The following is a 72,089-nucleotide window of genomic DNA, read 5'->3' as shown; positions in this document are numbered from 1 at the left end:
GTTTCACACTGTGCTGTGGGTGATACTGTCACTATCTGTCATTGGTTTGCATTCTGGTAGTATACATAACCTCAACAGCCTGACCATAAACAATCATTGAATGATGTCTTGACAACTGACACACAGATGTAGGACACATGGTAACATTTGTACCCTTCAGGAACTATACTATGCCAGTAACCAGTGGTGTGCACCTGCACCCATTCCTGTGAACACTCCTGATTGCCATATAGCTCACTTAGGTACAAGCAAACACAGTAAGGATATGTCCATCCACGTCTGAAAATGCATACTGTCGCCTATAATGCATTCTCCAGATGACACACACATCCTCCACAAGGGTATCATACAGACAGATACCTGTTGCCAAACCCATGCTGTAAAGCTATAAGCCAACTAAAGCATGTTCAGCTACCTTTACAAAACATAGTAACCCCACAGTACCACATAGATAGTAGCCCCCAACATGTTGACAGGTACCAATGTGTACATACAGCCAAGGGTTACATCATCTCTCCTTTGGTAATCACATTTCCAAAGGTATTTTGAAATCCCTCAGTGAATCACATAAGCAATAAGGGGTCTGCATGCATAGGTTCATAGGTTCATAGGTTCATACTAGGCTATCTGCCCTAGGGCATTTATAAGCCTAGCCAGAGTGTGTTTGGCTTTCGCCAGCCATTTTAAATTAATTTTGCTATGCCTTTTTTTGAGGTTAGTATACTGTGCCTTTGTCTAACAGTGACACAGAAGTGATAGCCGGGGTAAACCTACGATCTCCCATCCACTCATCAAGATTCCTCTTGAAGAGAGTCAATGTGGGACTCTGCCTAACCTGGACTGGGATTTTATTCCAGAGTGAAGGGAGCCTCTGGGTTATGAATCTGTCCCTCCAGCATCTCCTATTTATTTCAGTGCTGAGGTTCAAGTCTCAAGCGTGCTCGATGGGATTTGGATTTTCTGAGGTGCAGCATGTCCATTAATTCGGGTTGGACATGGCTTTATCGTCAGGCACAGATCGCCTCTGCCCAGGCGGTATGCTACTGACTAGAGCTGGAGTTTCTTTAACCCGCACCATATCGCATTTGTTTGAGCCCTTTGATCCTCTTGGTGAGGTACTTTTGGGGTCTTTCCAGTTGCTGCAGGTGTCTGGTAAGGTACATCCCAAAAGGGGCATTATACTCAATTATAGGCCTGATGAGGGATGAGTAAAGAGGCACAATGACCTCCCCTGATCTAGATGTGAATCCCTTCATGATTAGGTGGGCTATATAAAATGTTTTTCTAACCACTTTGGCCACGTGGTTGTCAAATGAGAGATTGCTATCAACTTGGGTCCCCAGGTCCCTAATGACTTCTTCTGTACTTAATGGATTACCACCTATGTGGTAATTTGTGGGCACTTTGTTTTTGCCAAAGGGATGACTATACACTTTTTGGCGTTTAGCTTGAGGCCATGGCTCTGGCACCAGTTGTCTGTTTCTAAGAGGCCCTTTTGGAGGATGCTTGTGTCAGCTGGAGAGTTGATTATGGCGCCCAGTTTGCAGTCATCTGCGAACTTGGTCAGCCACAGTCCTTCCGTGTTGGCCTGTACCACCGAGAAATATATACCGAACAAGAGAGGTCCCAGGACTGAGCCTTGTGGGACGCCACTTGTAACTGGTTTGGAGTCTGACATGGCTCCAGCAATTCTAACCATGTGGGTTCTGTCCTTGAGCCAGTTTGCAACCCATCTAGTGACATAGGGGTTTATATTTAAGCTGGTGAGCTTATCTATAATGCCCGAGTGGGGTATTGTATTGAAGGCTTTTGCAAGGTCCAGGTAGGCTGTGTGGACCACCTTCCCCTCGTCAATGGCCTTGGTGACTGTTTCAAAGAAATCGACCAGGTTTAAGAGGCAGGATCTGCCCTGAACAAAGCCAAACTGGGTAGGATCCAGTGTCTGTAGGTCCCCAATATCTTTATTTATGAGGTCCATGATGATCCTTTCCATAGCTTTGCAGACCAAGCTAGTCAGGCTTATGGGGCAATAGTTTCCAGGATCAGGTTGAGGCACCACCTTTGTGGAGAGGGACCACTGTTGCTGTACGCCACTCTTTGGGTACATATCCTGTAGTAAGGCTAAGATTGAACAGTAGTTTTATGTTTGGGTTTAGCTCTTCTTGGAGTTCATGTAGGACGCAGCCCGGGACACCATCTGGTCCCATTGATGCTGTGTTTTTTGCTTTGGAGATGGCGGCTCTTACCTGAGCATCTGAGATGTCATGGGGGCAGCACTCTGTTGGGATAGATATTTGCCCTTTTGGTGTGGGGGGGAGAAGTTTGCACTGAACCTGTCAGCTAGGATGTTGGCAATGTCTGTGGGCTTGGTGTATTTTTTGTCATTTTGGACTAATTCTGAGCATATCTGGTAATTCCCACCCAGGTTCCTAACATAACTAAAGAAAGCCTTGTGATTATCCTTAGTGTCCTGTGCAATTTTTCTCTTGAAGCTGGCCTTAGACGATTTTATGAGTGCCTGTAGTTTTTTGCTAATACTGATCAGAGATGCCTTCCCTTTTTGGGATTTTGCTCTATCATGTAGTAGCTTCCTCCTTCTATTGTATAGTTTGTTTATGGCTGGGGTCCACCAGACAGGACGTCTGCCTTTGGAGGATTGGGTCTTGGTTTTATTTGGGATTGCATGATCCATGCATTCCTGAAGGCGTTCATAGAATGCATTTATACAGGATTCTGGTCTGGGCGTATTTTCCACAGGCCGGGGCTTTGAAGGATTTTGCCTCGGTTTTGAGGCATGTGAAATTTGCTTTAGAGAAGTTTTTCACTGTGGTTTTCTGGGCAGGGGTGGGGTCGGATGTGAATATCCAGTGAGATTAGTTTATGGTCTGATCTTACCAGTGAGGGATACACTTCTGGTCTGGAGCATAGTGTCCCCATGTTGGTGATGATCAGGTCCAGTATGTTTTCCCCTCTTGTGGGAGTGGTAACAAGTTGTTCCATAGCATTTGAGTTTATAAATTCTAGGAACCTTTGGGCTAGGGTGTTGGAGCTAGAGTAATGCTCCCAGTCTATGTTTTGGTAGTTGAAGTCACCCAATATAATGGTGTTTGGAGAGACCTTCATATTTTCCAGTATTCTCAGGAAGGCCGAGTGGGGTTCCTGTGTTTGGGAGGGTGGTCTGTAGCAGGCTATAAACTGGAAGGCAGTTTTACCCACAGTTAGTTGCACATGGATAGTCTCTGATGCTTCGTGCTGTGCCACCAACCTGGAAGTGTGGGTATCTTTGAAGAATATTGATACCCCCCCACCTTTTGTGGTTCGGTCCAATTTTTGGGGCCGAAAAGCATGGTATGAGGTATAACCTGGTAGTGCTGGGGTGCTCTCGGGAGCCTTGAACCAGGTTTCTGTTACTGCACAGATATCAATGTTCTCCATGCTAAGGAAAGTTTCGAATGCATGCATCTTGAGGTTTAGACTTCTGGCGTTGAGTAACATTACTCTTAGTTTCTTATCCCTTGTGATACCTATGGAGGTGGGTTTGTCTTTTGAGCCTTGCCTAAAAAAGGCACTATGGGGGTAGCAAGAGCCTTTGCCAATATCCGAAAGCCCAGAGGTGACAGGTGCAAGCCGACCCTAGCGAAGCATCGTGGCTTGTCAAGCATGTCATCCCAGGCTGACAGGCATTGGATCCCCTTTGAATGACACCAACACTTAAGCCAATTTTTGAAATTGATCATCTTGTCTTCATATTTTGGCATCATTCTTGGTGAGGGTAAGATGCTACTCAAGGTCAGGGTCATACCGGCCTGGGCTACATGCTCAGAGAGCTCCTCTATGTCTCTTTTCATGTAGTACAGGGAGGTACATCTCAGGTCATTCACACCAGCATGGACAATGACTGAGTCATATTTGTACTTGCCTTGGAGTGACCTGAGTGCTTATGTTATGTGGTGGATCCTAGCGCCTGACAGGCAGCTCACCGTGACCTTCTCCTTGTTCAGCCTGGTGAGCGGGACGTCAGTGTGCCTGATGATAGAGTCACCTATTACAAGTGTATCAGGTGTGTTCTTTAGCCTTAAGGGCTGTGACTGTTTGGCACACTGGCTTTGTGAGCTATGTGTTGCACGTGTTTTGTTTTGGGGTAGCGGTTGCTTGGGTGTCTGCTTTGGAGGTCTCTGCTGCTTAGGTAGATTTTTATTTAGAGCCTCCGAGTATGTTTTGTGTGTTTATGTGTTTGGTTTGTTGTCGTGGTAGGTCTATGTGAGACTGGAATTGTAGTGAGTGTGGTTTCCTTCTCCTCCTGACTGGTTACGCCAGTACTGAGTTGAGAGAGCTTAGCCTCCAGTTTGGCTATATGGTTGCATCTCTCACATGTGTTGGAATTTGTTGGGAGGAGGAGAGGGTTGTCTGTGTACATGAGGCAGTTGTAACATTGCCTCAAGATTCCCAGATTCACCAGCTGGACCGGAGGAGATTGACAACTGACCTTTGGACATGCTAGAATAGTATTGGGAATTCCTTTATAATTGCAAAAAAGGGCCAATGGGGAACAAGGTACTCAAGGGGAGTTTGTGAGGTTGTAGTGCTTTTAATTTTTTAGAGCTGACTTATATAATTGCTTTAGTGAGCAAGTGCCAGGTAACTTAAATGCAAATGTGTTACAGGTAACTTAAATGCAAAAATGACAAACAGTAACTTTCTTTCAAGTGAAATAAGGAAATAAGTACAGTAAGCAATGCAGATATAACTAGGGATCCACAGAAGTGCTAAAAGGCCGCGTTTTAGGTGGAATTAGTGTTTCAGGGAAATAAACAAACAACAAGCATACAAACAAATCTAGATTCAGCAGGCCTGGATCTAGTCTATGCTACAGCAAACAAGGTGTACCAATTTCAGTAAGTAACAGTTAGAATATGCAGGCACTATAAGCCTTTAACCAGAAATTCCCTGCTCAGAAGGGCAGAGTCCAGCTTCTCCTTCCACAAGAGTGCAGACCACAATCCTTCTTAACGTAAAATAACTGGCCTGAAGCCCAAGTGCTTAAACCAGAACTAATACACTTTTAGAATAACAGACAGTGAGCTCTCAGTCAGCAGTTCCCAACTTAGAAGGATGTAAGCTACCTGTCCTGCCACCACAGTGCAGGCTACAAACCTTCCTAATGTAAAACAACTGGTCTGAAGCCCAAGTGCTTAATCCAAAAGACTTAGAAATGATAGCTGCACTTTAATCAAGTTACTACCAGCAGTAATAAATACAACTGAATACTTTAAAGAATGCCTGGATTAGTGCTCAAGTTATACAAACAAAGCTAGATTCAGCAGGCCTGGATCTAGTCTATGCTACAGCAAACAAGGTGTACCAATTTCAGTAAGAAGCAGTTCAAATATGCAAGCACTATAAGCCTTTAACCAGAAATTCCCAGCTCAGAAGCACAGAGTCCAGCCTCTCCTCCCACAAGAGTGCAGAACACGAACCCTCTTAATGTAAAATAACTGGCCTCAAGCCCAAGTGCTTAAACCAGAATTAATACATTTTTAGAATAACAGACACTGATCCCTCAATCAGCAGTTCCCAACTTAGAAGGATGTAAGCTACCTGTTCTGCCACTACAGTGCAGACCACAAACCTTCTTAATGTAAAACTGGTCTGAAGCCCAGGTGCTTAAACTAAATGGCTTAGAATGAGTTGTTGTACTCCTATAATGAATAGCCATCATTGACAGACTTTGCTGCATTTTAACTGGTCTGAAATATACCTCAGGCATAAACCCTCACGCACACTATTCAATAGAAACCGTAATGAGTGTGTGTGACATGGATGACCTGGGCCAGGGATCACTGCAGTGGCTGGTATTGTCACAAGCATACAGATGTGACCTAAGGTCTGGAAAGTGGCAGCACACTCTGGCAAAGATAACAGATGTGTTCATGGAGAAAGCAGGGTTCCCACCTATGAAATAATTGAGGTCACATGTACATATATGTATTTGCCACACAGCTACCTGATGTGCAATGCACATACTGTTGCCATTGTGATGTGTCATACAGTAGTAAAAGCAAAACCCACAACAAAGTGACTGACTGTGTCACACACATACTCACCAGGTGCAGGATTCAAACCCCTACCTAACTACTTAATGATACTCGAGCAGTACGCATTTACACGACGCGCTATACACATTACTGGGAGTTCTCCTTTCCACAGGTATATCTGTAGGATGGTGACATCATCAGACTATACAAAGTGGGTTACATTAGGTGTCATTAGGTGGGCTACATAGAAGGAATTTGTAGACACGTTGGCAATGTGATCATCAAAGGAGAGTTTACTATCTACCTGGGTCCATTTATTAGTTGGGTCTGTTTTCATATAACTGTGTGTGCAAGGCAGGATCGGTGAATAGTGACAAGTTTCTGGGGTAAGAACTGCAACTTCCAGATATGTGTGGCCAACTGCTGTACTCAGAAATGGCCTAAGTGTGTGAGCATGCCCAGTATGGACAGATATACTATATGTGCATGAAAAATCAAGTTGGTTTTTACTTCAGGGCTCACCTTTGTGTTGTATATCGACAGGAAGCATGCTGTGCCTGCAGGGCTTCCTTGAGTCGCTTTGCATAGACTTATCAACATTTCTACATACAGGAGGGGCAGCTATTATTTGTACATTTCTACCCAGGGGGCACACCTGATTGTTACAGTGAGTGTACATAGGATGATGGGTTCACCTGACACTTATACACATTTGCTAGGCCTGCACTGCTATGTCAGGTACTCCATTTCAGTCTGTACTGTTGCCTATCGCACTGGCTTGAGGCATACTACTGTACTACAGAACTTAGCTTCCAATTTCACGTATATTAGTTTGTGACTTCATATCCTACCCAACCCACATCACACTGCATGGCCTGCTGTTATCTGTCTGCATAGGCCTGGGGGGAACTTCAGAGGGCATGATACAGCATTTGTTTGTGTTTGCATTAGTCTAAAATTGCCCTGCTGTGTGTGTGCCATTGCAATGCTGTCATGGCTTAGTGGTTCAGTACTGTGACTATAGTGCACAGTATCCTGAGTTCGAGCCCTGTCACTGCTTTTTATTTTCCTGCTGCGCAGATCTGACTGGTTAAGGAACAGTAAAGCAGGTGTGAGCATGTTTACCCAACTTTACTTGACTTTGCCTGACTTTGCCCAACATTGCCCAACATTGCCCAATGTTGAGCTAGTTTGCGCGGTGCGCAGCTCTGAGCAATTGTGCTTAAATATGCTAAATAGTGGCAAAATGTGCTTAACATTGCTTTATATTGCCTAAAATAGGGCAATCATGCCTCAGGTGGTGCTGCAGGACTGCCTATGTCGGATGCACATAGTACACTCCCTATACATGTTTGAAAACAGGTAGTGTCAAGTTAGGCATCCCTTTTATTGTATGTGCGAGTCAGAGAGAGGTGTCATTTCCAGGGTTCCTACTGAGTCAGTGTATGTGCTATGCGTTGCCTCTTTGCCAAGGCCAGGGCATACTGGGCATGCCTCCTTCTGCCTACTGGGGCAGGCTCAGGTTGTTCCTCCTCCGAGTTATGCTGTGCCTGTGCAGGCCTTGGCAATGGTGGGGGGCTGTTTGGCCCTGCCCCATGCTGTTCCTGCTGCAGCTGTTTTCACAGGATCATATTGTGTAGCATGGCACATACCATGACAATTTGGGTACATGTAGTTGGTGAGTACTGCAAGGCTCCACCAGATGTGTCCAGGCACCGGAACCATGACTTGAGCATCCCAAACACACGCTCAGTAATGTTTCTTGTTTGTGCATGTGACTCATTATGGAGTTCTTGTTCGGGTGTGTGTGCATTTCTGATGGGTGTCATCAGCCATGGCTCCAGTGCGTATCCAGCATCCCCCTCTAGGTGACCGTCAGGAATGTCCCCACTGGCAAATCTCTGGTACAGATGCATCAGATGCCAGATGTGGGAATTGTGATAGCTTCCAGGGCAGCCAGCACACACATTCATTATTATGCCCTAGGCATCACACACGACCTGGCAGTTGATGGAAGGGAATCCCTTGCAGTTGATGTAGACACCACCCCGCTCACCGGGTCGTGCTTTGATGTGTATGTGCGTGCAGTCTATTGCACCCACCACCTCAGGGTATTCTGCTATTTGGTGGAAAAGACGCATATTGCTGGCCAATGCCTCACGGGAACTGGTGAAATATACATGCTCACCGACATGTGCTGACATGGCATCCAGGAACTGGTGCAGTACCCTGGATGCTGATGCCTGTGAAACCCCCATCATATCACCAGTTGGCCTATGGAAGGTAGCTGTAGCTAGTATTCGAAGGCCAACACATACCTTGGTATCCACTGGGATGGGCTCCCCTCTGTTGGTTCTGTGTGTGAGGCGTGGCCGGCACAGCTCAACAATTTGCTGCAGGAGGTCTCTGTCCACTCTATAGCACTCCACTATCTCCAGCTCATGTAGCCCCTGGTAGGTTACCCTGGGTCTGTACAATCTTCTCTGTTTCCTCACTGTGGGTTGCTCAGCAGCATTCACAACATCTCCACCCTCAGCACCTTGCACATGTTGGTTTAAGATAGCAATAGCAGCACTTAACATTTTGTCAGCCTTAAGCTTTTTAAGTTTTTACTCTTTGTATACTGCAGTGCTGCAGAGTTCTTGTGAAAAGACAGGTTAGACTGCTGTTTGCAGAGTTTAAAGTGCTGGGCTGGGCTGGGCTAGTCGACTGCCTGTGTAATTGGCTGATTCTGATATATTTCACCTGGCAGCTCTGCTAATTCTCCTTGGTTAACTTCCTACTACTTCTTTTCCTTCCTTTTTCCCTTTCTGTTTCCACAAGGGGCAGCGGCACGCAAAGCAAGCGCACACGTGCACACACGTCCACACGCCAACATATGCATGCACACACGTGCACACAAGCGCACATGGTGTAATCATGTTTGCAAGAAATTTCAAATATATCCACGGCGTATGCATTGGGTTTTTTGTTTTCAGCTAGTACCACTGTGAACACGCCTCTTGCCATCCTGAGCAACTCAGGGCAAACACAAGCCACTGTGCTCCAATCAACTTACAGTCTTTCAGACATACCCCCTCATGATGTCACCTATCTTCTACTCTACTACTACCCTACTCCTACACTTACACTCTAGGGACATGGCTCACATGCCGGGGAAAATTGGGATTCACTATCCTTATCCTCATTTGCATAGGATTGCCTACTAATGCTTGGTTGCAGCTCTCACACTGAGCCCCCCCCCCCCCTTAGCAACCACTACTCAGTGGCCATGTTGTTTTCAGCCTGCCATTCACCTGCATGGCAGAACAAGCTTTTTAGTGAAAATGCACATTTGTGGCTATTTTTCACTTGTTTTCATTTTATTTAAAGCGCAGCATGTTTGCGAGCCAATGCACTACGCTTAAACATCGGCAATCGGGGAAACAAATTTGGATTTTAAGGATTTACAACATTTGAAAATGCCAATGGCCTTATATTTGACCATTGGTATGCTTCCTCATCTAGATGTATCCTTTATTTGGAGCTGTCATAGCTCCGTTTAGCTATTTGCAGAACGGTACTCCGTTACCAACGGAGTATATTTCTGCAGATAATACTACTCTTACATGGACAAGTTAGTGTTTCCTGGATCGCAAATTTACCTCATTTGCATAGCTTTCAGCAGCAAATGAGGTAATTTGCATACCATAACACTGTCCGTGCAAGAGTAGCTTTAGAAGCTCTCATGCACGCCCCTGCTGGCTATTGCTGAATCGCTCGGCAGACATATTGCCTGTCTGCCGTCTTACACTACTCTTACACTCCGTGCAAGCCTTCGTAAATCTGGCCCAAGATTTTTACATGTTTTGAAACAAAATATTATATGCATCTTCCTGAAGAAAAGCAGAAATATATTTTACTATATCTTGCAATCATTTCTTTTATTCCTGGGACTCATTGTTTCCAAGCAAATAAAAAACAGGAGAGGTGAGCTGAACATGAAATATTAGCTGTGTTTATAGAGGCAAGGCAGAGATGTTTGTTCTTCTTTAGGATGCATCATGTACTGTTTTAACTGAGAGATTGTTCTACATCTCTGTTATTTGTGTTTCTTTTAAATATCAGATTTTTAACTGTAGCTGTCCTTATCATGCACTTTTTAAAGTGTATAAAACATCACTGCAGTATGTACTTAGTAAAATCCTTAGCCATGTTATCCTAATTTTTCCAGTAAAGGTTAATGTATTATATATTGCCATTCTTTTTAAATACCCACATTACTGAATTCAGGGTCACAAGGAGCCAGATCTGATGCAGTAAACTAAGCTATATAAGTTATATCCTACATAGGTTATAACAGTCAACAAGCTTCCTAAACTTCAAGGTACCTTGCATGAGGCCAAACCATTAGACAGGCTGAGATGAGCTGGAAAGAGATGTAGGTTTTGTTATCAGGCTCTTCAGAGCTTTCTTGCAACCTACGAGAACACTCCTCTTTGGGCTTCAGAGGATTGCTGGTCAACTTGTGCTCTTCCATTGCTGAGCAGAGAAGTTTCCTTTGGGGAAAAACTTCCAAATATTATTTTTAATATTCAAATTTACTTTCCTGTGTGAGAAAATGCTTCCTAGGGTAGGAATCTGTGGTTTTATTGACCGTCGTGTGACTTTTGCTGTATTTTTGAATGGGAACACACTTTTGTGTTTGCCAGTTTAAAAGTTTATTTATACATTCTAAAACATTTTTTTTCTGTGGAAAAACTTTTTCTTTGATACTTTTCCAGACTGTTAAGTTTTACTAGAATGCTTTTATTTGCAAAAGTGACTTTATACTATTTTAGAAAAGGTACAGGTTTGTACTGCATAGTTTCCCTGGAACAACCTACCAGTCCAACAGTCAGGCCTTCTTCGATTCACACACACACACACACACACACACACACACACATACACACACACACACACACACAGTTAAAAAGATAAATATATAATAAAAATTGGAAAAACAGAGATATCAAATTGATAACATTAAGGAATAAAATCAACTATATTTAATGCAGAAATGTACACTAGATCAACTATGTCCACAAAGCTGACCATTACCAGCCCTAATTTACTTTATAGCCTTCACAAGCAAACCATTTCACACAATAACAGCAAAACTAGCATTGTACAGCCATGATATGGGGCTATTTCAAAAACACTGGAATTCCCCTTATCAGGCATGAACTCTAACAGAAACACCCTTTTGTATTGTAAGGAAGTTGGAAAAATACTATTAATGAGCAACTCCACATGCAGAAAACATTTTCTCACAGTGACCAGCCTGCACTGTAACAAAATTCAGCTAAGCAACTACGTCTTGTAACAATAATAAATAATTCCTGCAATGGAGCCAGGATGGTATCTCATTCAACAGACAGGTACTCAAAAACAAAATTAAAGACACAACCAAAACTGAAAAAAATGCATGAATAACTCACACTGTAAAATTCTCAATGAACCTGGGACAATTCCACCATTAGATGCATCCTTAAGTAATGATAAAGTTAAGAAGACAAAACACAATGCACAAATGCTGAAATGCTGACAAAATGTCGACGTCAACTAAATATAAACCAAGAATAAGATACAGAATGTGAAGTACATCAAAGAAACGTCAACATTCATATATTCTGGACTTCATGGTTTTCCACTGCTTATCGTGCATTTTATAGCATATACATACCAGATACCAGCAAGTAAAGAGTAAAAATATGTAAGCTAAGCCAGTTCAGTCAAAGTCAGCTGTCAGCTCTGCCTTTCACTGTCCGTGTCCATCCAATTGAACAAAGTTCGGATGATTACAATGCAAACAAGTTAACTCGCTTAACTGTCTGCTACTGATTATTTCTTGCTCTTTTCCCAGCACAAAAAGCTTGGAAAGAGAGCGAGAACCAATCAGTAGACATTCAGCCCATCCACATCACGTATGTGACTGCTGATGTGGCAGCCGAGCACCTTCCACTTCTATGTGGTTACAAAACCACACAGACTTCTGGGCGTCACACTAATGCCTTCATTCCTTAATCCGGACTGCTTTTACAGCAGTCTGGATTTACAGAAACTATATATTTTTTTTAAACCCGGAACTTGGGGAGCATGCGCAGTTCGAGTTCTGGGACTTCAGGGAGTCAGTCGGACTTGCAGCTAAGCAAGCACCAGCTTAAAATAAAATATAATTTACATTTTATTTTATTTTTCAAAATGTTCTTTATTTTTCTTTCTTGCTGAGGGGGCTGCACTCCTGCAGTCTGATGGGACGAGCCACCACTGACACCAGGTTTCCCGGTCTACTTCATGTTGTCGTAAGCTGACAATATCGGGTCTGATATTGTTGGCACGACAATATCAAAAGTGAAGAAAATCGTGCAAGTAAACGGAAATCTCCGTAAGGGGAGATTTCTGTTTAACTCAATGTAGTGTGGTCTCAGAGTTGGTATATTTAAGTAGGGGGGGTGGGGGTGCAGGGGGGCTTGCCCCGCTGCCTACGCCATTTAGTTTTTTTTTTAATTTGTTTTTTTTTTTTTATGTTATTCGATGTTTTACTTAATTGATCAATAATGTTCGACCTTTATTGATTCGATTAAGTAAACTTTTGATAATGTGATATAGACGCAGGTTTTCATGTCTCCCCTGTTTCAGACAACATTTTAATAATATCTGCTATAACTTTATCTGAGCCTGCTGCTTTCCTAGACTTAACTTTCATTAGTGCTTCACTTCTTTCTTTTTAGGCTGGGTTCTTCTTCATCGTTCATTATAGACGGTATATACAGCAGTACAACTGTGGGGGGGTTTCTTCATTCAGAAAATGATAGAAGTTCATCTTTCATTGCTTTTACTGCCTTGTGAACTAGTAATTAGATTACTTCCATTTTCTTCTTCGTTCGGCTTTTCCTGGTTAGGGGTCGCCAGAGCGGACCTCCAGTCCACTAATGATTGGCAGTAGATTTTTACAGTGCCGAGGTGCCAGCTCGACGCCCAACCTTCAACGAAGGCACTCCCATTTATGCATGCCTTTCGAATGCAAATCAACCATGGGGAGGACATGCAGACTCCACACAGAAGGCGCTCCAGCCGAGAATTGAACAGTAGAACCTCCTGCTGTGAGGGGACAACCCTACCTCTGCACCGCCGTGGTTGTCAATCAGATTACTTCCATCATTCCTTATGAATTTTGTCTGATGACTAAGAACTTTTCTTGCCTTGCAAACAGAAATACTGTCTTTGTATCATCTAGTAAGTCATTTTCCAGAAGCGTCTGATACCTTGTTGTTTGCTATTGTGACTGCTCTCTGAACTTCATTATTACTCAACCAGTACAACTTTTTAGTGTGCTCTGTCTTAACTATCTTGCATTCCTTCTTTGTTTTAATAATCCTGCAGTCAACCACCACCTTTCCTTATGCACTTATTTCCACACCTGACTTGACCATATTGCTATATATATGTGTGTGTGTATATATCTGTGTGTGTGTACGTGTGTGTACGTGTGTGTGTGTGTGTGTGTGTGTGTGTGTGTGTGTGTGTGTGTGTGTGTGTGTGTGTGTGTGTGTGTGTGTGTGTGTGTGTGTGTGTGTGTGTGTGTGTGTGTATATATATGTGTGTGTGTATATATATATATATATATATATATATATATATATGTATATGCATATATTTTATAGAGTACACATATGTTGGTTACAGATGCTACCATTCTTCAAGTCCACCAACTTCCTATTCTGTCTGAGGTTCTAGCCATGAGTATTTACTTGAATTCTTGTGCTTTCACACCAGTCAACTTCCAAGTCTTCAGCCTAGTTTCTGCTCAGCCTATAATCTTTGGTGACTCCTGCTTGCTGCTACTGACACCACAAATAGTTTGTGCTGTGGGCTGAATGTTTTGCTGGGGATCATTTTAGAATCTCAATTTTGACCCCAGTGTTCTTTCCTTACAAGGAAGAAGTCTACATAAGCTGCGAAATGACCACTCCTGTATTGAGCTAAATAAGAGTCTCTCTCTCATACAGAACCATATGTAGGTGACTATCAATCATTAAGTCTAGAACAGCCCCCTTCTTTATTCTTGTTGCTGTAACCATGAGGAACCAGGCAGTCCTCACAGTCTGATTTCTATGTCCTAATATGAGCATTCATGTTGCCCATTATCAACACCAACTCATGTTGTCCCACTTGATAAAGTCCTGCAACTGTTAAATGAATATTTACTTTGACTAACCATCATAGCTCTGCTGTGAAGGTTGTATTTCACATGGACAAATGTTCAAAATACTGAATGTTCCATTTAACTAGTTAAATCACCGAAATCTCTTACTTTTGGCTATTGCCTGCTTTTGTGAGAGTGAGATCATGGTAGAGAGGGGAAAGGGAGAGCTTACTTTTTCCTTGCTGTTGTGCAAGCTCAGAAAACATCATTCACTTTCACGCATTTAGCATTTAGGTATGTATTCTGTTCCACACACTGTCCTCACTTCTTACTCTCTCCTGTGGACTAGTTTTCACCCTTTAACTTATGTCTCTTTTATAGCCTACTCCATCCTGTCTATCTACGGTTGCTACATTTACAACTTAAAATAGCACAATCTCTGAAATTATCTGTGCCACTGACCAACTGTGTATTAGATCTCTGTTAACATGGTATTTTATCCTCAGACTGCATCCTTTATTGTTCTATGGCTGAAAACCTCAGCTTTGGCCAGCTAAGAACTTGCTGTATTCAACTGGATGTATAAGAGAATTTAAGTACCTTTATCTGCACTTTTTTTTTCAAAACAATACAGTATTTAAATTGATTTTTAACTGTGTTGCATGAATATTAACTGAAATGGAAGTTAGTCAGTGTTTGCTGAATTTTGTTATTTGCTAGTAATTACAGGTGTGGGGGTAGCCACATTCTTTGATTTCCTGTCCTTGCCTATTTAAGTGGTACAGCGTGAAATATGTTCTGCTTAAAAACCTCAGCTTTGGCTGGCTAAGAACTTGCTGTATTCAACTGGACGTATAAGAGAATTTAAGTACCTTTATCTGCACTTTTTTTCAAAAAAATACAGTATTTAAATTGATTTTAACTGTGTTGCAGGAATATTAACTGAACTGGAATTTAGTCAGTGTTTGCTGAATTTTGTTATTTGCTAGTAATTACAGGTGTGGGGGTAGCCACATTCTTTGATTTCCTGTCCTTGCCTATTTAAGTGGTACAGTGTGAAATATTTTCTGCTTAAAAACCTTAGCTTTGGCCGGCTAAGAACTTGCTGTATTCAACTGGACGTATAAGAGAATTTAAGTACCTTTATCTGCACTTTTTTTTTCAAAAAAATACAGTATTTAAATTGATTTTAACTGTGTTGCAGGAATATTAACTGAACTGGAAGTTAGTCAGTGTTTGCTGAATTTTGTTATTTGTTAGTAATTACAGGTGTGGGGGTAGCCATATTCTTTGATTTCCTGTCATTGCCTATTTAAGTGGTACAGTGTGAAATATTTTCTGCTTAAAACCTCAGCTTTGGCCGGCTAAGAACTTGCTGTATTCAACTGGACTTATAAGAGAATTTAAGTACCTTTATCTGCACTTTCTTTTTCAAAAAAATACAGTATTTAAATTGATTTTAACTGTGTTGCAGGAATATTAACTGAACTGGAAGTTAGTCAGTGTTTGCTGAATTTTGTTATTTGCTAGTAATTACAGGTGTGGGGGTAGCCACATTCTTTGATTTCCTGTCCTTGCCTATTTAAGTGGTACAGTGTGAAATATTTTCTCCTTAAAAACCTCAGATTTGGCTGGCTAATAACTTGCTGTATTCAACTGGATGTATAAGAGAATTTAAGTACCGTTATCTGCACTTTTTTTTCAAAAAATACAGTATTTAAATTGATTTTAACTGTGTTGCAGGAATATTAACTGAACTGGAAGTTAGTCAGTGTTTGCTGAATTTTGTTATTTGCTAGTAATTACAGGTGTGGGGGTAGCCACATTCTTTGATTTCCTGTCCTTCCCTATTTAAGTGGTACAGTGTGAAATATTTTCTGCTTAAAAACCTCAGCTTTGGCCGGCTAAGAACTTGCTGTATTCAACTGGACGCATAAAAGAATTTAAGTACCTTTATCTGCACTTTTTTTTCAAAAAAATACAGTATTGAAATTGATTTTAACTGTGTTGCAGGAATATTAACTAAACTGGAAGTTTTGACTCTGCTCTTCAGTTAGTTCCACCCACCCTCCCTGTTTTTGTTTTGGTGTTAATCTTAATGGCCTTGAAACTGCCCGCCCCTCTTGTAAATTTGTGTTTGGATACTCCTTCTGGGCCCATCTTATTTGCTCACTCAACTGAGTGCAGTGAGATCATATTCTGATTTCAGGCACTCCTACTGTGTACAAAGAGAGCATCTGGGAAACAGAAAAAAAATTTAAGCTTGTTTCCTGCCTGTCTTGTTAGTGGTACAGACTATTTGTAGGCTTCTAAGCCCCCAAGCCCTTCTGTGTTGGAGGGAAGCCTTCTAACTTAGTTTTTTTTTTCTTATAACTAGCCAGTTTTCTAGTTTCAGCACTCAAATCTGTTTCTGTGATCTCAGCACTTGTTCAGAAAAAAAAAAAAACATTCATCTGCTTTTACTGTACTTGTGTTTCTACCTACTTTATTTTACTTTTGCATCATCTTAAAAGTACTCAATTGTATTTATTACTGCTTGGTGTAACTCATTCTAAGCCTTTTGGTTTAAACACTTGGGTTTCGGACCAGTTGTTTTGCACTGAGAGGGTTTGTGGTCTGCACTGTAGTGGCAGAACAGGTAGCTGACATCCTTCTAAGTTGGGAACTGCTGATTGAGGGCTCAGTGTCTGTTATTCTAAAAGTGTATTAATTCTAGTTTAAGCACTTGGGCTTTCAGGCCAGTTATTTTACATTAAGAGGGTTCGTGGTCTGCACTCTTGTGGGAGGAGAGGCTGGACTCTGCCCTTCTGAGCTGGGAATTTCTGGTTAAAGGCTTATAGTGCATGCTTATCTGAACTGCTTCTTACTGAAGTTGGTGCACCTTGCTTGCTGTGGCATAGACTGGATTCGGGCTGCTGGATCTAACTTTGTTTGTGTAACTTGAGCACTAATCCAGGCATTCTCTAAAGTATTCAATTGTATTTATTACTGCTTGGTAGTAACTTGATTAAAGTGTAGCTATCATTCTAAGTCTTTTGGATTAAGCACTTGGGCTTCAGACCAGTTGTTTTACATTAGGAAGGTTTGTGGCATGCACTGTGGTGGCAGGACAGGATGCTTTCATCCTTCTAAGTTGGGAACTGCTGATTGAGAGCCCAGTGTCTGTTATTCTTAAAGTGTATTAGTTCTGATTTAAGCACTTGGGCTTCAGGCTAGTTATTTTACATTAAGAAGGTTTGTGGTTGGCACTCTTGTGGGAGAAGAGGCTGGACTCTGCCCTTCTGAGCTGGGAATTTCTGGTTAAAGGTTTATAGTGCCTGAATATTTGAACTGTATCTTACTGAAATTGGTACACCTTGTTTGCTGTAGCATAGACTAGATCCAGGCCTGCTGAATCTAGCTTTGTTTATCTGCTTGTTGTTTGCTTGTTATTTCCCTGGAACGCTAATTCCACCTAATACGTGGTTTCTCAGTGATTCTGTGGATCACTAGTGATATCTGCATTGCTTACTGTACTTATTTCCTTGTTTCACTTGAAAGAAAGTTACTGTTTGTCGTTTTTGCATTTAAGTTACCTGTAACACATTGCACTTAAGTTACCTGGCACTTGCTCGCTAAAGCAATTATATGTCAGCACTAAAAATTAAAAGCACTACACCCTCACTCCCCACTGGCCCTTGTTTTCAATTATTAAGGAATTCCCAATATTATTCTAGCATGTCCAAACGTCAGTTGCCAATCTCCTCTCCGGTCCAGCTGGTGAATCTGGGAATCTTGAGGCAATGTTACAACTGCCTCATGTACACAGACAACTCTCTCCTCCTCCCAACAAATTCCAACACATGTGAGAGATGCAACCATATAGCCAAACTGGAGGCTAAGCTCTCTCAACTCAGTACTGGCATAACCAGTCAGGAGGAGAAGGAAACCACACTCACTACAATTCCAGTCTCACATAGACCTACCACGACAGCAAACCAAACACATAATCACACAAAAACATACTCAGAGGCTCTAAATAAAGATCTGCCTAAGCAGCAGAGACCCCCAAAGCAGACACCCAAGCAACCGCTACCCCAAAACAAAACACGTGCAAAACATATCTCACAAAGCCAGTGTGCCGAACAGTCACAGCCCTTAAGACTAAACAACACACCTGATACACTTGTAATAGGTGACTCTATCGTCAGGCACACTGACTTCCCGCTCACCAGGCTGAACAAGGAGAGGGTCACGGTGAGCAGCCTGTCAGGAGCTAGGATCCGCCACATAACACAAGCACTCAGGTCACTCCAAGGCAAGTACAAATATGACTCAGTCATTGTCCATGCTGGTGTGAATGACCTGAGACGTACCTCCCTGGACTACATGAAAAGAGACATAAAGGAGCTCTCTGAGCATGTAGCCCAGGCTGGTATGACCCTGACCTTGAGTAGCATCTTATCCTCACCAAGAATGATGCCACAATATGAAGGCAAGATGATCAATTTCAACAATTGGCTTAAGTACTGGTGTCATTCAAAGGGGATCCAATGCCTGTCAGCTTGGGATGATATGCTCGACAAGCCACGATGCTTCGCTAGGGATGGCTTGCACCTGTCACCCCTGGGCTTTCGGATATTGGCAAAGGCTCTTGCTACCCCCATAGTGCCTTTTTTAGGCAAGGCTCAAAAGACAAACCCACCTCCATAGGTATCACAAGGGATAAGAAACTAAGAGTAATGTTACTCAATGCCAGAAGTCTAAACCTCAAGATGCATGCACTTGAAACTCTCCTTAGCATGGAGAACATCGATATCTGTGCAGTAACAGAAACCTGGTTCAGGGCTCCCGAGAGCACCCCAGCACTACCAGGTTATACCTCATACCATGCTTTTCGGCCCCAAAACTTGGACCGAACCACAAAAGGAGGGGGAGTATCGATATTCATCAAAGATACCCACACCTCCAGGTTGGTGGCAAAGCACGAAGCATCAGAGACTATCCATGTGCAACTAACAGTGGGTAAAACTGCCTTCCAGTTTATAGCCTGCTACAGACCACCCTCCCAAACCCAGGAACCCCACTCAGCCTTCCTGAGAACACTGGAAAATATGAAGGTCTCTCCAAACACCATTATATTGGGCGACTTCAACTACCCAAACATAGACTGGGAGCATTACTCTAGCTCCAACACCCTAGTCCAAAGGTTCCTAGAATTTATAAACTCAAATGCTATGGAACAACTTGTTACCACTCCCACAAGAGGGGAAAACATACTGGACCTGAACATCACCAACATGGGGACTCTATGCTCCAGACCAGAAGTGTATCACTCACTTGTAAGATCAGACCATAAACTAATCTCACTGGATATTCACATCCCGACCCCACCCCCTGCCCAGAAAACCACAGTGAAAAACTTCTCTAAAGCAAATTTCACACTCCTCAAAACCAAGGTGGAATCCTTCAAAGCCCCCGGGCATGTGGAAAATACGGCCCAGATCACAGAATCCTTTATAAACGCATTCTATGAACACCTTCAGGAATGTATGGATCATGCAATCCCAAATAAAACCAAGACCCAATCCTCCAAAGGCAGACGTCCTGTCTGGTGGACCCCAGCCATAAACAAACTATACAATAGAAGGAGGAAGCTACTAAATGATAGAGCAAAATCCCAAAAAGGGAAGGCATCACTGATCAGTATTAGCAAAAATCTATGGGCACTCATAAAATTGTCTAAGGCCAGCTTCGAGAGAAAAATTGCACAGGACACTAAGGATAATCACAAGGCTTTCTTTAGTTATGTTAGGAACCTGGGTGGTAATTCACAGATATGCTCAGAATTAGTCTAAAATGACAAAAAATACACTGAACCCACAGACATTGCCAACATCCTACCTGACAGGTTCAGCACAAACTCCACCCCCCCCCCCACCAAAAGGGCAAATATCTATCCCAGCAGAGTGCTGCCCCCCTGACATCTCACATGCTCAGGAAAGAGCCGCCCTCTCCAAAGCAAAAAACACAGCATCAATGGGACCAGACGGTGTCCCAGGCTGCGTCCTACATGAACTCCAAGAAGAGCTAAACCCAAACATAAAACTACTGTTCAATCTCAGCCTTACTACAGGATATGTGCCCAAAGAGTGGCATACAGCAACAGTGGTCCCTCTCCATAAAGGTGGTGCCTCAACAGATCCTGGAAACTATTGCCCCATAAGCCTGACTAGCTTGGTCTGCAAAGCTATGGAAAGGATCATCATGGACCTCATAAATAAAGATATTGGGGACCTACAGACACTGGATCCTACCCAGTTTGGCTTTGTTAAGGGCAGATCCTGCCTCTTAAACCTGGTTGATTTCTTTGAAACAGTCACCAAGGCCATTGACGAGGGGAAGGTGGTCCACACAGCCTACCTGGACCTCACAAAAGCCTTCGATACAATACCCCACTTGGGCATTATAGATAAGCTCACCAGCTTAAATATAAACCCCTATGTCACTAGATGGATTGCAAACTGGCTCAAGGACAGAACCCACATGGTTAGAATTGCTGGAGCCATGTCAGACTCCAAACCAGTTACAAGTGGTGTTCCACAAGGCTCAGTCCTGGGACCTCTCTTGTTCGGTATATAATTCTCAGAGGTACAGGCCAACACGAAAGGACTGTGGCTGACCAAGTTCGCAGATGACTGCAAACTGGGTGCCATATTCGACTCTCCAGCCGACACAAGCATCCTCCAAAAGGGCTTCATAGAAACAGACAACTGGTGCCAGAGCCATGGCCTCAAGCTAAATGCCAAAACGTGTATAGTCATCCCCTTTGGCAAAAACAAAGTGCCCACAAATTACCACATAGGTGGTAATCTATTAAGTACAGAAGAAGTAATTAGGGACCTGAGGACCCAAGTTGATAGCAATCTCTCATTTGACAACCATGTGGCCAAAGTGGTTAGAAAAACATTTTATATAGCCCACCTAATCATGAAGGGATTCACATCTAGATCAGGGGAGGTCATCGTGCCTCTTTACTCATCCCTCATCAGGCCCATAATTGAGTACAATGCCCCTTTTGGAATGTACCTTACCAGACACCTGCAGCAACTGGAAAGACCCCAAAAGTACCTCACCAAGAGGATCAAAGGGCTCAAACAGATGCCATATGCTGCCCTGTTAAAGAAACTTCAGCTCTACTCAGTGGCATACCACCTGTTCAGAGTCGATCTGTGCCTGATGTATAAAGCCATGTCCAACCCGGACTTAATGGACATGCTGCACCTCAGAAAATCCAAATCCCATCGAGCTACGCGCTCGAGACTTGAACCTCAGCACTGAAATAAATAGGACATGCTGGAGGGACAGATTCATAACCCAGAGGCTCCCTTCACTCTGGAATAAAATCCCAGTCTAGGTTAGGCAGAGTCCCTCATTGACTCTCTTCAAGAGGAATCTTGATGAGTGGATGGGAGATCGTAGGTTTACCCCGGGAATCACTTCTGTGTCACTGTTAGACAGAGGCACTGTATACTAACCTCGAAAAAGGCAAAGCAAAATAAATTTAAAATGGGTGGCGAAAGCCAAACACATTCTGGCTAGGCTTATAAATGCCCTAGGGCAGATAGCCTAGTATGAACCTATGAACCTATGAACCTATGAAGGTCTGTACACTGTTTTGTATTCTTTTGTCAAATCTTAATGCGTTGTCCCATGTAAACATAGACTCAGCCTCCATATACAGCAAAGTAATTTTTCAACATTATTCATATGCTACATGGGTAAATGATTAAGAAACTGTAGATACATCCCATGGTTGAACTCTTAACTCTTATGGAAAGGGGCAACATAAAAGGTATTGCTTGGATAGACTTTAAAGATCCTGTCAGAACCGTTGCCTAAGAATAACCCATGAACCTATAATACAGGTTAGTTTTCTGTCCTGTTTTGTATTTTCCCAATAGTTACCATTCTGACCTTTCATCACCACTACATCAGTGTTTGCTTTTCTAGGTATTGCCTACAAAAGAGTGTTTACAAAATCAGTAGAGTTAATTTAACACTTGTCACTGATCCATATTAAAAATGAGAGCAGATACACATCTGGCATAAAAATGTACAAAAGCAGGTTCTTGTGTCTTAAAGCAAAGAAAACATGAAAAATACATTTGCAGATTGTTACTCATTTGTAAAATCAATAAAATATATATGCACACACTGGGAATAAGCACATTACAAAGGGGGTTAAATCTATAAAAAATGTGTTATAAACAGAAAACACACCAGAATGCCCATGTGTAAACTTCCTCATGGCTAATTGCTTTCTTGATGTCTCCCTGTAGTATTTCTCTGTAACACTGACAAGAGATATAAGGGAAAGGAAAAAGGACATACAAATCAAAAATGAGAAAAAAATGACTATAAAAATAATAAAAAACAGAATGAGGAATTTTCTGGTGTATGACTAACAATATAGGTAAGGACAAGATTTTTACATGTTTTGAAACAAAATATTATATGCATCTTCCTGAAGAAAAGCAGCAATATATTTTACTATATCTTTCAATCATTTCTTTTATTCCTGGGACTCATTGTTTCCAGGCAAAAAAAAAAAAATAGGCGAGGTGAACTGAACATGAAATATTAGCTGTGTTTATAGAGGCAAGGCAGAGATGTTTGTTCTTCTTTAAAATGCTTCATGTAATGCTTTTACTGAGAGTAGAACATTGTTCTACACCTCTGTTATTTACGTTTCTTTTAAATACCATATTTTTAACTGTAGTTGTCCTTATCATGCACTTTTTAAAGTGTGTAAAACATCACTGCAGTATGTACTTAGTAAAATCCTTAGCCGTGTTATCCTCATTTTTCCAGTAAAGGTTAATGTATTATATATTGCCTTTCTTTTTTAAATACCTACATTACTGAATTCAGGGCCCAAGGAGCCAGATCTGATGCAGTAAACGAAGCTATATGAGTTATATCCTACATAGGTTATAACAGTCAACAAGCTTCCAAAACTTCAGGGTACCTTGCATGAGGCCAAACCATTAGACAAATTGAGATGAGCTGAAAAGAAATACAGGTTTTGGTGCCAGACTTTTCAGAGCTTTCTTGCAACCGATGAGAATACGCCTCCTTGGGCTTCAGAGGATTGTCGGTCAGCTTGTGCTTTTCCATTGCTGGGCAGATAAGTTTCCTTTGGGGAAAAATTTCCACATATTATTTTTAATATTCAAATTTCCTTTCCTGTGTGAGAAAATACTTCCATGGGTAGGAGTCTGTGATTTTATTGACTATCATGTGACTTTTGCTGTACTTATGAATGGGAACACAGTTTTGCATTTGCCAGTTTAAAAGTTGATTTATACATTCTAAAACATTTTTTTTCTGTAGGAAAACTTTCTCTGAGATACTTTTCCAGACTGGTAAGTTTTACTAGAATTTTTTTTATTTGGAAAAGTGACTTTCTACTACTTTAGAAAAGGTATTGGTTTGTGCTGCATAGTTTCAATTGAACAAACTATCAGTCAAACAGTCAGACCTTCTTCCATTCACAGACACACACACACACACACACACACACACACACACACACACACACACACACACACACACACACAAAGTTATCTAAACATACTTTGTCACAATAGCAGGCTAGCAATTTGCCTTAACTACAGCTGAGGAACTCTGCTGTGACCAAATCTGGTTTCTCAGACCACACTTCCTTTCCCCAAATCCTCTGGTGTTGGCCATTAAGCCACTATGGAATGGGGGTTAGCCACATCCACTACAGCTACTGGGGTGCCCTTTGTAGGTGGGAGACAGATAATTTCATCAGTGTTAGGAGAAGAGGAAGGGAAGGTGCCCAGTATTAACCAGAATGTTGTGGCATTTTCTGTGGAAGCTGTTGCTGCCATTAAAAATCCTATCTGTCCTAATTTTACACACACACACACACACACACACACACACACACATATATATATATATATATATATATATATATATATATATATATATATATATATATATATATATATATAATTTCCTGTTCCAGTTTCCCTGGACAATATAATATAATATAATATAATGTTATATAATATAATATAATATAATATAATATAATATAATATAATATAATATAATATAATATAATATAATAATGTTGTTTATTAAGTCCAGCTCAGGGTCTTATATAAGCTATTGCCCATTCTTTTAATGTGTTTTCTGGTAAGAGCAAAAAGAATTTCTCTTTTCCTGAAGAGATTCAAAAAACCTTAATCTAGAGAGGAATGTGATGGGGCAGATACAGTTTTTTCTCCTCAGAATTCTGATTTAGACTCAGAACAGAGCATGTTATCTAAATCTCCCTGTCAAGGATTATCTTTCTCTGAAACTATTTCTAAAACATGCCAATGTTTTCAGTGGAAGAAAACTAAGGTTTCTCTGTCTCTCAGAAAAATACTATGAAATGTTACCAGTGGAATTCCCAGACCCCCCCCAACCCCCTTGCTGTCAGCATTGGAAGTTTGACGCACCTCGTAGTTTCCCTGATAGCCAGCCAGCCACACATAAGAAAGCAGATAGAATATCCAAAGTTTCTCATTTTTTTCAAGTTTTTCAAGTTTTTATACACTCAAGTCAGACCTGACTAGCAGCTATAGCTTTTGTCAGTTCAGATGCTGCCAAGCATTCATTTTAACTCTAAGCCTTCCCCTTCTGACATGGATTATAAAACAATTGATAAGTTTGGGGGGAAAATGTATGCTTCTGTAACTTTAATTATTAGAATTTTGAATTGTCACACTCGCATGTTCAACTTTTTTTTTCTCAGTAATTGTAAAAGTATGAGGAATAAGCAATTTCTTTGTGTATTAAAAAAGATCTGCTTTGCAATGGTTTACTTTCTTATATTTCTCAGGTCACTACTCCTTCCTTAAAGTATGTATGTATATGGCTCTGTACATACTACATCCGGTGCCATTGTCACTAGTGTTGGGGAGGTTTGCCTAGCTGTGTTTTCAGAGCCTCACAGATAATGTCAAACTCAGAATTTAAATATGGATAGAAAGTTAGTTGCAGGGGTTATTAAAATGTGATGAAAGGGTTACGCTGATAAAGGGAATCTCTCAAACTTATCAACCTTCTGTCTCTAAATTTCCCAAGGGTTGTATCTGCTTCCTCATCCAATTTTGCCAAGAAACAAGACCAAACAAAACAGTCTCAGCAAAATGCTGATAAGCCGACATTTACAAAACAATAGAAGAGAGGTTCCAAAAAGAATGCAGCATCTCCCCCTCAAAAAAAATGACAGTCAAATAAATCAAGATCAGCACGTAAGCACCTTGCAACAGGTACTAACAGAGACAAGAAGGCTACTACTAGAAAATAAATATTACCAAATGGAAAAGGTTTTCTAGTTAGTGCCAACAAAATAACCATCATCCATTCAGGGCTAGAGTTTCTCCAATGTTGCAATATTTGTGTGAATCACTTTCCTATGGCCTGTCTTACTGCTGCATACCAAGGTTCATTTGACAGCCAGTTCAGCTTGTGTGCCCATGGATCACCCTCATTCAAGGCATTCTGATGTTAAAATGTTTTTGGAAAGAGTTTTGCATGAGAAGCCTCCAAGCACACTGGTGATACTTCTTTGGGATCTTAATTTTATCTTAGAGAAGCCAACACTTGCTCTATTTGAAATGGCTCATCTGGCTGACTTGAGGTTCATAGCATGGAAAACAGTTCTGCTGGTTCCTCTGACCTCTGCAAGGAGAGTATCTGACTTGCAGGCTCTTGTAATGGGTCAAGTTTTTCTCATTTTCCACAGAGAAAGGGATACCTTGAGAAATAATTTTATTTTTATGCCTAAAGTAGAATCTGAGTTTGCTTCAAGCCACACTATTCATCTTTCTGTGCTCATTCCTGAACCCCAAAATGAGGGTGGAAAGATAAATCATATCTTGGATATCCACAGACAACTCAAGTACTATTTTCCCCAGAAAAAAAAAAAACATCGAGAACTTCCAATCAGTTGCTCATTTCATGAGAAGATAGGAAGAAGAGACAACCACTATCAAAGCAAACTATTTTCAACTGGTTGCTCCAGAGTATTGCCTTCTCTTATTTCCATCACAACAAAACTATTCCAGTCAGAGTCAAGGCACACACTACCAGGTCTTAGTTTCATCTATGGCTTTTTGGGAAGAGTACAACTGTAGACATATTACAGAAGCAGCATCTTCGTCCTCTGTACATACTTTTACAAAGCACTACAACCTAGATTCCTTCTCCACGTCTAGGTCAGGCTTGGCTAGGACTTTTGGACCCTTCTCCTTCCATCTCCTAGTTGTTCTAAGCTATGGTAATCTACTCATATAGCTTAGCTTTCTGAAACAGTGATCAATGGAACATAATACAGATGTGAATGTAAATGTACCTTAACACTAGATGTTCAAATGATCAGTGCTGAAGTAGCCAATCCCTTCCTCCATCTCCCCCTGTTTTTGTGCATTTTTTAATGCAGGGTGTGAGGATTTTTTTTTTTGTTACTCCTAGCAATGTCTTCTCAGAGCTCAGACTCCCTCTTTCTGTTGACATGAAAACACTGAAGTGACTGACAAATGATTTGGACATGTAAAAGGTGCCCCAAAGCTTTGGAAGCTGGGCAGCTTTTACATTTGGTATACAAGATATAACCCATAGAGCTTAGGCTACTGCAGCACTGATCATATGAACATGTACTGTTATGGAAAGTTTACTTACAAAGCAGTACTTTGCCTTGGGTTAAACATTTCTCATGAAAGTGGTCTTGCAAAATCTATAGAGAAGTTATGTAGAGGCATATGGTTGTGCTCCTGAAATCCTTGTGAAACTGCCTTCAAATGTCATCATGAAGGAAAGCAAAGGTAAACTGTAGCATCTGTGGAAAACAAAAACAGATTAGACATAATGCAAGAGGAGTAGTATTATTTGTTTTAATTGTACATATAAATAAATGTTGCACACTTCCTACAATGAAGCTGAATGGATTTTGTTGCATTTATGTTTTCCCTCATATCTTTGCTAATATATTCTATCCAGTGTTTTTTTTTTTTTTTTAGATGCAGCATATCTAAATGTCAGCAGCACCTTTCCTCTCACATCTGCATTTTTTTTCTGATAAATGCTTTGCTGCAATGCCTGCCAAAGCGTATTAACCATTTTGCTTCTGCAGCTTCATTTTCCAGTAACTGAAAATATTTTGTGCCCCACTACCACATGAGCCTATAGGGCAAGCCTTATTCTGCAGCTGGCTAGTATTTCCCCTTTCCACTGGCTAAAAGGCACATTGTTTTATTTATACCAGTACACGATGAGGAATTTCACAGTGGATACTGGAAAACATCCATAGTATCCCTGCTGAACTTTTGTTTGGGACTTTAAACATATGAGTACTTCAATCATTTGCTTCTGAAAGATTGTCCCAATATAAGTATCTGCTGCTTTTTGCCCTTCTTTAAACAGTTATTACTCTCCCAGATCTATTATGCTCCTGCATCTATAGCATGAAGACAAATGGAGATGACTAGCCCATTCTTTCCACTGATAATAGACAATCAGTCCATTGTTAAAATCAGGCCACCTGCATCATAAAAATTAAATAAATAAACGTGTGACCAATAAGGACTCAGAGCAGGGCATCCTTGTACTATGGCATCATTTTTAACATATAACTGCTGATGAAGTTAAGGGCCCTTGACTTCAAATAGCAGATGTCCAGACAGTGATCATTAGTGCAGCATCTGACAAGCTGTTTCTACTTGTGAAGAACAGATTACTCAGTATTTGATCACATATATGTTTCTGCAACATATCTAAAGATCAACTCCTGCAGGAATTCAATGGCATTTTACTTCCAGCTAAGATCACATTCAGTAGGACTCAGTCAGTAACCCAGCATAAAGAATTGTTCTTACAGAAGCAATTCAGCATTTCCTGAAGTGTCAGATATAGCAAAAAGTAACTTGGACCATACAGCAGGACTGTTTTGTCTGTGTATCAAATTATTTAAACAACAACATATGACCTGTGTACCGATCTTTCAGTCTAACAATTGACAGTTTAATGTGTGTTACTCACAGTACATTAAGGCAGATATTTAACACACCAAGTAACTTTTTTTAAACATGGGAATCTATATATTCTTATTTATCATATCAAATATTTTTAACAAAATGTTTATTATGATAACAGATTAGTTGCCCTACTAGACACTCAGAATATTGTTTGAAAAAAGTGAAATTCTGAAGAGTGACAGTCCTACAATTATCAATTTATCCAGAATAAATAATTTAACTTGTTTATCCTTGGATATCCTTCAGGTCAAAAAACAAAAAATCCTATTACTATTCACTGCTGCACAGCCAAGTTTCCTACTCAATGTCCCACTCCTCCATATCTGAAAACCAAACGCCAATTTTTCCTAACTTTTCCTCATAATTTAGTATTACATGCTTTCCCAAAAAGAAACAAACTGCCTCCGATCTCAAGGCATGGCTTAACAAGCTTATTGTTCTCTCATTTCAAGTTCTTAGTATGGTATTCATTATGCCTATAATAGTTCCGATTAAAAAAGAATAATAATAATAACCTTGGCTGCCCTGTGACCCCATTCAGCAAAGGAATATATTTGCATGCATCATAGTCAAGTTTTCAAAGGAATGTTCACTGCTGGGCCACATTCCATGCTTTCTTACCCCATCATGGACCTTTTCCCTTTTCCCAGATCACCTTAACTCAAAGATTTTCTAATGATTATCCCACTCAATGCAACACTACATTTTATAACTACAAAATCTTTCAAATGCTGCATACAGTCTAAATACAAAATGTGTGAGAATCAACAACATATTTTGGAGAACAGGTGAGCCAGGAAATTATATATGCTGTCTTAGAAGGAAGAACTTGGCTGCCATAAATTGCACTGGAAGCTGATGTATGACTTATTTATTAAATGTGTAGGATTAATTTGGAGAAATATTTCTCTGATATTGTGTTCTGAGAAGAAGAGAGTTTAGAAAAACAGTATGCATGTGTGCATATGTGTCTATGTGCATGTATGTAGCCTGTGTGTGCACAGTGTATGTGTCTATGCATATGGGAAAGGATGGAGATATGTCTGTATCAGCAGATTCAGTCAGCTGTTATGGGCATCAGTTCAAGGACTGCTTTATAAAACAGTCCAAATATTCTAAAGCTAGAAAAATGTGTACTACACAATTATCTGACACTGTTTTACCTAAGGAGAACATTAGTACTGTATAATATGCAATAGCATATTATAGTGGCGCACGGCGACTGTGGTCCCACTTCATAAGGGCGGTGCCTCCACAGACCCTGGAAATTACCGCCCCATTAGCTTGACAAGCCTTATCTGCAAAGCCATGGAGAGGATCATAATGGAACTCATAAATAAAGACATAGGGAACTTGCAGACTTTGGATCCAGCTCAGTTTGGCTTTGTCAAAGGCAGATCCTGCCTCTTAAACTTGGTTGACTTTTTCGAGACAGTCACCAAGGCCATTGATGAAGGAAAGGCAGTCCATACAGCCTACCTCAACCTGGCAAAGGCCTTCAACACAATACCCCACTCAGGTATCATCGAAAAACTCATCAGCTTGAATGTAAACCCATACATCACAAGTTGGGTTGCAAACTGGCTAAGTGACAGAACCCACAGGGTCAGAGTTGCTGGAGCCATGTCAGACTCAAAGCCTGTCACAAGTGGTGTCCCACAGGGCTCAGTCCTGGGTCTACTCTTGTTCGGCATCTACTTTTCTGAAGTACAAGCAAACACAGGAGGGTTATGGCTGACAAAGTTTGCAGATGACTGCAAACTGGGCGCCATAGTCGAAAACACATCTGACACAGATATCCTCCAGAAGGGCCTCACAGAAACGGATAACTGGTGCCAGAGCCATGGCCTGAAGTTAAACGCCAAAAAATGCATAGTCATACCCTTCGGGAAAAACAAGGTTACACCTAGCTACCATATAGGTGGCAATCCACTGAGCACAGAAAAAGTCATCAGAGATCTGGGGACCCAGGTTGACAGTAGCCTTTCGTTTGACACTCATGTTGCTAAAGTAGTTAGGAAAACCTTCTATATCACCCACCTGATCATGAAGGGATTCACATCTAGATCAAGGGAGGTCATACTCCCCCTGTACTCATCACTTATTAGACCTATGATTGAGTACAATGCCCCGTTCGGAATGTATCTGACCAGACACCTGCTGCAGCTTGAAAGGCCCCAAAAGTTCCTCACCAAAAGGATAAAGGGTCTCAAAAATATGTCTTATGCTGCCCGACTGAAAGAACTCCAGCTCTATTCAGTCTCATACCGCTTGCTCAGAGGTGACCTGTGCCTGACATATAAGGCCATGTCAAACCCAGATTTGATGAATATGCTTCACCTCAAAAAATCTAGATCCCTCAGAACCACAAGGGCGGGAGACTTAAACCTTGACACGGTTATAAACAGAACGTGCTGGAGGGACAGATTCTCTGGCCTTGTTCAAGAGGAATCTTGACCAATGGATGGGAGATTGCAGATATACCCCAGGGATTACTTCAGTGTCACTGCTTGACAGAGGCACAGCAAAATGATAGGCGTAGTTTTTATTCAAACTAAAGGGGTGGCGAAAGCCACATAACTATGGGCTAGGCTTATAAATGCCCTTGGGCAGATAGCCTAGTATGAACATATGAACCTATGAACCTATGAACCTAAGCAGTTTTGCTTAATGAACCAGGTCTCCATTGTACCATACCTGTGTAATGGACTAATGGAAATTAACTATTAAAACTATCCTTTTTTTCTCTAAACATGCTCAATGTTTTATTTTGTACTGTTTTCCTTTATTTCAATGTCTATGTCTTCATAATAGTATCTGTAAAATGGCATGTCCTTCAGAAATGGCATATGGATGAGACAACGGAATCATTCCAAAAATAAATACATAAAATATGTGACTCCTTTTGAGATTTGTTGTTTTCAATGACAGTTTAACGTAGTTGCTGAGTTTCATTTATATATCAACAGAATATTCACTGATGGCAGGGAAGGATTGGTCAGGGCTATGATACCAGAAACATAACTTACAAAGCTTACTGAAATCAGATACATTTGAAGTGACACATCTGCACATGGAAGAGAGAGAAATAAGTGTAAGGAGGTCAAAGTTAATCTGAGTAATTATTACCTACATTATACTAAGGCCACAATTAATCATACATGGTTGATGAACAGATATCGCCTATAATTAGGGAATGAAACAAATCCCAATCACACACAATACAATTGTACAGGACAATATTACTAGACTCTGGTTTCAAAAATTTCATAACTGTGATCAAATACGTGTGATGGATGCAAAGGTTCAACTAATCTAGAATGTGTCATCAACAGTAAAAGTTTCAGAAATAAGATTTATTTAGTTTTTATTTTTTTATATGAAGAATAATAAGTATATATGGATCTGCTGCACAGAGATTGCCTTGATATCTTAAATTACTGTGTTAGTACCATTTTATTTTAGCATTACTCATAGTGTGAAGATTAAAAAAAATACATCACAAACATATTGGTTTCTTAATTACTATACTCAGTACAGAAATAATAGGATCTTATACATTTGTCTAAAAAGCTGAACATTTCTTTTTTTCATTTGCTTCTAGAATCAAAGAGGAAATATAATGGAAGCTTATGCCATTACCAAAGGAGTCTTGTTTCTGGTGGTAGCAGTAATTGGAATCCCAGGAAACCTTGCCATCATAGGGTCATTTTCTTGGATTGCACTCTCTACATTTAAACTTTTGCCAGTGGAAATAATTATCTTTCATTTAGCTCTTGCAAATGCACTTTTAGTTTTTACAAGGGGTCTGCCAGCAGCCCTGTTTATCTTGTTTGGAACAAGACTGAATAATGAAACAGGCTGCAGTATTGTAATTTATGTAGCCAGGATATCAAGGGGAATGGCAATTGGTTTAACGTGTGTCTTAAGTTGTGTGCAGCTTGTAACCCTTATTCCAGCTTCCTCAAAATGGGTTTATTTGAAACTGAAAGTCCCAAAATATATTTTTGCAGCTACTTTGTCTCTTTGGCCACTTTATATGATAATGGAAATTTCAGGCCTTATTTTCTCAGGTTCAGAAATGACCTCTAGCAATCCAGAGCTCATATTTAATTTTGGATACTGTCTTACCATATTTCCCACAGTTACTATATTTAACATAAATGGTTTCTTCTATTTCAGCCGTGACCTTATGATTGTATCATTAATGAGCCTTAGTAGTGTATGCATTTTATTAATTTTGTATCGACACAGAAAACAAGTAAATGATGTAAGAACCTCTAACCAAAACAGTGCTGTAGAGATTCGAGCAGCAAAAACTGTAGTGTCCTTAGTTACCATGTATGTTCTATTCTTTGGAGTCGAGAATACAATATGGCTTTATCAAATATCAGTTTCAAAATTTATTCATCCTGTGGTTTCTGATGTCCGTCATTTCTTTTCTGTATGTTATACATTTTTCTTTCCCATCTTAATAATTGTTTCAAATAAAAAAATTCAAAGCATTTTTAAATCTACAAGAAAAGCGTCCAATAATAATGGTTCTGTATTTTCTCTTCCTTGAATGATTTCATAGATACCTGTGGTAATATTAATATCAAAGCGAATATAAAACCAAACTAAAACATACTAAGACTCAAGGTGAATGTTTTAGCACTAGTCAGGAAAACACTAAGCCTTATGGGCATTTGGTCTGCTAGAAACATACTAGTTTTGAAAGGACTTCCATTGAACAGAAAATGTTTTTGCCATTTGGCAATTGATTCCATAGTGAAAAAACAGCAAAATGTCCCTTAGTCTGAAAAAGAAAATGGAATAGACTGGTGAGAACTATATAAAATCATATACTGAATGCAAGTGAAAGAAATGGAAGATACTGGTGGTCCCAACACTTGTAAAAGCTTTCTACCACATATACTCTTTGTTTGTCAGCATAAACGTAAGTTTAGCAAAACATGCAGTTTACATGATGTGGAGAGTAGTGGTGCAAAAGAGGATTCTGGGAATAGGAATTGTTTCTGAGAGGGTGGAGAACATCACACTGTACTATGGTAATGAAATGTTAGTATACTGGAATAATCCATAATATTAAAAGCACACCCTGACTAATATACTATGGGCCGGATTTATGAAGGCTTGCGCGGAGTCTAAGAGTAGTGTAAGACGGCAGACAGCCAATATGTCTGCCGAGCGATCCAGCAATAGCCGGCAGGGGCGTGCATGAGAGCTTCTAAAGCTACTCTTGCATGGACAGTGTTATGGTATGCAAATTACCTCATTTGCTGCTGAAAGCTATACAAATGAGGTCAATTTGCGATCCAGGAAACACTAACCTGTCCGTGTAAGAGTAGTGATATTTGTAGAAATGTACTCCGTTGGTAACGGAGTACCGTTCTGCAAATAGCTAAATGGAGCTATGACAGCTCCAAATAAAGGATGCATCTAGTTGAGGAAGCATGCCAATGGCCAAATATAAGGCCATTGGCATTTGCAAATGTTGTAAATCCTTAAAATCCATTTTTTTCCCCCGATCGCCGATGTTTAAGCATAGCGCAGTGCCGTGCAAGCATGCAGCACTTTAAATAAAATGAAAAAAAATTGAAAAATTGCCAAATATTTGCATTTTCACTAAAAAGCTTGTTCTGCCATGCAGGTGAATGGCAGGCTGAAAACAACATGGCCACTGAGTAGTGGTTGCTAAGGGGGGAAGCTCAGTGTGAGAGATGTAACCAAGAATTAGTAGGCAATCCTATGTAAATGAGGATAAAGATAGTGAATCCCAATTTTCCCCGGCATGTGAGCCATGTCCCTAGAGTATAAGTGTAGGAGTAGTAGAGAAGAAGATAGGTGACATCATGAGGGGGTATATCTGAAAGACTGTAAGCTTATTGGAGCACAGTGGCTGGTGTTTGCCCTGAGTTGCTCAGGATTGCAAGAGGCCTGTCTACAGTTGTTCTAGCTGAAAACAAGAAACCAAAGGTGTACGCCATGGATATTTCTGAAATTTCTTGCAAATGAGCACACAGCGTATGCGCGCGTGTGCACGCTTGTGGTGTGTGTGCCCGTGTTTGCCTTTCTTTGCGCGGCATTGCCCTGGGCGGAAACAGAAAGGGAAAAGGAAGAAAAAGAAGTAGTAGGAAGTTAACCAAGAAGAACTAGAAGAGCTGCCAGGTGAAATATATCAGAATCATCCAATTACACAGGCAGTAGACTAGCCCAGCCCAGCCCAGCACTTTAAACTCTGCAAAAATCAGTCTACCCTGTTTTTTCCCAAGAACTCTGCAACACTGCAGTATACAATGAGGGAAAACTTAAAAAGCGTAAGTCAGACAAAATGTTAGGGGCTGCTATTGCTATCATAAACCAACATGTGCAAGATGCTGAGGGTGGTGATGTTGTGAATGCTGCTGAGCAACCAACAGTGAGGAGACGGAGAAGAGTGTACAGACCCAGGGTAACCTACCAGGGGCTACATGAGCTGGAGATAGTGGAGCGCTATAGAGTGGACAGAGACCTCCTGCAGCAAATTGTTGAGCTGTGCCAGCCACGCCTCACACACAGAACCAACAGAGGGGAACCCATCCCAGTGGATACCAAGGTATGTGTTGGCCTATGAATACTAGCGACAGGTACCTTCCAGAGACCAACTGGTGATATGATGGGGGTTTCACAGGCATCAGCATCCAGGGTACTGCACCAGTTCCTGGATGCCATGTCAGCACTTGTCGGTGAGCGTGTATATTTCCTCAAGTCCCATGAGGCATTGGCCAGCAATATGCGTCTTTTCCACCAAATAGCAGAATACCCTGAGGTAGTGGGTGCAATAGACTGCACGCACATACACATTAAAGCACCACCCGGTGAGTGGGGTAGGGTCTACATCAACCGCAAGGGCTTCCCCTCCATCAACTGCCAGGTCGTGTGCGATGCCCAGGGCATAATAATGAATGTGTGTGCTGGCTGCCCTGGAAGCTATCACGATTCCCACATCTGGCATCTGACGCAGCTGTACCAGAGATTTGCCAATGGGGACATCCCTGATGATCACCTAGTGGGGGATGCTGGATACGCCCTGGAGCCGTGGCTGATGACACCCATCAGAAATGCACACACACCCGAGCAAGAACTCCATAATGAGGCACACGCACAAACAAGAAACATTACTGAGCATGTGTTTGGGATGCTCAAGTCATGGTTCCGGTGCGTGGACACATCTGGTGGAGTCTTGCAGTACTCACCAACTACATGTACCCAAATTGTCATGGTATGTGCCATGCTACACAATATGATCCTGCGAAAACAGCTGCAGCAGGAACAGCATAGGGCAGGGCCAAACAGCCCCCACCATTGCCAAGGCCTGCACAGGCACAGCGTGACTCAGAGGAGGAACAACCTGAGCCTGCCCCAGTAGGCAGAAGGTGGCATGCCCAGGTATGCCTTGGCCTTGGCAAAGAGGCAACGCATAGCACATACACTGACTCAGTAGGAACCCTGGAAATGACACCTCTCTCTGACTCGCACATGCAATGAAAGGGATGCCTAACTTGACACTACCTGTTCTCAAACATGTATAGGGAGTGTACTATGTGCATCTGACATAGACAGCCCTGCAGCACCACCTGAGTCACGATTGCCCTATTTTAAGCAATATAAAGCAATGTTAAGCACATTTTACCACTATTTAGCATATTTAAACACAATTGCTCAGAGCTGTGCATCGCGCTAACTAACGCAACGTCGGGCAACATTGAGCAATGTTGGGCAAAGTCGGGCAAGGTTGGGCAAAGTTGAGCAAAGTCAGGTAAACACGCTCACACCTGCTTTACTGTTCCTTAAGCAGTCTGGTCTGCCCAGCAGGAAAATAAAAAGCAGTGACAGGGATCAAACTCAGGATACTGTGCACTATAGTCACAGTACTGAACCACTAAGCCATGACAGCATTTCACTGGCACAGACACAGCAGGACAATTGTAGACCAATGCAAACACAAACAAATGTTGTATCATGCCCTCTAAAGAGGCATATGAGTAACTTCCCCCCAGGCCTATGCAGACAGATAACAGCAGGCCAGGCAGTGTGATGTGGGTTGGGTAGGCTATGAAGTCACAAACTAACAAACGTGAAATTGGAAGCTAAGATCTGTAGTACAGTAGCATGCCTCAAGCCAGTACGATAGGCAACAGTACAGACTAAAATGGAGTACCTGACATAGCAGTGCAGGCCTAGAAAATGTGCATGTCAGGTGAACCCCTCATCCTATGTAGACCCACAGTAACAATCAGGTGTGCTCCCCCGGGTAGAAATGTACAAATAATAGCTGTCCCCCCTATATGTAGAAATGTTGATAAGTCTATGCAAAGTGACTCATGGAAGCCCTGCAGGCACAGCGTGCTTCCTGTCGATGTACAACACAAAGGTGATTCCTGTAGTAAAAACCAACTTGATTTTTCACACACATATAGTACATATGTCCATACTGGGCATGCTCACACACTTAAACAAATTTAGCAAATTTCAGTCAGCAACATACTGAAAGGTCATACTGGGCGTGCTCACACACTTAACAAATGTAGCAAATTTCAGTCGGCCACATACTGAAAGGTCATATTGGGCATGGTCATACACTTAAATAAACAAAGCAAATGTCACTCAACAACATACTGAAAGGTCATACTGGGCATGCTCACACACATAGGCCATGTCTGAGTACAGCAGTGGGCCACACATATCTGGCAGTTGCAGTTCTTACCCCAGAAACTTGTCACTATTCACCAATCCTGCCTTGCGCACACAGTTATATGAAAACAGACCCATATAATATATTGGACTCCTGTCATAATCAAACTATGTACTACAAGTACTTAAGTTGTTCAAAGAAAGAGAAAATTCAAAGAAGATCAATAAATCTCCGATCAGTATCATCAATAAACAATGAGCACTCCTAACATTATCCAATCCGTGTTCTGGCAAAAATATTGTCAAAGAGTCCATAGAGAACCATGAAACTTTATTTCGCTATGTCATAAATATCAATGTAAACTCATATATGTTCTGAGTCAGTGCAAACTGTTAATGAATACATGTACATGACTGACATTGCCAACATGTTGTCAGACAGGTTCATAAATATTTACCCCCCTGTTACTGACAAAAGGGCCCATTATCATACCTGGAGATTGTGAAAACCCAGAAATCACATATACAATGGTTAAACAGCTCTTTCCAAACCTAAAAACACGGCGTCTATGGGATGACATAGTTTCCCTAGCTGTGTCATATGTGAACTCTAAAACAAACAGACCCTGCACCTGAACAGTCTGTTGAGACTCACCCTCTAAACAGGATATGAAACTGTAGAATGGGTTACAGCAATGTTTGGCACACTCCACAAGTGTTGGTGCACAACAGACCATGGGAACTATTATCTTATAAGCCTATTAAGCCTGATCTGCAAGGCCATGGAGTCCATCATGATGGAACTCATAAACAGAGCTATTGGGAGCCTACAAACACCCAACCCTACCCATTTTGGTTTGGTCAGGGGCAGATCATGGTTCCCAAACCTGCTAGACTGTTTTCAAGGCAGTCACCCAGGACATACATCAATGAAATGAGCTACACACGTCCCATATAGACCTTGAAAACCCTTTTCCAACATACCAGACACATGTCGTATCCACAAAATCAACAACCTGTGCATAAATATGTATGTCATCTGATGGATTGCCAACTGGGGCACAGATAGATCCCACAAGGTAAGAATTGTGGTCTCCTGTTCAAGCTGGTAACAACTGCTGTCCACCATGGCTCAGTGCTGGGACCCCTCCTGTCTGGTGTATACTTTTCAGAAATACAGTCAAACACACAAGGGCTATGTTTAGCAAAGTTTGTGAATGACTGCAAAAAAGTTGTCATAATCGATGTTTGGGACAACAGAGACATCCTTAAAAAGGGTCTCAGTCAGACAGATGTGTCAAAATTATGGCCTCGAGCTACAGTCATACAAATACCACATAGGTGCCAACACCCTAAATATGCAGGTAATAATAAGGGATCTATGGACACGTGGATTGTCATCTCTACTTCCAGAAACACATTCACAAAGTGGTTAGAAGTGTTCCCACAAACTGCCAAGGTCTTTGCATGTAGGTCAAAGGAGGTTCCCTCTACTCATCAGTCATCAGACCCGTCAGATAGTACCACAACACACTTGCGATGAATCTAACTAGGCAACTTCAGCAGCTGGAAAGACCACTGAAGTACCTCAACAAGAGGATTACTGAACTCAAACAGTTGCCCCATGCAACAAGACTGAATTTAACTCGATCTGTACTCTGTTGCATACTGTCTACTCAGGAGATCTATGCCCAACAGACAGGTCCATGTCCAATGCAGAACTGATGTACATGCGCTATCTGAAGTAAACCCAAGCTCACTGTACCACATGCTCTAGGGATATCATCATCACAACATTAAATAGAACATGTTGGAGGGATACATTACTAACTCACAGACTTCCCTTGCTTTGGAACAGGCTCCCAACCGACATTAAGCCGAGTCCCTCACTGACACTCTTCCAGAGGAGCCTTGATGAGTGTATGTGAAACTGAACTGTCACACCATGGATCACTTCATCAGCTCTACTACACAGAGGCCTAGGGAACTAACTCCATGGGTGGTGATAGCTGCACACTCTGGCCATACTAATACATGCCTTCAGGCAGATAGCCTATTACCTACCTATGTACATATATATATATATATATATATATATATATATATATATATATATATATATATATATATATAAATAAATGTAGGGGGAACACAGTATAATAAGCCAAAGATGGATGGGCAGAGATGTGTGCAAGAGGGTGACTATGACTGGGAGCCATCCAGGACTGTCCCACCCAGCACACATCCCAATGGCACGAAAGACATGCGGTGCACATCTCTCCCACTGTACATAACAGCCACCAGTATCTGTAAGCAATACAGTGTATGTGGTCCATGTGCCTGCTGTACAACATGACTGTACAATGAAGTACACATCTACTATCTGTAGACATGTACCTGTCACATAGGTTCATATGTATGTAGTAGACTATCTCCACGAAGGCATATATCAGCCGACGCAAGTTGTGCAGCTTTCACCACACCATTGGGTAGTCTCTGAAGGCCTAGTTCTAATAGTTAGTACCCTAAGACCCTTTCTAGTGGGGCTGCTGATGTGATGCCTGGCATGAATTGTCTGCTTCTCATCCACTCATCAAGGTTCCAATTGAAGAGTGTCAGCGAGCGGTTCTGTCTGATGTACATTGGGACTCTGTTCTACAGTAAGGCAAGTGTCTGGGATGGTACTCTATCCCACCAGCATGTTGTATTCATCATTGTGATGAGGTTCATATCCCTGGAATGTGTAGGGTGATTCAATGTTGTTATCTGTAGATGGAGCATGTTCAACAGTTATGTGTTGGACATGGCTCTGTATGTTAGGCAGAGTGTGCCTCTGAGTAGGAAGTGCACTAAGAACAGATTTAGTTTTACCAGTTGTGTTGCATAACACAACTGTTTGAGGCCAGTAATCCTCTTGGTGAGGTACCTATGTGGTCTCTACAGCTGCTGGATATGCTAAGTCGCACTGTACTCAATGATGGGTCTGATTATGTAAGAGTAGAGTGCCAACACTACCTCTTTGGATCCTGATGCAAACCCTTTGTTGATTAGGTGGGCCACATAGGATCTCCCAATCACTTTGGCAACATGGTTGTCAAAGGAATGATGACTATCTACTTGTGTCCCCAGACCCTTATCACCTTGTCATTTTTAAGGGGGTAACACCTATGTAGTAGTTTGTGGGTATTTTGTTTTCAACAAAGAGGATCCTTCCTCCACAGTGAGCTTGAGGCCATGATTATGACGCCACACATCTGTCTCATAGAGTCCCTTCTGGAGAATATGTCTGTCTTCCGGGGAATCTATTATGGCAAACACTTTACAGTGTGATAAAAATAATAAAAGGTACTGTCAATCTTTCAACACTGTTATTAAATGAAGATCAGCTTGAACTATTAAGTAAGGGTATGAAATTCATACCCTATGCACAAGATAATATAGTACAAGCAATTACTGATGTAAAAATATTTGTAAGAAATCTAACATTAAAGTTGATTTTTAAGGAAACAACAGTTAATATATCTGCTTGTAAAAAATTAAGCACCTTTATATCACAGTTATGTCCTGTTGTAACTGCTTTTATGAATGTTGTTGAAAAAGATTTGAGGCAACTTTATTTAAAAAGGAGTAAAAGAAAGTTTTATAACTTATCTTATATGGAATATAAAGCACTTAAGCATCTTGAAAAAAACAATGATTTAGTTATTAAACAAGCAGATAAAGGAGGTGCAGTTGTAATAATGGGTAGAAGCAGATATATGGAGAAATTTAGAAGCATTTTATCAGATTCTTTAACTTTCAAGGAATAACTATTAATGAGGTTAAGAAATGTATAGTAGATGTAAATATGGTAATTTATGAATTACAGCTTAGTCAAGACATAACCATTAATCTTTTCAACTATTTCTCGGTACCTTGTCCTAGAACACCACAAATTTATGGTATCCATAAAATACATAAGTGTTTGGAAGACCCACCCCTCAGACTAATAGTCTCAAGTAGTGGATGGGTAACAGAACCAATATCGAAATATTTGCAGTTACAATTAAGTAAACATTTGAATAAGTGTCCGAGCAGATTAAGACACTATTCATTTTCTAATTGATTTATATAAGTGGCATGAAAAAAATGTTGGGAAATCTTTTGTTTGTGACATTAGATATTACGTCATTATTTACGGTAATCCCAAATGAATATGGTTTAGAAGCTATAAGAGGCTTCCTTAATAGTGAAACTGATATGCAAGCATGGGAAATAGAAAATATTTGTGCATTGTTAGAAGTGGTGTTGACAAAGAATATTTTTTTATTTTTGATAGAAAAACATTTCTGCAACTAACTGGGGTAGCAATGGGCAACCCAGTAGCAAATACTTATGCGAACTTAGTGCTGTTTCAATGGGAGAAGCAATTTATATTTAATAATGATAATACTTTAAACACTAAAGTTAAATTCTACAGAAGATTTGTAGATGATTGTTTTTTTCATTTGGGATGGTAATACTGAGGAACTGGAGAAATATATTGTGTATTTAAATGCCACGATGGATTTTTTAAAGTTTAAAATGTCTTACTCAGTAGACACTATAGTGTTTTTGGACATTCATTTATACAAGAAAATGAATAGGATAGAGTCCATGATATATAAAAAGGAGGTAAATGCTAACAGATATGTTAGAAGGAATAGTATGCATGCACCACATACTTTCAAAGGCATTTTGAAAGCACAATTAATAAGGGCCAGTAAACTCAATACAGAATATGATAATTTTATACTCCAAGCAGAAGAAATGAAGAAAAAGTTTATAAGAAATGGTTATTCACCTCAGTATGTAGATGCCATATATGAAGATGTAAAATTAGGAAGGAAGGATAACTATAAACCAGTCTTTGGTAAAGGCTTAATGCAACCAGTACAAATCTCAAATGTAAAAGATAAAATAATTAGGTATATAACTACGTATAATGCAAATACTAGCGATGTATGCAATATTATAGAAAGGAATTGGCTTATACTGCTGGCTATGCCAGAGATCAAAGAATTAATAGGTATGAAGCCTAGATTTTCATAGAAAAACTTGGAGACATTAAAACAGAAATTGTGTTATAAAGATTTTAAAGAAGGAAGAGTTGTATACCTACATAAAAATGCAACATCAAAATGTTATAACTGTAGTTGCTGTGCTGACATTTATGACTCAATAAATGATTTTGAGCATCCTTTTACTAAGGTGAAATACAAATTTAAATGTTCAGCTAATTGTAATACATTGCAAATAGTATATTTAGCAATGTGCACAGCTTGCACAGCATTTTATATTGGCAAGACAACTAGGAAATTAAGGGAACGTATTATAGAACACAAATCTGAGATTAGAAGAAAAGGGGTGACAAATGCATTAAGTAAACATATCATGGACAATTGTACACACACTTTTAAATTTAGGGGTATAGGTGTAGTAAATATAGATATTAGAGGAGGAGATATGAATAATGTACTAGAGTTAAAAGAATATGAATGGATCATTAGGTTACAAGCAGATGTCGTACCGGGTTTGAACAATACTGTTAGTATAAAACCTGTATTAGTTAAAAGGCAAAGAGAAAATATATAAAACAGCAATTTTTACATTTTAGTTTTATTAATAGATGATCTATATAATAACAGGGTATGTTTTACATAGGGTAATGTTATATAGGGTAATATATGAATAAATGTAAAAATGCTTTTAATGTTTTTTTAAAATATATATATATCATTTTAAGAATGGAATAATTTAAATATCTAATTGTTAATTAATATTGTTAGGCTGGCTGAATCATGTGATTTTACTAGAACCTCTATTTAATGTCTTGATGAGTTCCATTGTTTTTATGTACTGATAAAGGGTGGTTAGCCCGAAAGCTTTGCTTATTAAATCTTTTTTGGCATTTAAAGTGTATTTTTGGAAGAATTTTGAACAGTTTCACCAAGAGTTTAACTATTTAAACACTTTACAGTTCCCAGCAAACTTAGTCAACCACAACCCTCCTGTGTTGGCATGTACATTTTAGAAGTCTATACCAAACAGGAGGGACCCCAGGACTGAACCCTGGGGGACACCAGTCATTACCGGTGTAGAGTCTGACATGTAGCCAGCAACTCTTAATGTGTGGGCTCTATCTGTGAGCCAGTTTGCAATCCATCTTGTGATGTATGGATTCATGGCCAGGTTGGTGAGTTCATCTATGATACCTGACTGGGAAATGGTGTCAAAAGCCTTAGCGAGGTATAGGTAGGCTATGTTGAGCTCATTTCAATCATCTGTAGCCTGGGTAACTGTCAAAGAAATCCTTCCAGTTCAGGAGGCATGGTCTGCATTTGATGAAGCCAAACTGGGTGTGCTCAACTGTGTGAAGGTTCCCAATCTCTGTATTGTTGACTTCCATTATGATTGGCTCCATTGCCTTGAAGAACACACTCATCAGGCTCATAGAGCATGAATGCCAAGGGGTTTTTGTGGCCCCACCACTGTGGAGTGTGAAGAACATTGCTGTGCAATATTCTATGGGTACATATCCTGTAGAGAGCATGTAGAGAGAGGTGTAGGTATCCTTGATGAATATGGATACATCCTCACCCTATGTGCTATGATTCAGGTTCTGATGCTGGAAGGTATGGAATGAGTAGTATCCTGGTAGTGCTGATGTGCTGTCTGGAGCCTTGAACTAGGTTACCGATACTGCACAGATATCAATATTCTCCATAATGAAAAATGCCTCGAGTGTGTGCATCTGGAGGCTGAGACTTCTGGCAATGAGTAGCATTTAGCTCACTTTGTGGTTATTTGTGTTGGTTACGGGGTTTGGTTTGTCCTGCGTGACCGGTGTTCCACACCTGAAGTCAGCGCCTCATTGGTCCCACCTGACCATAAGCTAATTACCCTACATATCCACATTCTAGACCCACACCCCCATTAAGGAATCCATGTTAAAAAATGTCTCCAAAGCCAACTTCATGCTTCTTAAGACAGAAGTGCTGAACTGCAGGACACCCATGCAGATGGACAATACAGTTACGACTACTGAATCCTTCCCAATTGCACTTTATAAGCACTTACATGACTGTATGCATCGTGCTATCCCAAACAGAACCAAGACACTATCCCCCAAGAAAAGGAAGCCAATCTAGTGTTCCCCTGCCATAAACAAACTGCACAACAGAAGGAAGAAACTGTTGCAAAAGAGGGTAAAATCCCATGAATGGAGGAGCTCCATGGTCAACATCAGTAAGAAGCTGTGATCCCTGATAAAATCCTCCAAGGCTAGTTATGAAAACAAAACTGACACTGATTCTAAAGACAACCACAAAGCATTCTATAGCTATGTCAAGAATTTCAATGGCAACACTCAGATCTACTCTGAGTTACAGCACAATGGCACTAAATATACAGACGCAACTGATATTGCTAACATCCTGGCAGATAGGATCAGTGCTAACTTTACCCCCTCTCACCCATGAAAGAGCACATCTCTATAACAGAAGACTGCAACGTTGCTGTCATCATGGCTGCACAGGTAAAAAACACACTCCGAAGCCAGGAACACAGCATCCATGGGACCAGATAACTTCCCAGGCTGTGTTCTACATGAACTACAGAACGAACAGGCACCACACCAATGTACCATGTTCAGTCATAGCCTCACCTCAGGCTTTGTGCCTGCTGAATGGCACACAGCGACGGTTATCCCACTACACAAGGGTGGAGACACCACGGACCCAAGGAACTAGTGCCCCATTAGCCTGATGAGCCTGCACTGCAAGGCCATGGAATGTATTATTATATAACTTATAAAAAACGACATTAGTAATCTCCAAACTTTGGATCACAACCATGTTGGGTTTGTAAAATGCAGATCATGTTGCCTAAACCTGATAGACATCATTGAAGCAGTCACCAGAACCGTAGACAAGGGTACGGTGGTTCACACAGCCTATGTAGATCTTGCCACGGCTTTCAACACCATCCCCCACTCTGGAATTATAGATAAACCCTCTAAACTAGGTATAACTCATTACAGCCGAGTGCTCCTGCAGACGTCTTCTGCAGTTAACTCCTACTGCTCCTCTAGGTATCAAATATCGATTGTTCATATTTGCATTAATAATTCCAAAACCGAGGTTACATACAAGGTACCAGGATATTTTGTCTTGAATCATATGTAATGACAAACACAACTGTATTGATTCGTAACAATTTCCACCACAGCAATCCAAGGATGCAGGAACACCAAACAGGAAGATTTAATTCTTTTATTCCACAACGACAACCACAGACTAAGCGCTTTCACCAGCCAAGCTGGTATCATCAGAGTCTGTTTTACAACAATTCATTCACACTTAAATACACATCCACACACCCTAACTCACACAATCAATCAATTATCCAATAAATTCCTTAAAGGAATGTCCTTCACAATAGTAAAAATAAAATTGTTGGTAAAAATACATAATATACAGTTTTGTTGACCCATCTACACATGAAAAAACAGTTAAACATGAATTGACCATAATGCCAATCCCACAAGGTTTGAAGTTTGAATTTAAAAATCAAAACTACATTTTATGTTCATACTACATAAATGAACAATTTATAAAAATAGTTGTAGTTTGTCAACAATACGCTTACTCTATATTGTTTAATGTATGACACACACCTTAAGCATTTTATATTGCACTGGCTCTCAGCTTTAAATGAGGTTTTAAAGAAATGTGGTCATTTAAACCTGGAAATCTGGTGGCATTCAATCTCATCTGCCACTCAGATTCCAGCACTGCCACCCTATTACTGATGTCACCAAAAGAAAAGGGCATCACCCTATCTATAATAAAGAACAGAAATCTAATAAAATTACCACATACCCTGCTATGCAAATACAAAGCATTGTGTACATCCCTGTTTCTTATACATCTGTTGTGTTCACAAATTCTATCCCGTAACTTACGGGTAGTCATACCAATATAGTATGCGTCACAGGTAGCACACGATGCTATGTAGACACAATTTTTTGTGTTACAGTTGCACAGACCAGGGCATGCTAATGTACGTCCGTAACTCGCTACACAAATGTAACTCCCTTCAGCTATATATCTACAGCCACTACAATTGCCACATCTGCTCATCCGGGATCTAAAATATCTCTTGTCCTCCCTTTCCAAAATATTTTTAATGTTATTCCCCTTACTAAAAACAATTTTGGGACTTCCACCCAACAAATTCCTAGTTTGTGTGTTAATACAATGATCCCAATTGGTCCTTATACTATCACAAAACTCATTAGCCTTATCGTTAAACCTTAAAACAAAGGCAAGGCTATCCTTCTTTGAACTAGTCACTTCATTGTTTATTCCTTGTGTTAATGCTATGTTGTCCATGCCCTTAAGTATGGGAATATACAGGGTTTTCCTTTTCCTATAAATCTCTTTTTTAATTTTCAATAATAAATTCAATGGGTATCCTCTCCATGAATAAACCTATCAAGGTATGCATCTCTTTCTTAAACAGTTCATCACTGCTAACCAACCTTGATAGTCGGACCATCTGCCCTTTAATCACCCCTTTCCTCTGATGGAAGGGGTGACAACTTTTAAAGTGTAACATAGAATTGGAGAAACTTGGTTTTCTAAATATATTACTCACAAGTTTCCCTTCTTGCTTGAAAATGGAAATATCTAAATAGTTAGTAGACATCTTACTCCATGTATATGTGAATCTAAAAAATTCCGTAGTGTGATTGATGTAAGCCATGAAATCAATGACTTCACTTTCACTACCCTTCCAAAGGATCAGAATGTCATCAAGGAACCTGTTGTACATTAAAATATGTTCCTTGAAATTTGATAACAAAATGTGGCATTTCTCCCATGACAGAAGGACTAGGTTGGCGTACACCAGGGCACAACGGGCCCCCATCGCCACCCCTTTTATCTGCTGATAAGTTTCTCCCTCAAATGCCAAATAGTTGTTACTCAGTATGAATTTCATAAATTCAACACATATGTTTAGCCTTTCCAAATCGAAACTTACACTGTTCAATAAACTGTCCTGAAATAATTCTAACCCCTCATTGTGGGGGATAGTTGAAAAAAGATTCACCACATCTATGGTTAAAAAACCATAGGATTCGACATCCACCTCACTTATTGCTCTAAGTCTCTCCAAGCAATGCCAGGAGTCTTTTATAATGTGAGGTGTATCCGAAAGTGCCTTCTTACAAAACTGGTCCACAAAGGCTGCCATAGGTTCTGTCTTGGACCCCCTTGCCGAAACAATGGGTCTAAATGGTAAATGGTCAGTACCTTTGTGGACCTTGGGGATTCCAAATAACTTTGGTATTTTTGGAAATTTTACACTTAGGTAATCATACTCATCCTCATTTATGGCCCCTTGATACATTGCATCCAATAAATATAAATCAATTTTACTGTATGCTCTATTAATTTCATGTCTTGACACCATACTATAAGTGTCTTCATCACCTAACATTTTCATCATGATCCCATTGTAGTCCATTTTACTCATAATGACCATCCCACCCCCTTTGTCGGGGCGCATACATCTGTAATCATTGTTCACAGTTAACTCGTGAATAACCTCTCTTTCTTTAACTGATAAATTACCTTGTATCTGCTTTTGTTGAGCACATATTCTCCTGAAGTCACGTTCAACCATTTGTTCAAATACATTTATTTCAACATTTGTGGGGGGCATGAAAGTACTCTTCCTTTTCATAACTATTGTGTCAACTTTGGAATCCAAGGTTCCTGCCCTCAAACCTGTAGTTGAAAAATATAAGTGGAGGTTTAATTTCCTCGTGTATAACTTTAAATTGACTAACACCTGTGTGATGTCTAGTCTGTAACTCGGAACAAAGCTAATACCTTTGCAAAATAATTCAAAATGAACTGTATTGATATTTGACCTCTCTCAATGAGCATTTTCTAGAACTGTAAGGTGATAACTTCATTTTTTAAAGGCTTAAGCCAAACCCATTGGGAGTTAAAGGCACACACTCAAAAGGGCTGTACCGGAGGGAATGAGATAAATTGCTATGTCACAAGATGGGTTGCCAACTGGCTCACTGACAGAACACACACTGTGAAAGTAGCAGACTCCAAGTACGACTTTGGACCAGTGACAAGTGCAGTACCACAGGGTTCAGTCCTGGGTCCTGTTCTGTTTGGTATCTACTTCCCTGAAGCAAACTTTAACATGGAAGGTCTGTGGCTAATGAAGTTTCCAGATGACTGCAAACTAGGAGCCATGATTGAAACTACTAAAGATGTGGACATCCTACAAAAGGGCCTCACTGAGACAGATGTCTGGTGTTAAAGCCATGGCCTCAATCTCAATGCCAAAAAGTGCATTGTCATCCCCTTTGGTAAAACTCTGTAGCCATGAACTACAACATAGGCGGTAGTATACTTAACACTGAAAGTGTGATAAGAGACCTTGGGTCACAGGTGGACAGTGGACACACCTGTGATAATCACATCCCCACAGTAGTCAGGAAATCCTTCTACGTGGCACACCTCATCACAAAAGGTGTCTCATGCAGTATAGAAGAGGACATTGTTCCCCTCTACTCATCACTCACTTGATCCATAATAGAGTACAATGCCCCTTTTGCTATGTACCTCACAAGACATCTACAACAACTGGAAAGCCTGCAGAAATACTTTACAAAGAGCATTAGCGGCCTGAAAGACATGCCATACACAGACCGTCTCAAAATGCTCCAGCTGTACTCTCTCGCATATCGCCTACTCAGAGGTGATCTCTGCCTGACATACAAAGCTATGTCAAACACAGAGCTGTTGGACATGCTCCACATAAAACACTCACAATCCCTCTGATCTTTGGCCCCAAAACCCAGAGTGAAATACAAAAGGAAGGGGTGTATCCATTTACCTTATGGATACCCACACCTTCAGGTTAGTGGCACAGTATGAGGCCTTGGAGACCATGCACGTGCAACTAACATTGGGCAAAGCTGCTTATCAGATTGTAGCCCTACTACAGATCACCTACCTTGTCTCAGGAACCTTACTCAGTATTCCTGAGAACAGTGGAAAATATAAAGGTCCTACCAAACACCATTATATGAGGAGATTACAACTACCTAAACATTGACTTGGAGAATTACTCGTGTACAACGTCCTTTGCCCAATGCTTCCTAGAGTTTAAAAACTCAAATGCCCTGGAACAGCTGGTCACCATGCTCACTAGAGGTGACAACATACTGGACCTGATCATCACAAACATGGGGTACCAGTGTTCCTCAACAGAGATAAACCCCTCGCTGGTAATATCAGATCATAAAGTAATCACACTGGACATCCACATCATGCCCCCCCCCCCAGTCAAGGAAACCACTGTGAAGAAATTTTCAAAAGCAAACTGCACACTTCTCAAGACCAAAGTGGAAAGTTCCAAAGCCCCCTTGCTATAGGATAATGCTATACAATCTGCAGAATCATTTATAAGTGCATTCTATGAGCATCTACAGGGATGCATGGATCGAGACATCCCAAATAAAACCAAGATGCACTCCTCCAAAAATAAGAAACCAATCTGGTGGCATTGCCCATAAATAAGCTATACAACAGAAGGAGGATGATAGAGCAAACTTCACAAAAGGAAAGGCATCACTGATCATTATTAGGAAGAAACAATGATCGCTCATAAAATAATCCAAGGCCAGTTTCTAAAGACAAATTGTCAAGGAATGTAAGAATAACAACCACAAAGCCTTTGTTAGCTATACCAAACATTTAGGTGGCAATTCTCAAATATGCTGTCACCTACTGCAAAATGGCAAAAAATACACTGAACCAACTGACACTGGCCACATCCTGGTGGACAAGTTCAGTGCAAACCTCCCCCATCACCCCCAGAAGGGCCTGTGTCCATCCCAGAAGAATGCAGAGCCCCAGACTTCATGGACATGCAGGTAAAAACAGCCCTCTCCAAAGCTAAGAACACAGCATCAATGGGACTGGATGGTGTCCAAGGCTGCATCTTACACCAGCCCCAAAAGGAACTACACCCTCACCTACATTCACTGTCCAGACTCAACCTTACCACAGGCTATGTTCCCAAAGAATGGCATACAGCAACAGTCATCCAGCTCCACAAAGGTGGTGCCACAACAGAACTTGGAAACTATTGCCCTATAGGCCTACTCAGCCTGGTCTGCAAAGCTATGGAGCAAATTATCATGGAACCCATAAACAGAGACATTGGGATCCTCCAGACACTGGACTCTACCCAACTTGGCTTTGTTAAAGGCAGATCTTGCCTCCTAAACCTTGTTGACTTCTTTGAAACAGTTACCAAGTACACAGATGGAGGTGAAAGTAGTCCACACTGCCCACCTGGACCTCACTAAGGCCTTTGAAAACATTCTCCACTCTGGCATCATGGATAAGCTTACCAGCTTGAACATTAACACCTATGTCACAGGATGGGTGGCCAACTGGCTCACAGATCAAACACACATGTTCAGAGTTGCGGGTGCCATGTCCGACTCTAAACCAGTCACAAATGGCATCCCACAGGTCTTGGTCCTGGGACCCCACCTGTTCAGTAGATACTGCTTAGAGGTACAGGCAAGCACGGGAGGAGTATGGCTGAGCAAGTTTGCAGATGACTGCTAACTCTGGTCCATAATCGACTCTACGGCTGACACAGACATCCTCCAGAAGGGTCTTACAGAGACAGATACCTGGTGTCAAAACAATGCCCTCAAGCAGAATGCCAAAAAATGCATAGTCATCCCCTTTGGATAAAACAAAGTGCACACAAATTACCACATAGGTGGTAATCCAGTATGTACATAGAATGTAATTATGGACCTGGGGACCCAGGTAGATAGTAAACTCTCCTTTGATGATCACATTGCCAAAGTGTTTAGAAATTCCTTCTATGTAGCCCACCTAATGTCACCTAATGTAACCCACTTTGTTTAGTCTGATGATGTCACCATCCTACAAATATACCTGTGGAAAAAAGAACTCCCAGTAATCTGTACAGTGTGTTGTAAAAATGTGTAATGCTGTAGTGTCATAAAGTAGTTAAGTAGGGGTTGGAATCCTGCACTTGACAACTGTATGAGAGAGTGTGTGTGTGTGTGTGTGTGCTTCCTTGGAGAGGAGCAACCTTTTTGAAGACTACTGAAACACCTTAAAAGTGGTATACTCATCTTTGTCAAGTCTGATGATGTCATCATCCTACAAATATACCTGTGGAAGGAAAAGCTTCCAGTAATGTGCATAGCGCATTCTGTTAATGTGTACTTCTCTAGAATTGTTAAGTAGGGATTTGAATCCTGCACTTACCAACTGAATGAGAGTGTGTGCGTCTCTCCATGGAGTAAAGCAACCTTCTTGAAGACTACTGAAACACCTTAAAAGTGGTATACTCATCTTTATCAAGTCTGATGATGTCACCATCCTACAAATATACCTGTGGAATGAAAAACTCCCAGTAAGGTGTGTAGCGCGTTGTGTTAATGTGTATTCCTTTAGTATCATAAAGTAGTTTGGTAGGGATTTGAATCCTGCACTTGCAAACTGTATGAGAGTGTGTGTGTGCCACCTTGGAGCGAAGCAACCTTTTTTAAGACTACTGAAACACCTTAAAAGTGGTATACTCATCTTTGTCAAGTCTGATGATGTCACCATTCTACAAATATACCTGTGGAATGAAAACTTCCAATAATGAGTATAGCACATCATGTTAATGCGTGCTCCTCTTGTATCATAAAGTAGTTAGGAAGGGGTTTGAATCTTGTACTTACCAACTGTGTGCCTCCTTAGAAAGGAGCAACCTTTTTGAAGACTACTGAAACACCTTAAAAGTGGTATACTCATCTTTGTCAAGTCTGATGATGTCACCATCCTACAAATATACCTGTGGAAGAGGGACCACACAGTAATGTGTATAGCGTGTCATGTAAATGCATACTGCTCTGGTTTCATAAAGTAATTAGGTAGGGGTTTGAATCCTGCACTTGGTGACTGTATGTGTGTGTGTGAGACACTGCTGGTCAATATGATGTGGGTTTTGCTTTTACTACTGTATGACATATCACAATGACAACAGTATGTGCATTACATGTCAGGTAACTGTGCGGCAAATACATATACATACATGTGACCTCAATTATTTCAAAGGTGGGAACCCTGCTTTCTCCATGAACACATCTGTTATCTTTGCCAGAGTGTGCTGCCACTTTCCAGACCTTAGGTCACATCTGTATGCTTGTGGCAAGCCTAGCCACTGCAATGATCCCTGGCCTACGTCATCTGCTTCACATACACTCATTACGGTTTCTATTGAATAGTGTGAGTGAGGGTTTATGCCTGAAGTATATCTGAAACCTGTTCAAAAGCAGCAAAGTCTGTCAAAGATGCCTATTTATTATAGGTGTGCAACAACCTATGTAGATATGCATGCAGACCCCTTATTGCTTATGTGATCCACAGAGGGATTTCCAAAACCCTTTGGAAATGTGATTATCAAAGGAGAGATGACGTAACACACAGCTCTATGTATACATCGGTACCTGTTCAACATTTTGGGGGCTACTACCTATGTGGTACTCTGGGGATACTATGTTTTGTAAAAGTGGATGACTATGCTTTATTTGGCTTATAGCTTTACAGCATGGGTTTGACACCAGGCATCTGTCTGTATGATACCCTTTTGGAGGATGTGTGTGTCATCTGGAGAATGCATTATAGACCACAGTATGCATTTCCAAACATGGCCAGACATATCCCTACTGTGTTTGCTTGTACCTAAGAAAGCTATATGCCAAACAGGAGTGGTCCCAGGACTGAGTGCAGGTGAATACCACTAGTTACTGACATAGAATAGTACTTGAAGGCTGCAAATGTTACTGTGTGTCCTACATCTGTGTGTCAGCTGTCAAGACATCATCTAACAATTGTTTATGGTCAGGCTGTTGAGGTTATGTATACTACTAGAATGCAAACTGATGACAGATAGTAACAGTATCACCCACAGCACAGTGTCAAACTGTGTCATACACACATGTGTACTCAAGTTCCAAAATGTGTGTAGTACAATGCATACTGGCCAGCAATAGAAACTATGGAGTGTTAACACTGTCTAATACAGGGCATGTCACCTTGCCCATGTGTCCAATATGCATGTACATGCAGACAGTGCACCTCAACCATGTTCACAAATGTACACCTGCAAATCTGTGCTGCACACATCCCACACTTACTGTCCACTCTCTAACACATGCTGACAAAACTACACACATCAGCCAAGTGGCACATGGGCAGACAATACACAATTGGAATAAACACTGGTGTAAACAATACTACATTGATAATTATAGTTTTAATGCATCATGCCTGCTCAGCTACACCTTCAAGGATATCATTACACTTTACAGCTGACAACATGCTAACATTGCTATTCTGTTATAAAGTCAACCTGTGCATCAGCACCATGTTAGCCTGTTCCTGCATCAATGTTACAGATGACAGGAGGTGGCACAGGTTTCATCATATGCACAGGGTGTGTTGGTGGTTTGCCAGAGGTCTACATTGAGCCATACAATCGACATGTGTGTGTGAGTGTGTGTGTGAGGGCCAAGAGTACTATTATGGGCCAATGTGGATGTAATGTGTGCGGGTATGTGTTTGCCCTAGGTGTCTGGTTTATGTGTGTGTGTCTGCATGCACACAGTTGCACCATGTGGCTGCCATATACAGTGATTTGTGGGACAGCTACAGACTCTACCCGAGTTTGACATATGTACACTGGATCCAGGTCCCTGCTGGGACTGGCCAGAGCCACGTGCACGTGGTCTTCTAGGGCAGTCTATGGACAGCCCACCCCAACATTGCTGGGGCTGGTACTGGCACTACAGGATCAGCTATGACTTGATGGACATCCACGGTGACTGCCAGCTGATGATGTTGCTGGCATATGTCCATGTCAACGTCTCAACTGTCCTACACTTTCCTCACACATGTACATGACATTGCGGAGGACATCTAATGTCTCACCCCAACGTCTATCAATGACCTCAGTGTAATTATGGATGGCACCTGCTAGGTCACGGATACTGTCATTTAAAGAGGTGTTATGAGACCTCTGTACCCTTAGTCTCTCTCTGGTGTACCGCCTCATATGTGCCTGTGCCTCCATGACAGCCTGGAACATGCGTGTGGTTGTAAGAGTTGTGGCACATCTGCCAGGGGCATGATGACCAGCAGTGCTTTGACGAGAACCCCTGGACATCTGGCTATGTGGTACCATTCCAGACATCTGGGTATGGCTGCTATGTCCTGATGCATGTTCCATAGATACCACACTGTCCTGGCCATTGCCGACTGTATACTGTCCCTCTGCTAAGGGCATTGGTGATGATGGATGTACAGGCAGTATGACTGTGTGCAAGGATGGGGTGGAGACTTGTGTACTGTCAATTGGTGTCCCAACAACAGACCCTGACAAACATGCCTGTGCCTCAACACACCTATCCTCATTATCACTATTTAAAAACAACAATAAGGCAGAAAACTCCACGTAGAGCCAATAAAATGTTTATTCGATAAAATACACAGTTAAAATAAGCGCTTTCAGGCCATATGCCCTTCATTAGATAGCAGAACAAACTAAGAAAATCACTTTTAAAATATCAAACAACCTATCACATTTCAGTATTTTACCCTCCTTTTCTTAAGGATGGGTTTTAAAGATACATAAGCATTAATACCTGGTGGCTTATCCACCCCTAGCCTCAGTATCCACCTAGTCTCTGCACACTCTGTCTCATTAAACAGGTTGCCCTCCCTAATGTTGGGAGCGATAACTTGTATGGCCATAAACATAAATGAATGACTTCCATTTGCTTTTATGTGTTGTGCCAATGCACTGTGTTCATTGCTGTTTTTAATATCTGACAAATGATGAAATATCCTAGCCTTGAACATATTATTGGTCTTTCCCACATAATATGTGTCACAGTTTTGACAGACTGCTAAATAAATCAGATTGCATGTTCTACAATCAGCATAGCCCTTAAATATATATTGTTTATTGGTCCTTGGATGCACAAAGACCTGGGTCTGTAAGATAAACCTACATGCCTTACATTGATGGCTAGGGGCGGATAAGCCACCAGGTATTAATGCTTATGTACCTTTAAAACCCATCCTTAAGAAAAGGAGGGTAAAATACTGAAATGTGATAGGTTGTCTGATATTTTAAAAGTGATTTTCTTAGTTTGTTCTGTTATCTGATGAAGGGCATATGGCCTGAAAGCACTTATTTTAACTGTGTATTTTATCGAATAAACGTTTTATTGGCTCTACGTGGAGTTCTCTGCCTTATTGTTGTTTTTAAGGACTGATATTGTTTTGGCAGAATACCTTAGTGCAAAGAGATTTTTTCTTTTTTGACATTATCACTATTTGTGTCAGTGACATCAGGTTCCCTGCTGCACTGAACCAACCCAACCTCAACATCTGTGAGAGTAAAACAGGAAACACACTTTAAGACCTGTACACGATGTCAGAACACATGAACACATGAACAGATGCACACATGCACACATGAACACATGGACACATGCACACATGCACACATGCACACAAATACACTCCTCATTAAAGCAGACACACACACACACACACACACACACACACACACACACACACACACACCACCAGCAATCTCAGAACATACTCAATAGCAGTTTATAGTGGGGTACAGTATCACAAGCCAAACAGTCATATCACACATGTCAGCATGCAGGACATGTGTTGCTCAACAGCATGCAGTGCGAGTGTAGACAGTCCTTGTTACTAACAGTATACATGGCTTTGATGCATGTGTTTTGTTGTTCAGTGATTGGCCTCCCAATGGAACGCAATGTATACATGGACACAACATTGCTGTGCAAGTATTAAAGACTCTTTAATGTACTGTGCAACATCACTCACAGGTATACATACCATGGTTGGATGTGTATCTGTGTGTCACATAGATATCCAATTCTGATTAGAGCCTCTGTGTCTTTAGCAAATAATTGTGGACACAGTTTTAGCTCATGCATGATGTGTATACACACCAGATCAGTGGTGCATGTATAACTGATGGAATACCATTGGTCCACATAGCCAATATACAGTAGTTATGGTGAGTGTAGATCATATTGTCGACATGCCAGTGTCATCCATGACATGGCATGCTAAAACACAACTACATATTTGAACATCACACATACCCAATGTGTGTCATATGACCTAGCCACTCAATAGCATTACAAGACATATATGTGTCAGTTGTACAAATGGTGATTGGTATGCATATTGTTTATAGGTGCATATGTTTGTACACACACAACATTGAGATGTATAGCAATGAAATCTATGTGTAGTACTGTGGTTACAATAACTAGATGGGGTGTATACCATAAGTCATCATCATGAAGCACCATGTGGTCACTCAAGGCTACAAATGTGTCCCAAACCAGCACCTATCTTGCTGTACCAAAACTGCCCTACCATGGCTACATTCACCATTTCACAGCCAGATGTTACATGGGTTTGTAAGGAGGCCAATAAGGAGCATTGCCTAACATGAATGTGTTGTGTGTTGCAGAGTGTATCACTGCCCCATGATAGGCCTCTACCCCTCAGGTATATTATGTGTGCTGTGTGGATGACATTTGGGATACTGGAGTGTGACTTTACAGAGGGTTTGTGAATACTTCATGTGTAGCATGTTAACATGTTCTGTGTAGGACATAGTTGTGTATGTTGTGTGCATGCGTATCGACTCTGCCTATCCAATGGTCACTACGGTGTAGCCACATTTGTTTGAGATGGTCTGTGTATTGCATGTGTTTGAGGCAGCTAATCACATCACTGAGATGTGCGTAGTCTCACAGCAAACATGCACAGCATGCATTATGTGTAGGTGTGTTACATGTGTACATGGCCTACACCTTAACTATGACATGCACTTTTTATTTGCAATAATAAATGTAGAACACATTCACCAGCATGTGTCCGCTGCCTTGCTGTCACACCAGAGGGACCTACATGGATATGAGACAGTTTGTCAGTGGCGACAACTGTGGCATTGCTACTGTGGGTTTGCAATCTTACAGTAGTACAACAGTTTACATTCACAGGCCTACAGATTATGTTCCAAATGATCAGTATTGCACAACAACAGGTTCCACATCTTCTAACTACACAGTACACATTTCACATATGCATGATCTACCAATAGAGGTAACAGTAGTCTACAGATATGCCATGTTACCTGCATGCTCCATGTGTTCTTGCTGGGTGGCTCCAACCTCCACCAAGGTAAATGTCTGCTGTTGTTGTTGTTGGGCAGGTGCCACCAGGCTCAGGACCAGCTCCTCCACTCTGGTGAGGGGGGGATGGATGTTAACCCCACCATCTGTTGCAAGCTGTTGTCTATGGACAACAGAAGCACGCTGCCGGACATGTCTAAGTAAATCACTGCAGTGATGGCGTAACTGCTCATATGTCCGGTTATGCATGCCTATGTCATTTACCCTCCGGACAACATCTTGCCACAGTGCAGTACACTCATGCTGGTCTTGGCTGATTCTCGAGAATAGTAGGCTGTAGTGCTGAATCAGACAGCTGGTAATAATGTCATTTTCAGCACTACTATAGCTAGGATTATGATGGTGGGCCATGATCCCTGGAAGACAAAGAAAAAATATGTCTGAGCAAGTCATATGGCACACTTAACATTATACAGTACAGATATCACTGAACTGCCATATATAGCAACCTATTAGCTGACTGAGGTTAAACACTTTCAATACCACTTATCAGTGCTCACCCCACAACTGCTTGAAAGTGCCTGGCACGCTCTATATAATAAACCATGTTCTGCACAGCAACAAAATAAAATCACTATATAAGACTATACAACAGTACATGGCACACTGTATGCGACACAATGCACCACCTAGCCAGAGAAGGTATAGATCAAGTGAATGCATAAAGAAATATGTCATCCATCGCAATGTTTGTAAAGTCCAGTTACAGTATTACCATTATACCACACAACTTGCTGATGGCAAACCCATGGCCAAAATATGTGCACGATTGTTAATATAGGTGGCATACTGCTGTAGTAAACTATAAATGTTGCTAGATACGCAATTATATCTTGTAACACACATATGACAGAGGACATGTTACAGGCATACCCACACACACATCAGACATAATTACAAAACACAAAGGTATGGCAACCCAGATAAGCTTTATGTGTGCACCATACAGTACTGTGTGTCAGTACTTATAAAACCTTAAGCCTGAGGAATGTAATCTGTGAGGACTACAGGGACCACACAAAACAGTGGTTCGAAGCAATGTGGACATACACCATACGTTGCTGTTTAGGCCTACAGCTTCAAGTAGTTCTACAGTTCATACAGAATTTGGATTCAGCATCAGTACCAATCAATAAGCATACATGTAGCGATTTAGCCTCCAATGACACACCCCAGTTAACACCAAGGGACTACATCAGACTGTATGCCATAGTGCTTTATCTGCCTAGCAACAGCATACACAGCTTTTGCTGGGATCAAAGCAAGGACACGTAATACCATGACAGAAACAGTTTCCCACTGAGCTATCCCACAAATACACATCTTTGACACATTCACCAACACATTGACCATCACACTCAGTCAACTTTACATAGAATCTATTGCAACAAGTAGATGTGGGTGTGCATGACTATATATGACTCTCTCTCTCTCTCTCTCTCTCTCTATATATATATATATATATATATATATATATATATACATACATATACACATCCATTGGTATACATATACATATAGGCACATATACAGTCCACCTTTCATGGTGGGAATATCAATTATACAAAGGATGTGAGGTATACAGTAATGTAATAATATCGCACAGTCTTGTGAGAAATACATTGAAAGTGTTCTCAGCCCAGGTAGCTTTAGCAGGCCTCACTGGCTGCAACATTGCAAACTGAACAAAACACACACAGTGTTTAACCACCACATGTCATATACCAGCACTGTATGCTGTCTTGTTTGTCACACACTAAAACCTACATATAGATATGCACATAACAACTTTCACCAACATATATATGTCCACCCTTCACAAACAGTTGCAATATGTCCCTTGCTCTATGCCCATATACAGATGTTAATATATATGACACATATATATATCTCCGTATGTGTGTGCCATACACACACAAGGTCCACACTGTTGTAAGTCCCTGGATCTCACAGCTGAACTCTTGGGCCTTGCTGCAACATGAACAGGTGTCACATGTGAACACACAGTAACATTATAGGGGGTATATATAGCTACAAATGCTAGATTAGCATACTAGCCTGGTACAGCAGTTGCCAATGCTAAGCTAAACATTAATATGACTATCATGCATGTGTTACTCTGTCGCAACCATGTTTATATAAATGTTTGCCCTAATCCCCCAAACAGCCATTGTCCACACTACTGTACAGAACACAGATAACATGGATCAGATGTTTGACATTTAATGCTGAGCTACATATTTCACAGTTATGTCCCACTGCACACAGCTACACACTGAATTGTCCATGGCAGTAGTTAAGCAGGACATCTCTGCATAGATATGTACTGCTGCCACATATGAATGGTTCACATTATGTAGAGTACTCTTCAAAAACATCTACTACTTGCCAGTAAATACATATCTGTTACATACCTTTCCTTTGTATGAGTTTGTATGATTTATTTTCCATTTTCCTTTTGCTTTTCACTGTCTCTGTATCTGTCTCTCTCTCTGTCTCTCTCTCTCAGTCTCTGCAATAGAGTGATTGAGTTTGTGGGCAGCAATTACAGCCTGCTTTTATAGGTATTTGCGCATGTGCATGTGATGGCCTCTGAACCAATTGGTGGCCACCATTTGCAAATTGCATGCAGCCTGCTGTGTGGTAATTGCAGTAATCACTGTCATAGCAACCCAGTGCTATAAATTGCTAACTCAGGTAGGTGTAGCCCTTTCAGCTTTCCAAAATGGGGATCATGCTTGTTTGCTGTGGACATCATTGTTTAAGTCAGAAGGTTGGTATAGTTCTTATATCTGAAGCCAGGGGTGTAGCCAATGATTTGAATTTTGTACTCAGACCTGAACGTTGCTGATTCCAGTACACACTTATCAGTGTAGAATTGTACTCACCCCTCCAAATGCTAACACAAGATACATGGGAGTATGTACTTTCTTTTCTAATTATACAATTAACTGCTATACAAAAGTAGTTATTGAGATGTATCCTTTGGCACATGAACTGTTTGTGAACTGCTATACTGTGAATATTAATTTACTCACTTCTGAACAGTTTGTACATTTTTAGTGTTAACATTAGCACAGGCTGCTCAAGAAAACTGGACAAATTTCAGTACTGAGTATGCCTACCTACATCCTTGGTAGACACATAGGTATATTGTACATTTGGGTAGGGGTGCAGAAGTACAGAGAGCATTATGTATTATTGTATGAATTTTATCTTGCTGGACTTAAAGGGTTGCTGTGTACCTGTTAGTTTATCAAGGCAAGTAGTCTGTCTGCGTAGCTCCCAACTGTGGACCTATCCAGATGGTAGCCAGAGGTTAGCCTGCTATTCGTTGTCTGTGCACCACACCGGTCTTTTCATCACTGGAACATTGGCATTGTCACAGTTGGTTGCTACCAGTACATGGCTCCTACATAAGTCGAATGACTATTTGGAATATAACAGTAGTCACCCGGGTTACACAAAGAGACATTTTATAAAAGGGCAGATGGTGAGGCTTGCCAGAATGTGTTCAAGTCAAGAGATTTGTAAGAGGGAAATGGCTACCTTGGTGAACCTCTTTATAGAAAGAGGCTACCCGACACAAATGCTATACCCCATATGTGAGGAAGTTATGAATGAATGGGGAAAAAGATTTAAACCTTTATTAAGAACAACAACTGAACCTATAGGGGAACCCTGAGGTCTTGAACAGAGACAACAATTATAGCCAAGCATTGGTTTTAATATTTGGTGAGCTGAGTAAGGAAATTAAACAGAGAGTGAGAAGGAATTGGGTCATGTTTAAAAGTACGGACAACCTTATGGATTTTATAGGTAAAGAACCTGTGTTTGTATTTATAACTAATTATTATTTAAAATTTTTATTGGAGCACCCTATTCATTCAAGTGGTCTACCAAGAGGGACCAGGAACTGTGGATCATGTGCCTACTGTCCGTACATTTTGGGTGTTGAGTACATAGAAATAGGGTCCCCAAGGAGGAAAGTTACATTGAAAAGGTGTTCTTGTGGATCTAAGGGGTTAGTGTATGTGGCAGTTTGTCAGAACTTTCAAAAGTTCTATGTAGGCAAAACTGAAAGGGCTCTCTATAGGAGGATATATGAACACCTCTACACTATTAGACGTGAAGATGAGAACAATGCCCTATATGGGCACTTGAAGGGGAACGTACTATGTAAAACTTTTCACTTTGGAATTTTAGGAATTCTAGGAAGTGACTTAAGGGGTGGGAATTGGAAGAACAGACTTGAGAGGGAAGAGTTAATGTGGCAGTTTAGACTAAATTCCACCAACCCCCCTGGTATAAATGAGACATGTAGTATCATGCCAATATTGACGTACAAGGCATTAAAGCTTTAGAAGACATTTTTTTAATCAAAAAAAGATTTTTACATAAGACATTTAATATATAAAACCTGAATTGTAGCTTTGTAACATTGTATTATTGCACATTTAAATATTTGGAAGTGTTCTTATATATTTTTATGTCATTAATAAGATGGTTTTGAATTAATTTAGAAGCATTTTTAACTGTTACCCTTACAAGGACTTCCTCACATTTTGGCTCTTAATTGCCAATCAACTTTAATTGTTCACCAGGGACTATTTAAGTATGGTATTGATGCATTTTAATTTGTTCTGAAGAAGTCTTGGGTTACAAGATGAAAGCACGCTTGACTACTGGTTTGGATTATTGTAATAAATCAATTTTTTATCTACTTTGGAGGTTGCTGCTACACTTTTTTCCTACTATTTCCACAGGAATTGCTTTGTCTGTTCATTTCATAAATTTAAGAACAGTGAAAATACCAGGGTGCTGTCATTCTTATATTTGTTTATGATATTTATGAAATTGAGGAGAGCTGTGGTAGGATTATGGTGAGGTCTAAGCCATACTGTTTTTGGAGAGAAGGTTGTTAGAGTTAATGTACTGCAGAAATTACATATAGATGCATGTTTCTAGTATTTTTTGACAGAGGGAGTGGAATAACAGTAGATCAAAGAGATGGAAAAGTCTGTTGATGTGTCATCTTTGTGGAGGGGTATTATATATGATTGTTTTCCAAATGGATGGGACATATCTTTCAAATATGGATTGTTTTATCTGTGTTGGTACAGGAAAGGTACAGCATCCGCGGATATTTTTACGTGTTATGGTGGACGGTGACCGGCAGCTAAAGCACTTGTATTTAGTTTCAGCACATGTTTTTTTTTATAGTAGAAATGGAGACTGGGAGGAATGAGAATGAATGAATGTGACTGTTTAGGACAGGATGGGGAGAGAGAGGAAGGTCAACTGTATTTACTAGTAATCAGCAATAATACTGTCCATCTGTATAGAGTAAGAGTTGAATTGATATGGTGTTGAATCAGTAGTGTTAGAAGTAGGAGGAGGAGGTGGGGTGGTGGTTTGGGAAGGATGTATTAGTTTATTACATGATGACAAAAAAGTCTTTCATTTGTTTGATGTTTATACTGGAGGTTGGAATAATTGCTCTTTTTCAACATTTTAGTGTGGTCCTTTGCAAGCATTCTGAGATGTCTAAACATATAAAACGTATTTTGTGGTCTGCTTTTATACCATTCTTTCCAGGCTTTGTCTCGTTGAAGCTTCATGTTGTTTAACAGCTTTAGTTACCTATAGTGCAGGGTATGATTTAATTATTTTCTAGTCATATAGGGGCTAGGCTGTTCAGAATATTTATAGAAATGTTATTGATATGTCAGATGGCAACAGCAGGTGACACGGATTGTAATTATATTGGGTTATAGTATTAATAGAGGTATCTTTGTTAAAGTTTGTTGTATTTTATATTTGTTTACAAATTAAGTTTTTGGATTGGGTACTGTAGTTTCTTACTACATATGTTGGAGGTTGGTCAGTTACTGTGTCTGCTAGACATCAACATTTTTGAAATATGTTTGGTTTATTGATAAGAATCCAGTATAAAGTTGAGTGTTTGTAAGACTTTTTATTGATTATAGTGTTGAAGGTTATTACCTTTTCAAAGCCACATAACTTAATCAGTTCTTAGGGAATGTCATTGTTGATCATCTGCCAGTCACTGTTCAGGCTGCCTAGTGTGACAGTTTTTTTTTGTTGTTATTGTTGTTGAATTTGGTGAAAGTAGAGGACATCTTTTGCTTTTGAAATTCTGTTGCTAGATGGAATATATATAACTGAGACACACAGGCATGTTCTGTTGTTGATTCTGAGGAGTGATATCAGGAGTTCAACTAAGTTAAATATTGGCATCTGTAAGGAGAATGTAATTATTTCTAACCAGTTTTTGTACATAATGGCAAATTTACCAGCACAATTGTTTTTTTTTCCTCTTCAAGTCTGAGTATATTAAATTCAGAGAGAATGACTTTATTATTTAATATATCTTTCTTTTATCAGATTTCAGTATAACTAGCATATCAGGAGAGTAATGTGTAAGATTGTTCTGAATTTTGTTAGATAATCTTCTAACACTCATGCTTTTAGTATAGGTTTTACAACAATTTTTGCTGGTGAGGACTTTGACTTGATGTATCTGTAGTTGAAGAGGTCAAAGGAAATAGAATGGTAAGAGGTAAGGTGAATTGAAGTGGGAGATCTGAGGTGACTTATGGTGTGGCAAATGTAGGTTATTATGGATAATATTTATTCATAAGAGAGAGATATGAAGTGGCTTAGTGAAGAGTACCAAATAGCATATTGGAAACATTATACAAACAAGCTGGATAAAAACAAAAACAACAGGAGACAAACTGATAATAAGCAGGTCCTAGAATCCGAGGTAGAATGCAGTTTTAAATGTAAAAAGATTTATTATCAACTTGAACGCTTTTCGTCACCAATAATATGATAACTTCATCAGAAATGAACACCAAATAAATACAATGGTTTAAAATACAAAAACCAAGTCAACACATGTTAAAAAACAACCAATCAATGAGATGTTTCATTTAAAGAAATAACCCATTTTAGAAACTGTGTATCCCATAGTAACAATACACAACTCAATAAAACCCACTCAGGTACCTGGGATTTAAAAATAATAATAAAGTACTAATAAAGTAGATAAGCAAAGACACTACCATAAGTATACTGTCTGTCTATAAAATATTTATATATATATAAAAATGTATGTTAAAACCAGCTTGCTGTAATATATATAAAAATATATAATATATGTAAACTTTTAACTCGTGAAATCTTTCACCTAGTTAAACTCTTTAATTTTAACAGATTTCTGATGAAGTTACCATATTACTGGTGACGAAAAGCATTCAAGTTGATAATAAATCTTTTTACGTTTAAAACTGCATTCTACCTTGGATTCTAGGACCTGCTTATTATCAGTTTGTCTCATACTGGAAACATTGTCAGTAGCTGTGCTAGAGTTAAATTAGAATTAGTCTGCATTATACGAGGGGAGATTGATAAGATGACTGGAGGAAGGAGTTTTACTAAAGATTTGCTTAGTGTACTGCTAGAGAGTGGGCCCAGAAGCAGTGCATGAAGTGCAGAGCAGTATGGGAAGGAAAGTAGATGCCTTGAATGATGTTAAATATTAGTCTACTGTTGGGAATGAGCAGAAAGAAGAGTAATTCTGTGAGAGTGATAAATAGTTTGGGGAGATAAAAGGATTGGTTGTCACAGCTGAGAGGTGGAGATTAGTATAATGCTGGAGTAAGGTGGGGTGAGTGGAATCTTAGGCTAGGGTAGGTGAGCTAAATGAAATCAAGCATTTTCTTTACAAACAGTTTACCGGCATCTTTGGGCCATTGGCATGGAAACACAAAGTCAAGTAGGTTTTCTGTCCGTTACTGAAAGCAAACACTGGTGAAATGGGGGCAATGTAATCTAATGGTGACATGAAAAGTCAGTGAACAATTAGGCCAGGGGTCCATAGAGTAAAAGGACTAGTTCCTTTGTGAGTGGGGTTGCACCCACTGTCCAGGACAGAACAGGAAATATCTGACTGTTTTACATTAATATGCACCTAGTTCTTCATGTAAAAGTTGTTTACAGTACACAATAACAAATAATCTCAGTCGGTAGCTACTCCCAGGTACAGTCTTGCAGTTCAAGATGGAGAGATGCAGAGTACATAATGCTTGAGTGATAGTGGACACAATTTCATACGCCTGGACTCTGAAAGGAAAGAAAAAGAGAAAACAGCACAGTATCAAATATTATGTGGATATGATAAAAGTAAAGCAAAGGAAGCTAGCTTTTTCCTAGAGTTGCAGGACAAAACGTAATGAAGGAAGGTAAGAGAAGCTAAGGTATTTTAGGACTTGAGAGAAGTCAATAAGGTTTACGAAAGTTCAGACAAAATAGTTTTAACTGGAGGTGTACGGATGTAGAACCACAATGATAAATTGTGTAGGGCTGTAATGAGCCAGTTATCAGATCATATAATGATGTTACTATGCAAGTTATAAAACAATCACTTAATAAGCATACATCAAATTAATGTGTGTTTTAAAAAAATCTGCGTATATCAAATAATCAAAACATGAAATTACATATGTGAATCACATAGTTGCACAGTCTCAATTCATGTAAGGCTACTCAAACTACAATAAAAAAACAATAGAGATACAAAACACTGCCAGGCCATTTTCATTGGTCAAGAGACTCATAGAGCAAACTGAAATATAATATCACATGACAGGAAGGTGGCGATTGAGTGGATGTGGGGAGGCAACAGAGGGGAGCTTTAGGACTGTAGTCTAATTCATTGATGTTGGCTAAAACAGGGGATTGTGGTGTGAAATTACCCACAATTCAGCATGGACTTTAAGCCTAAGCTGTTTTGTAACCCAAAGAGGGAGGCCATTTACTTCAAAAAAGTATATAGCTATTACTGAGCTGTTAGCATAGAAACTAAAAGTCAAACACATTTTGTTTCACCTACTGATAATAGACATCAGGAAGCAAGGGAAAGGAAGTAACTAATTTAGACAGTATAGTCCAATGATCATGCAAATCCACGGTGACCATTTAGGTCAGTAATCCTTAGAGTTTAAGGACCAGTCCCTTGGCAGATGTCATAGCCACTGTCTAGCAGAGAGAAGGAAATATCTGACTACTTTTACTTTATCTTTTGTGAAACCTGCTTTTATATTGTACAGTAATCAGTAATGCCAGTAGATAACTACTCACAGATAAAACTTTTGCATTGGTCCTGTTTTCCTTGGTATAATGTGTGGTGGAGTACCTGCTGTTTGAGTGGCAGATGACACAATTTGAGGTCCATGTTATATTTCACTATAACAAATAATATTAGCAGGCTGCTGCACACAAGTACAGCCTTTGAATATGACCAGTTGTCTCACTATCACTCTACCCATTATCGTAGATATTGCTGAGAGGTGATCTGTGTCTCGCCTACAAGGCAATCTCGGACCCTGCCCTACTAGAGATGCTCCATATCTGTAAGTCTCACACCTTGCATATTACCTGCTCAAAAGACCTGAATCTAATATGTGACATCAACAAAACCTGCTGGAAAGACAGGTTTGTCTCCCAGAGACTGCCCTGTCTCTGGACTAGACTTCCCATACCTGTCAAACAGAATTCCTCACTGACCCATTTCAAGCACAACCTTGCTGAGTGGATGAGAAACCACAACTTTGAAAACCTCTAGAAAACTGTTTTAAGTCTTTAATAAAGTCATAATTCCTGGAGTGTGTCTGTGTCATTTTCTTTGATATGTTGTTGTACTCTTGCATTATAGAAATAGTACTGTTGTATTAAGCGCTGTTAACACACAGTTGGGTAGGCCCATATAAAGTGGATGAAGGGAGTGCCAGTAGCTTTTAAGCATATTTTCAGTCCTCAACTGTTGGTTCATGCCCAGCATGTACAGGTTAATCTGGCACATGAGTAGCTTGGTATTGTGTTCCTCAGAAATGTCATTGTGCTGGCAGAAATGTAGGGAGCTGTTAACATATAACTGATAATTTAACCTAAACATATCTAGATAAGTATAGGAAAGGAGAGCTGTCAGTGTACCATCTCAGCAGTAGTGTGTCTGAGCAACTCACAAAATATGTAGCAGTAACATCTGCATCCTGGACAGTTTGTATGTCAGATACAGCCCATGTACATAAAGATGTAGCAAAACCCATTTCACAATTTAAGGACAATTGGGTAGTGTAATAATACATGTAGGGGACATATAACTGCAGTTAATATGAATGTAGTGTAAACTAGAAGGATATATAAGTTGTTAATGGAGCTATCATTTTCCACCCAACTCTATGTGCATAAAAAAAATTCAATTCCACACCTCAGTGGGTATATCTAATCTCAAAACATTTGTTGGAACATATGTCCTATTGGTTTATAAATATCTGCATTTATTTTGATGCATGTGCACTGTTCAAATACCACAATATTGGTGGCCTGTTGCCATCAGTTAAACCTGCCTGCTGTTGTAATATCCACTGTTGTTCTATATATGCATGTGTAATGCTTGCTGTTCAACTGTTGGAACTCTGGTGTGTTGGGTTAATGGGAATACTTCTGCATGCTGTTACAACTAATTTGGAATGCTGTTGACTGTTACTAACCCATATGTTCATTAAATCCTGCTAAACATAGAATGTATGGGAAGGCTGGTCCCAGTGGACCCACATGTCCCACCTCAGCTGGTGATGGCACCTGGCACCAGCAGGTCCGGTTCCCAGTCTGGGACCTCCTTCTCCATTGGCCCTGTGCCACCTTCAGGTGGAAGCGCTGCAGGGGATGGGGCTCATCCCCCCGTGCAAGCGTGGGCGGACGAGGGCCAGCTATCACCCTCTGAACAGTCCAGGCTGTGGTGCATAGGGAGATTGAGTATTCAGTCGCTGATCCTCTATGCCAGCTCGAGGCAAGAGTGGCGCGATTCACAGGTGAGCCTGCCCCTCATACACAGCCCCCAGCACAGCCACCCTCTAGGCTGTGAAGGTGCAGTGGTGACTGCCCATGGGTGGGGATCTCAGTTCCACTGTTGCCATCTGTGGGCTCATGGGCTTGCAATTTCCAAACATCCTTCCCCATCAGTGGTGTTCACCCACCACATGTGTCATATTCCACCCCTGTATACTTCTTGTTTGTCTTGTCTGTTTACCTCCCCAATCTACCTCCCCAAATATACTTACTTCCCCTACCCCACATTCCACTCTCACCTGACAAAAAAAAAAGGGCAATCTGCTCCCAAAAAAAAATTACGCCCCATACATAGCTGCCCATTTTGAACACATGTCTGCTGGACACATAAACTGATATTTAATTGGCAGTACAAAATACTTTGTTGTCCTCACCCCTCTCGCAGGGGTTGAAGGTTTCCTATTTCCCACCAAATTTATTGCATATGCACAGCTGTTGCTGTTAAAGAAATGGGCAGCTATGGACCTTCCCTACACCCGTCCTGCACATCCCGAGCTGTTTTCCCTACTGTCTTTCCCTCTTTGCGCCCTTTGTTCACCACTTTCCTATCTCCCCATTTTCTTTTCCTTCAAAGAAATGAGTGCAGGAGTTAACAGGAGTAAGCACTTTTAAGCAGTAGTTAGCGGGTTTGCGCGAGTGTGTGCTTGTGCGCGCTTAGCTAAGCATTGCTAAGCATCACGCAAACCCACACAAACCTGCTTACAACTGCTTCAAAGTGCCTCAGTCACTCTGTATGTCAGGGCCCTTGTTCTGCTCAGCAGCAAAATAAAACACCTCTGTCAGTCTCGAACCCCGGACCTTGTACACACTAGACTGCATGAAGTACCACTAAGCCATAAAACAAGTTGGTGCTGAAATAAATATATCATGCATCAGAATGAGTGAATGCAAAGGAAAAATAGGAATGCCATAACACAAATCTTGTTCTGTGGATCTTTACCAGCAGTTGTTGTGGAATTGCATTACATGACTGTGATAAGAGAACCAGCCATTCTAGCAGGAAATAATGTTACAGCAGCACTTTACAACCCCCACATAGTATCATAGCAGGACAATCCCCACCCAAATGTACAAAATACCTGTGTGTTCAAGGTCCAGTAAGGATGTAGGTAGGCATAATCAGTACTGGAATTGTCCAGTTTTCATGAGCATCCTGTGATAATGTCAACAAAAGAAAAAGCACAAACTGTGCAGAAGTGAGTACATTAATATCCACAGTATAGCAGTTCCCAAACAGTTCATGTGCCAAATAAAAACATCTCAATAACTATGTATGTATGGCAGCTAATTGTATAAGTAGAAAAGAAACTACATACACCCATGTATCTTGTGTTAGCATTTGTAGGAGTGAGTACAATTCTACACTGTCAACTGTGTACTGGAAGTGGCAACATTCAGGTCTGAGTACAACATTCAAATCACTGGCTACACCCCTAGCATCAGTTATAAGAAGTATACCAACCTTCTGACTTACACAATGGTGTCCACAGCAAACAAGCATGGTCCCCACTTCGGAAAGCTGAAAGGGCTAGGCCTACCTGACTTAGCAATTTATAGCATTGGGTTGCTATGACAGTGAGTACTGCAAGTACCACACAGCAGGCTACATGCAATTGCCAAATGGTGGCCACCAATTGGTGCAGAGGCCATCACATGCACATGTGCAGATACCTATAAAAGCAGGCTGTACTTGCTGTCCACACATGCAATCATTTCATTGCAGGTATGGATGGAGAGAGAGAGAGAGAGAGAGAGAGAGAGAGAGAGAGAGAGAGAGAGAGAGAGAGAGAGAGAGAGAGACGGTTGCAGATGCAGACAACAGCAGCAGAAAAAAAGAAAAAAGATAAAAAAAATATTGAAAGAAAAAGTAATATATTGAAAGAAAAAAATAAAAAATAAAAGAATATATTGAAAAAAAATATATTGAAAAATATATATTGAAAAAATATATATTGAATATATATATATATATATATATATATATATATATATACATATATATATATACATATATATATATATATATATATATATATATATATATATATATATATATATATATATATATATTGAAAAATAAATAATATATTGAAAAAAATTATATTGAAAAAATATATATCTCAAAAAGTAAATAAGATATAAAAAAGAAATCTATAACAAAACACACGGAACCGACAAATACGAACACATACAAAGGAAAGGTATGTAACAGCTATGTATTTACTGGCATGTAGTAGATGTTTATGAAGAGTACTCTACATAGTTTGAATCATCCATATGTGGCAGCAGTACTTATCTATGCACAGATGCTCTGCATGACTACTGGCATGGAGAAATCAGTGTGTAGCTGTGTGCAGTGGGATATGACTGTGACATATGTAGTTCAGCATTAAATGTCAAACATCTGATCCATGTTATCTGTGTACTGTACAGTAGTGTGTACAATGTCTGCTTGGGGGAGTAGCGCATACTGTTATATAAACATGGATGTGAAAGAGTAACAAATGAATGATAGTCATATTAATGTGTAGCTTAGCGTTGGCAACAGCTGTACCAGGCTAGTATGCTAATCTAGCATTTGCAGCTATATATACACCCTGTAATATTACTGTGTGCTCACATGTGACACCTGTTCATGTTGCAGCAAGGCCCAACAGGTCAGCCGTGAGGTCCAGGGACTTACAACAGTGTGGACCTTGTGTGTGTATGGCACACACATACGGAGAGATATATCTGTGTCAGATATACTAGCATCTGTACATGTGCATAGAGCAAGGGACATACTGCAACTGTTTGTGAAGGGAGGTCATATATATGTTGGTGAAGGTTGTTATGTGCATATTTGTATGTAGGTAGTAGTGTGTGGCAAACAAGCCAGCATACAGTGCTGGTATATGATATGTGGTGGTTAAACACTGTGGGTATGATTCGTCAGGTTTGCAGTGTTGCAGCCAGTGAGGCCTGCTAAAGCTACATGGGCTGAGAACACCTTCAATGCATTCCGCACAACACTGTGCAATATTATGACATAACTGTATACCTCACAACCTTCACATAATTGATATCCCCACCTTATGTGCCTATATGTATATCTATATGTGCACCAATGGATGTTTATATGTGTGTGTGTGTGTGTGTGTGTGTGTGTGTGTGTGTATATATATATATATATATATATATATATATATATATATATATATATATATATATATATATATATATATATATATATATATATATATATATATATATATATACACACACTAACATATATATATATATATATATATATATATATATATATATATATATACTAGCTGTACCCAGCCATGCGTTGCTGTGGCTCAGTCTGGTTAAATGGAAAAGAAAGAAAAGAGAAAGCGCACATTTCTAATATGTTTAATTTCACAATGCTTGTGGGTATACAATATTTTTTGTTGTTCCATTGTCTGTGCAGATATAGAGATTGTCTGGTTTGCTGACTCTAGAACACGCAACATATAATTGTCCATGTGAGAAGCAATTCATGTGTAGATCTAAACCGCACAATTCTTAAGATTGGCCCTGAGCTTTGTTGATGGTGATTGCAAATGCCAATCGAATTGGAAATTGCAATTTCTTTAATTGAAATGGCATATCCGTTGGAATCATAGGAATGCGAGGAATGAGGACATCTTCACCTTTGAAAGGTCTTGTCAAGATTGTTACTTCTATGACATTGCTTGTTAATTTTTTTACTGCAAGCCGTGTGC

The 72,089-nt window shown here is 40.4% G+C and overlaps 1 protein-coding gene across 1 annotated transcript; it reads left to right on the top strand.

The window, feature by feature from the left end:
- The first annotated feature begins 31,926 nt into the window (after positions 1-31,926).
- On the top strand, positions 31,927-64,915 carry LOC122806012 (olfactory receptor class A-like protein 1). The gene is made up of 2 exons (XM_044076253.1): positions 31,927-32,748; positions 64,739-64,915. Exons 1-2 carry the CDS (start codon positions 31,927-31,929, stop codon positions 64,913-64,915), a joined length of 999 nt encoding a protein of 332 aa, XP_043932188.1.
- Positions 64,916-72,089: the final 7,174 nt, after the last annotated feature.

The sequence above is a fragment of the Protopterus annectens genome, chromosome 7.part0 (assembly GCF_019279795.1).
Source record: "Protopterus annectens isolate FY-2018-M chromosome 7.part0, PAN1.0, whole genome shotgun sequence".
NCBI classification, from domain to species: Eukaryota; Metazoa; Chordata; order Ceratodontiformes; family Protopteridae; genus Protopterus; species Protopterus annectens.
This window is presented reverse-complemented; position numbering and strand designations above follow the sequence as displayed.

What these genes read in the sequence shown, in the direction of transcription:
- LOC122806012 (XM_044076253.1), top strand. Translation starts at nt 31,927, where the DNA reads ATGGAAGCTTATGCCATTACCAAAGGAGTCTTGTTTCTGGTGGTAGCA. An exon ending in ATGTCCGTCATTTCTTTTCT is followed by an intron (nt 32,749 to 64,738) that starts GTATGTTATACA and finishes CTTGGATTCTAG; the next exon opens with GACCTGCTTATTATCAGTTT.